This window comes from Rattus rattus, chromosome 5, assembly GCF_011064425.1.
Source record: "Rattus rattus isolate New Zealand chromosome 5, Rrattus_CSIRO_v1, whole genome shotgun sequence".
Classification (NCBI taxonomy): Eukaryota; Metazoa; Chordata; class Mammalia; order Rodentia; family Muridae; genus Rattus; species Rattus rattus.
Window position 1 is genome coordinate 5,566,232 of NC_046158.1, and position 72,089 is coordinate 5,638,320.

General features: G+C 39.8%; 1 protein-coding gene across 1 annotated transcript; it reads right to left on the reverse strand.

Moving 5' to 3' along the window:
- Positions 1-14,268: 14,268 nt before the first annotated feature.
- Rspo3 (R-spondin 3) lies at positions 14,269-51,450 on the reverse strand. The gene is given in 6 exon segments (XM_032901806.1): positions 14,269-14,532; positions 14,534-14,601; positions 14,604-14,657; positions 19,594-19,740; positions 21,419-21,610; positions 51,329-51,450. Coding segments are annotated over 6 exon segments (822 nt in total). The 5' UTR covers positions 51,426-51,450.
- Between the last annotated feature and the right edge of the window lie 20,639 nt (positions 51,451-72,089).

The window sequence follows — 72,089 nt, forward strand, 5'->3', positions numbered from 1 at the left end:
TTTGCAACCTAGTGTTTTACATTATTTATTTAGAAATCAGCAAAGATGGAACAAATGACAAAAACCCAGAAGAAAGCATGAGGCCAGGAGATTAACAGCACAAGATGTGCAGAACAATACGAGGCTGTATGTTAAATGCTACTTCAAGGTAGGTCATGATTCTAATAGATCTGCGTGGCCCTGTTACAAAATTTACCTCTATTTTCTCTAGTTTTCCTGCATTACAGAATAAATGGGGGGACCATCTTCTTAAGTTTGCGCAAGGGAATATAAACAAGAGGGAGAAACCAAGAAACAAATAAATGCAAGGCCCAGGACAGTGTATCTCAAGGAAGCTACCTGTCACATCAGCTCTGGCTGTTGATTATCTAAACTCACTGTAGTTATAGCACAGTAGAGGCTAGAATCTCATCTGGAATAAATTGCATGGCCCCAAGTGAAACCAACTGACATTGTTTTCTCTTTCGAGATTCAAGCTCTTTTTTTCCTAAAGAGGCTGGGGAAATCATTACTCCTTTCTATAGCAATGAACCAAGAGAAATGTCAAATTCAGATTTTACCGTGAAGATAAGGGAGAACATCAAAGATGTTTAGAATACATGTTCAATGGTTCTCAACTATGGTCAGTCTAGCCCGTAGATGTTGATCAGCTTGAATTCATTCCTTACACAAACGCTACTATAACAGTAAACTTTTTTCACTATTATGGTGCATGTGTGTACATAATGTGTTCATGTTTGTATGGGGGGACAGTGCATGTACCATGGCACAGTTGTGGAATCAGTTTAATCCTTCCACCTTTACTGGGTTCCAGGCATAGAGCTCACGCTACCAGAATTGCAATCCTTTACCTACTAAGTCATCTTTTCAGCCCACAGCATTTATTCTTTAAATTGAGGTAAATCATTCATAAACATCCTAGACATTTGAAGAATAGAGTTTAGTGACACTAAGGTATTCATATTGTGAAGCCATCACGGATGTCATTTTGGAGGACTCTTCATTTCGCAGAATTGAAACTCTTATTTCTCAACAATGTCATTTTCCTTTTCTCCCTAGCCCTAGCATCTCTGTCTAATGTCTCTCTGGGTGATTTGTGCTATCGTGAATAGCTGGCTTCAGTTAGTATAGTGCCTTCCGTTTTACTCATGTTTTAGCATGTATGAAAATGTCTTTCCTTTTTCAAGTAATGATGCACCACTAATTACACACAGTACATTTTTTTTATTGAGTCTTCAATACTTAACATCTTTTGACTATTGTAAGTAATACTTTTATTAACATGGGCATATGAATGTCCTCTTGATTAACCTACTTTTAATTCTCTTAGTATACACTCAGAATTGGAATTGCTGGGTCATATTAAAATTTCAGTTTGGATTTCTGTGGAAGTGCCTGGCAGGTTCTATCATCTTCCATCCCTATGGGCAGTACATACATGTTCCAATTACTTTCTGCTTGCTAACAACACAGTTCTACTATTAACCTACTTTATGTAATGGGCTTCCGGTATACACATATATGCATTGCTTTTGCTTTACTTGGCCAACGCTTGGTACTTACTACAAGATTTTTACATTCCAGACACAAGTATAATTTTATATACATTGATGAATTTTTATTTTAATGTTCTGGTAGTGTCATCTAGAAGATGAAGAAAACAAGGCATAAAAAGTTGACATAACTTGCTTAAAAGCCATGGAGCTAGTTAAAAGTCCACTTGAAGTTTAAAAGCCGGTGTGTCATCTATTGCACCTCTGCTAGAAATGACTATATTGCAACAGTTGAAAGAATAATCTGGAACAAAGACCAATATAACTTTTCTCAGAGGATGGAGCTATCCTGAGTGGAGGGATATTGTTAATTTTTAATTTTATACATTCAAAAATGTTGAGCTTTTACAACAGCAGATATATAATTATTGGCAATAAAATGCTTTAGCAAAAATTAAAAAGTGAGGCAAATAACACTCACGATAGACTTGTGGTTGAACTGAAACAGTTCTGACCACAAATATTTTGACTTTTATTGAAATGATAATGGAAAACCAGACATTATCTTAAGATTCTGAACATGCCAATAGACAGCTAGTTTAAAATAAAAGCTTTTTATGTGGATATTAGCTGTTCGGTAAATAGATGTCAAGCTATAATTCCTAGAACCACAGAGTTAATTATAGAGTAGGGATTAGGTTGGATAGATAGATATCCCTCAGAAAGGGAAATAGAATATATAGCTATGAATGAATGGGAGATGCTGGAATGGGAGTATCAAATAAGGAAAGGGAGAGGAGAGGGAGGGGGGAATATTGGGGGAGATAGTTAAAGTTAAGGGCCTTCGAGGGATAGTAGTAGAAGCTTTCTAAAAATATACAGAAATGATTGTGGTCTAAATGAAATAACCAAATAATATGAAAGATAGAACCCCAAGTGGACATTTCTTGCCACAAAGCCTCCAGTACTGGGAATGAGTCCTTCTAACTGAATTGTTGGCCAAAGGGGTTCCATGAGAATCTCCAAACACCTTTGGCTGTTATCAAACCTACAGTTTGCTCTCCATCAACTGACAGCAAGGCCCCATTGCTGTAGACAACACCTACACAACTCATTGAACACGGAGAAGTCAAGCTGGTGCTTAGTGGTAAAGTCATAGAGACTTTATTACTATGAGTTAACATAGAGAAGAAACTCTGCACACTACAAAGGTTAACATCAACCCAACTATAAACCCTTTGATCTACAGTGGTATGCTGCCTGCAAGATTATTATTTAGAAGGCTGCTTGTGTTCTAATGAGAGATAGAAAGGGAGTGTATCTGAATCAGAAGGAAGGTAGGTGGGGAATTGTGAGGAGTAGAGGGAGGGGGAACTAGTTAGGATATATTATATATGAAAAATCCATTTTTAATAAAAGGGAAAATTACTGCAGCTGGATATAGTGGTACACACTCGTAATCCAGCCTTTGGAGGAAGAGAAGGAACAGATTGTGAATTCAGGGTCAAGCTGACATTGACCTGGGTCATTTACACGCGAATGTGGAGACGTCCTGCCTCAGGATATAGGTATATATTAATTAGCTAATTCATTAATTAGCTCAGTATACATGTGTATATTAATTGATTAGGTAAATCTGCATAGGTGGGGGAAAATAAGACAAAAGGAGCAACATTAAAAAGTTGCCACAGGGTTGGAAGTAGCTGAAAAGGGTTCAGTAGGAAACTCTGGAGCTGGTGAGAAGTCTCAGGTTCAAGTGCTTGCCCGGTGAGCGTGCCAACCTCAGCTGATCCCTGGAACTTAGTGGAAATAGAGAACTGACTGCTGAAAGTGGACCTCTGAGAATCACGCCTATACTCATATACACACATCACACCCCCCCATACACACATACACTAAATAAAATATATTAGATATATGTGAACTCCCTTCTTTTACACACTTCAGGACAGAACTTGAGAAGCTGGGCAAATATTGAATCTACTAGGGCTTTGCTCATAAACTTCGGTAGTAAACTAAATTGTAACATCTAGGAAAAGAAGTTAAAGCCTAAGTCCTCAGTATGTGATATGAATCAGAGAACAACTAGGCTATAGATCTGACACAATGTTTAGTCACTACCCTGAGTGGTATTTCTCTCTACATGTGGGCATTTCATAAAATAGTTATCGATTAATCATACTGATTACATTTTGGAAAAGTAGATGATTGTTTCTGTGAATTAAGATAATGCTTTTGTTCATGAGTTACAAGTAGACAAAAGCTCTTAATTTTAATTTTGTATGTTTCCTTTAAAATTGTTTATCATTACATTTTATTTAGTGTTTGTGAGTGTGTGTGTGTGTGTGTGTGTGTAGAACTGTACGGATAGTCTATAGGGCTTACTTCTTTCCCTCTCTTGTGTGGGTTCCCAGGACCCATCGCATATCATCAGTCTTCTTGGCAAGAACCTTGGACCCACCAACCATCTCACTAAAGGCACACTTCTTGTATTCTCTATACTTTTGAAATGAGCAATTGTATGTGCACATGCATGCATGTGCGCGTGTTCCTGCACACACACATATAAACTCAACTGTGAGTTTAGTATATTATCTCCTTTCCCGAATTTAGATATTATTCCACAGTAAGAGATAAACATGCCTCCTAATATCCTATTGCTTTTGATGCAAAAATAAAGCAATATCTCATGCATTCATGTACATATCCATCCCTAGTCACGGACTATAATTATTCTTTGTTGAGCAACTCTTCTGATTCTTTGCAAAGGCAGGAAAAAAAAGAGACTCCTCTAGCAGAAAAAACAAATAAACAAAACAATTCCTCATAAGACATATTTTCCAGTTTTAGCAGCCTGGCCTCATAGAGGCTAGAGTTATGACCCCGTGGTGTACGCATAACATAAACACAGGGGTTCAGTAATTAGGTTTGAGTTCATCGTAAAGTTCCAGTGGCAGGGTGAGTAATTGAGCACACGGTCATTACCCACACTGGTGTGTTCCACACGGACCCCTGAGCAGCTAGAAATGGAAATGAACATCCTTGCCTGGACTCTGCAAATCCATCCCAGAGACCATTGAAGGAGAAGTGGATTCGGTTAAAGTCAGTTTAATCCCATAAAAATGTTCCTAAAAACCCAGAAACTGGAAAAATTGGTTAAATGAAAATACTATTAGCATTATGCTAGACATGCACATCTGGTCAAAACTGGAAAAAATGCTTAAGCTTTACTGTTTAAATTGCTTTTGTACATATTGGCTGGAAACTATCTGGGGAAAGGATAGGTTTGTACATTGAATAGTTTTGAGCACGTTCACACTGATGTCTGCATGTACTGAGCTGGGCCATTTACACATACATCCTTATTTGTGAGTTAAACGACTCACAGTGGCATCCGGTTTTAATTGTAGGCATGTTACCAATCAAAAGGCAGATCAATTGACATATTGTAAATGCCTGCTGGAGTGATTGCCTCAAGGAATGGACATGTGATTCAAACTGATCAACTAGAATCCTCCATGAATAGACCAGGTGGACAGGAAAATTAGGGTAAATTGGGACTTCTTCATATGGACCATGGACTGGAGCTGTTTAGAGCCAGTTTTCTTCTAAATTTTAGAAAGATTCACAGCTATGGAAAACAAACCAATAAGTAGGGAAAGAGGGAGGATGAATTGAAACAATGAAGAAAGAAAACAGATGGTTCATAGGCGTTGCAATTTACAAAATCCTATGCTTAAAGCTTTTTTTTGTTTGTTGAAGATAATTTTAGATCTGTTTTTTTTTTTTTGGTAAAAATAGATTCATTCATTTATTTTATGTATGAGTGCTCTATCTGTATGTATACCTGCATGCCAGAAGAGGGCATCAGACCCCAGTATAGATAGTTGTGAGCCACCATGCAGTGGCTAGGAATTAAACTCAGGAAGGGTTTAATTCTGTGTGGCAGAGCAGACAGTGCCCTTAACCACTGAGCCACCTCTCCAGCCCCTAGATCTGCTCTTTTAAATGCATATGTCCTGATGAATCCTGGTGTACGATTTTTCAATACTGGCAACCAGTTCATACAGTTTATAAATAATATTTAGAGATGCCACAATCAGAAAGAGAAATAATTGAAAAAAAATGTTGTTCTAATTTTAGATCTTAAGGAATAAGGATGGTTTGAAGAAAGAAATGTGAAAAAAGAATTGAATTGAAAGATGAAAATATTTGCGGAAGCAAATGAGAATCCAGTACCTTAAGGGGTTTTGGAGAATTTTCTTTTATACCCATTCACTACATTAACAGTAAAGCTTGCTGGTGAAAGACACCAAACCAGGACAACCTGCTCGCATTTGTTCATCAGGAAAGTATCCACCTTGTTCTGAGAAGTTTGGCTCAATACTCATACAGGGTGAAATCCCTTGATCTGGAACAAGGCCTTATCCTTGTAATGTCCCACATATACAATTTTTAAATACAGAAGCTATTTGATATTTACATAACCTAGTTTCCACAGCCTAAGTTTGGCATCAGACAAAGCATCTTAATGACATAGTAAACAGGTTTTAATTTTTTAAAAATTAAAACTCGAGAGTATTTCTCTTCAGTGATGCGACAGAGACAAACTGTTTCCCGTTAGATCAGCTCCCTCACACCTCTGGGGAGGCCTAAGAAAGAGTGCGCTCCATCCTGTCAGACACGGACAGACACGGAGTTTCTCTGTAAGGCCTCTGTGAAGCTGCTGGAGTAAATAGGGAGACTAAGATAGCACTCTATGGGAAGAATAATCCTTTTTCTGTCTGCAAATGTGGGCTGGTCTCCTGTGCCGTGGATCTCAGCAAGAGCAGCACTTTTAAAGAGTGGAAGGGGTGCGGGGAGCTAGACGGGACCGTGAAAGAAGGGAGTGTCTTTTTGCTGAGAAATGTTTATTTTGTAATTAGCACAGGACAAGCAAGTCCTTTTTGGAAACTACATTTGGGGGTTCAGAATTTAACTTTACGCTGATGCTCTTGGAGTCCCTCTCTAGGGAACCCTACTAATTGGCAGGAATCTTAGTTGGCCAGAGCAGGCTACAAGTGAAGCCAAAGGTCGTGAGGCCATTCTCCAAAGGCCCTATTAACTCAAACTCTGTTCCACAGCCACAGGCTGTACCTTTAACCCTACTCAGCCATTCGAAAAACGTGAATCAGTGCATCAATATGGTGGTCACAGGAAAAACACCGTATGTTTGTCTTGAAACTAGAACAAAATATAGGCAGATTGATTTTATATTTTACCAGTGAAAAACAGATGCTTTTGTAAATATGGTAGTCAACTTTAATGGAGACTGTAGCTCCTAGTGGTCTTATCATGAAAATGAAAACTCTCAACACAGGTTTTTGCTACAAGGAAGTTGAACAGGGTGATCAAAGCTTTAAGGAGCACCAAGCATATGTTATTGCCTAGAATATGAAAATAATGGTAAAGGCAGAGTGGTTTTTTTTTTAAACTTTTTATACATTAGAACACCTAGCACAAAGTGCTACTTAAGTAAATATTTAGTACATGAGTGTATCTTGACCTGGCTTTTTATAAACAAAAGATTATTTATTTTATGATTGTACACGACTGGGTTTTTGGCATCCATGTGCCACCCTGTGATGCTAGAGATCAAACCTGTGTCCTCTGTAAGAGCAACAAGTGCTCGTCATGGCTGAGCCGTCTCCCCAGCTCCCTGGCTTGACTTTTAATTTTTTTCTTCTAGTCTCCTTGCGATGGATAACTCTGTCAACTTAGTGTGATTTAGAAATGAAACCATGGGAACAAACCTCTAGGCACATCTGTGAGGAAGTTTCTGTATTAGGTTAGCTGGTGTGAGAAGAGTCAGGCAAAGTGGGGACAGGACCATTTCATGTGGTGGGGTCCTATACTGAATAAACAGGAGAGAGGGGGAGGGGGGGGAGGGGAGGGGGGGAGGGGGGAGAGGGGGGGGGGGGAGGGGGAGAGAGAGAGAGAGAGGAAGGGGAGGGGGGGAGGGGGAGGGAGAGAGAGAGAGAGAGAGAGAGAGAGAGAGAGAGAGAGGGAGAGGTGAGAGAGAGAGAGAGAGAGAGAGAGAGAGAGAGAGAGAGCGAGAGAGAGAGCACACTGAGTAGTCATCTCACTCTCTGCTTCTTGACTGGGGAAGGTATGCAACTAGTTGCCTTAAATTCCTGCTGCCAGGGCTCTGATCTCAAACTGTGAACCAAAGTCAACCCTTTGTCTTTAAGTAGTTTTTGCCAGGTATCTTGTGGCAGCTGTGGGAAGACTAACTAATAACACTTCATTTTGCACATGGAAGGTACAATAGAAATAACATACTTCCCATCTATACTGTAGGGGGGGTGGTCCTCATGCTTCTATTTAATCAGCAATCTGTGTTTCCTGACACTGAAGGTCCTTGCCCCCAATTGGTTTTTGATTTCTCAATAAAGATGCCAGTGGCCAATGGCTGGAGAGAAAAAAAGAGGTGGGAGAGGGCAGGAAGAGATCGAGATACTTGGGGGAGAGAGATAGAACAGACTCAGAGCTGTAGGGGAGATGTTCCAAAATGTAGGTAGAAAAGGAAAGTGACCCATGGAAGGGCAGCCCTATAGTGTCCTCAGGTAAACCTACTTTACCATTTTCCCGTGGACTTGATGCACCTTCTTGATATTGAACATAGGCCATTAGTCTTAGTTCTCAGTCATCCAGAAGGAGCATGGATGAGCCACATGAAGGAGCCCAGCTAAGCTCAGAATTGTTGAGTGGATCTCTATTTAAACTACCCAGTCACGGATCCTTTAATGCATGGCTGTTGTTTTAGCCTCTATTTTGAAGTTACTTGTTATGCAGTGTAAATTTATGGAAACATCTCTCATAGTATCTAAACATATAAACAAGGGTAAGATCATTGATTAGGGGCTAAGGAATATTTGTAGTACAGGTAGCCCCCCCATCGAGTAACAGTATACTGTGTGTTATTTTAAACACATTAAAGAGGGCATTAAAGAAATGTATCAGCTAATGAAGTCCCTGCCACATAAGTACAAATGCTGAATTCAGAACTCTAGCACCCCTGTAATAGCATGGCACAACCGCATGAGTTTCAGTCCTGGTCTGAGTGGGAGAGACAAGCAGATTCCAAGTAGCTCATTGCCTGCCAAGACATTCTAACCAATCATTGAGATCCAGGTTAAATGAGAAGCCTTTTATCAGACAATAGCATAGAGAGCCATCATGGAAGATACCCAACATCAACCTTAGGCCTTTACAGTCATATAAACACGCACACACACACACACACACACACACACACATGTGCACAGAAAAACATACACTTAACACTCACACATGAGGTAGAGATAAAGACAGAAACACATTAAAAGATAAACTGCGTTAGGTATTTAAATATTCTCCCTAAAAAGGAATCTCAAAGAACATAGGCATTTGCAAGCATCTCTTGGCTAGATTACATTAGAATAGCAATGGCAAGGTTTCTGCCAACACAGAAGTTAACACATTTTTTTTCTTTATCTTTGCAAAGGACAGGCCTAGATGAATAACACTAACACAAGTATTTCTACCATAAATGCTATTTAACATAAATTCTCACCACCATTAATAGTATCCCATGTTGGGAGCTTAGAAGATGCTAATGATAAGAATTTTGTTTTAATTATAAAGACTCGACAACCACAAGTTGACATAAAAAGAAACATAAATCAAAGAACGCAAGCTATGAAATAAAAGTCTTTCTATTTTCTGTATAACTTTTAACGTTAAGAAGTTTGTGAGTGCTGAAAAGGGTGGTCCAAACTTTTGATCCTAGCATTTAGGAAGCAGAGCAGATCTCTGTGAGTTTGAAGCTATCCTGGCGTACATAGGGAGTTCCAGCACAATAAGAACTATGTTGAGAGCTCCATCTCACAAAAAAAGGAGGAGGGGAAGAAACAAGAAGAAGAAAATGAAAGAGGAGGAACAGGAGGAGGAGGAGGAGGAGGAAGGGGAGAAAAAGGAGGAAGAGTAGAAAACAAGTAGTAGTAGTAGTAGTTGTCGTTGTTGTTGTGAGCATACATTTATATTACAAAGTTGACTAGTGCCTTCAAGGATTGAGTATCTCCCTTTGGGTCACTATTTTTTTCTTTCTACCATGTACAAACATCCAGTGTTGGCAGAAGCTCCTCCCCAGAATCTGAACAGTCTATTTGGGTAGGACTAGCTATGTACAAGAATGGTAGCAAAAGCGTCATTAATTTACATCAGTGTTTCATCTACATACTATTAGCAGGTTGGAATGTCCCATCAGAAACAAAACAACTCCTGGTGTCTCCTTACTCTTTTGAAGTGGTTAATCTACTCCTTTACAACCACAACCAAAGAACAGAAAGATCTCATTTTGAAGTGAGAATGAGGGTCTTGAGGTAGCTTGTCTTCTGAGCGATGAAAATGGAGAAAAGGTACAATCTTAGTCCCTATTAATAAGAGATGCATCTAGGGCTGGAGAGATGGCCCAGTGGTTAAGAGCAGTGGCTGCTCTTCCAAAGGACCCAAGTTCAAGTGCTAGGACCCACATAACAGTTCACAACTGTCTGCATTTCCAGTTCCGGGACACTCTGACACAGACACACATGGAGGCAGGACACTAATGTAAATAAAAGTCCATCTATTTGTCCCTGATAAAGAGGAATGCATTTATTTTGTTTCCAAGAAATTATTCTGGAATTCTCAGTGATGCTGAAATGCTATTTAATATAAACTCTTCCTGTAAGTAACCCCTCTCTAAGTCAACAGAACAGTTACAAGTGTTGAAGAAGTTGACCAAGCTGAGTGTGGTGGTTCATACCACACCTTTAATCCCAGCACGCAAGAGGGAGAGACTAGAAGATCTTTGAAGTTTCAATCTAGCCTGGTCTACCTAGTAAGTTCCAGGCCAGACTAACCTATATAATGAGACCCTGCATTAAACAACAACAACAACAACAACAACAACAACAACTAGGCAAACAAACAAACAAAACAGAGAAGTTGACCTCTCAAAACATTAGATCATGCTAACATTTTTGTTAGATTTTTTAAAAAGTCATCTTGCTGTGATGGTAAAAGTAATATAAATTTATACCGTTGTCAATAGAGTAACACTCATTTAGAAGTTAACATGTTGCACATCTTTTATATAGTTTCACATAGTGATTCACATCCCATGTGAAACTATAATCTACAACCTGAGAAGATACATATTGCATCTATAGTTTATTCATATAAAATGACGGTATGATAATTCATACTAGCATCTTTCCTGAAGGACCTCTAGATGCTTTGTTCTATTTAAACAACTCCTCTTTGCTTCCAGAGGGAGTTGGTTCACCTTTAGAGAAGACAGACCATTGTTCCAGTTTGTCTTCTCTCTTCTTTCTATTCCAAGATCACATGACACCTCTGATTACAGAAAATCCTTTATACAAGTTAAAGAATTTCCTTCATCATATGTCAACTTCCCTAAATACTATCTGTACAGTAAATTGATGGAATCTACAAAAAAAAAAAAAAGAAATAAATGGATCCTACACACACACACACACACACCCCAAAACACATACTGCTAAAAGTCAAAATACACGTCTTTTCTCCTGATCTGAGGTTTTATCGAGCATGTCAAAAAGTCAGTAATTCTGAACTGACAACCACTGAAAGCACATGAGCTGTATTTCCTTTTTTTTGCTTCTTACTCTTTCTTTATTATTTCATTACTTCAATTTTAATACCTATTTTACACAAGTCTATATGCTAGCCTATAGAACTTTTTAGAATACATCTTGTATGTTATAACAACTCAAATATATAATTAAGTTGATAAAAGTTCAAGACAGAGAAAACATTGTAGTAATAATAACTTTTATGATAGATTTATGAATAATTCAAAGCTGATTATAAAAGAACATGACAGATTATGGAAGATAATCTCAAATTGTAAACAAGTGGTACATTTAGTGAAAATTAGAAATTGGAGCTACAAAAACACATTGACTTCATGAACCTCACTTCTAATAGTAATTAGAACCACAATAAAAATGGGAGTAGGAAAGACACATGGGTAAAATATTTCACCTTTTCAAAACACAATCCATTCTATATCTAGAAACAATTTCCTTCTATTTAACTTTTTTGAACGCTTCTTGGAAAGTTATTTCTGGATCTTATCATTCTTCACTAGAACTTTTGCCTTTGGCAACTAGAACTTAGCAGGAAAAAATACTGAAAGCAAGTTCTGCACCTGTTGCAAAAAATGAGTGGCCTACTTCTGTCTGCTGTGACCCTCCCAGGCAGATCTCAGAAGTAGTCTCAAATCAAGATTTGAAGATGCATTTTATAAAAAAAGACCAGGTCATTTGCTTCACCTGTCTTTCATTGGTGAAGCTATACAATTAGGAGACGCTTCCTGTTTTATGCACCTCTGAATCCTGAAGCCAGAGCAATCAAACAATAGGCAGATGAGCTGGCGGATAGATCTTCTGCTCATCATTTTACAGCTCTTATCTCTTAAATTTTCTGAAGGTTTCTTATGTTCACAATTCTAAGTTAAAGATGATTAGCTCATCCACATACACTAACTCATATGTCTTCTAGTCAACTCAGCCTGCTGGTAGCCTTTCTAAGTGTGTTTATTCTTTGTAGCATTTACATTTTAAAATGCTTCATGGTGTACTACACATATTTCATAAATGTGTACCTAAGGCTAAATGAGAAGTTGGGTAATGTTCCCATGTCCTATATAGTGGATAGAAAGCATGGAAATAGGTCAGAACTGTGTTTCCTTGACCTCTTACTGTTTTTTAAATTTATTCATTTTACATTCTGATTGCAGGCCCCCATTCTGGTCCTTCTCTCACACAACCCTTCCCCCCTTTCCCCTGTTAATGTAATATATTCAATAAGTAGACATTAAAAGAATTTAAGAAAGGCGTTAAGGAGGGAATGAATTAGGATCACGGTTTGATTCCTTCCTTATATTTCCAACCTACCTTGAGAAAAGAAACAGGCTCATTGAAAGACAAATGAAGAGTGAGAAAGAGCGGAGTGGGGCTAGGGATGTCATCACAGGGAATCAACAGTTCCTGCCAGTACATGCATTATTCAATTTGAAAAATCAAACCGTATACTATCATATTTGCATAAAGCTCCCTTTGTGAAAGCAAAATGTTCCTGTATCTTTAGAAGAGAGGAACAAAGATCAGAAACAAAATTTTAAGTGCATGCTTATGTTACAGGTTGATACTGAAATGCCTTTATGGCCTAACTTCTCTTCTAGCTACTAGCCTTAAGAAGTGACATTTGTGACATCAATGTTTATGACAGGTGCAATGAGAAGTATATTAGAAGGGCATATTCTCAAACAAAAAGAGAAAAGATAATATAATTTAGGTTCCCTATGAGATAAGCTTCACTTCATTTATATTTTTAAAGGAAAATGTATAAAATACTGATTAATGCTGTAGGTCTTATAGAAAAGAATATGGTTAAGGCAAGATGTACTTCATCAAGTTTCAAGATCTTTAGTAAACAGAAGTAACTCTGTGGTTATGGGAGTGTACCAAGAGAGTACGCAAACATTTGACTTCCAATGCCAACTTTTAAAATCTAAGATTTGAAAATTAATTGATAACAAATGCTAAAAAGACCGTTTTCTCTAGCCAACTTGCATTTCTGAAACCAAGCTTTAACCAAAACCTCTTACAGATTTACAAAAGTTAGATGTTCTCCTTAATATAACCCATATTTCCAAAAATTTTAGTATGCTAAGTTCTGAGTCCCGATGGTAACAGAAGACTCCATATAGCTTCATGGTGGGCAATTGATCCTCTTGATACAATAAAAGGTATTTTGTAAAGCTCAGGTGATTCAAATTATTTTTTCTATAAACAATGCTCATGTTTGTAGGGTCCTCTTCTGGGTTCCTAAGAAACTACTTTGCTATGTGATATTGTTTATGATCATGAGTTTAAACATCTCGACTTCCCATTGGACTCTGGGTTTAACTTCAAGGTACTGGGTAACTTCAAGAGAAGATTCTACTTAGCTGTGAATCTTTAGGAATTCACATAATATGTGGACACAGAAGTCAGAGTTTAATAAAAGTATGTTGAATGAATTAGTGAAAGAGTGACTGACATAAGCTAAGGAAGTTCATCCAAAGAAGTATTCAACTCCTGTCAAATGACAATTAGCTTGTGGACAGGGCCATTCATAGGCTCACTAGAAAATTGCCTATTACCTATAATTATTTAAATATATGCAACATATTTGTACTGAAGTACTGAGGGCATGATTAAGAAATAGGGGAGAATGATCATTTACAAATCAGCAACTGTAGTTCTAAATGAAATTTATTTCCACTCATGCACTATACTCAGTGGTTTCTCCTTGGTGCTTACAGGATTTTAACAAATTCTGACATAGATAATCTAACAGTTTCTGCAACCTGTTACAAAAGTCTATAAAAGCAACATGGAAACAGAATGCCCACAGTGGTCTTGATCCTTTACTTCAAACTGGAACTTAGAAACATTTGCACCATTTAATTTTTAGGCAATTGTGTAGGGAATGTCTCCTTTGGTAGGGGGATGTCCCTTTGCTATGGTCTCATACCAGATGATGTTTACCTTGTGTTTATGAAACTTCCCAAAACGTCCTAGGCATTAACAAGGCAGATCACAGAAAAAAAAATCAAGCTTAAAATCTTATAGGAGTGTCTGGAACTGGGCTTCATTTATCACACTATCACACTAGAGTGCTGATATCAGGTTTCATACTGGAAAAAAAAAAACCTTATGAGATCTATAAACTGTAACGTAGATCCACAGTGTTCTTTTTCTGCACATTTTAGGGCTTCAGTTATGAAGAATATGGCCAAGTATTCTCTAAGGTATAAAGTAAAATATGGATCACATTTGGGAGGATTCAAAGAAGAATGCTGTGTTAGTGAGTTTGTACCTCGCTCTCCCTTTGAACACTTCTTTCTTTGTACTATACACGTTCTTGTCTAAGCTGGTTGGGGACACAGGGTTCTCCCTGGCTGAAGGATGCTGTAATATCTAGGACCCGTGTTTCAGTCCTCTTTTGAAGCCACATCTTTTCCTTTCTTCATGCATGGCTCCAAGAACTCAGTCACTGGCCTCACAGTGTGCACTGCAACCAAACCTAAAATCTCAGTTGATCCCAAGCACTGGCAGGACTTGTCGAACCAACCAACCAAACAAACAAACAACCACAGCGTAGCCCTTTAACCCACCTTGTTTTTAGAATAGATTCTGCATATCATATAGGCAAGAAAACACAAATAAGGGGCAGACATAGGATTTTTTCTAATACATGTACTGTTGGGACAGTTTCTTCTCACCAAATTGGGATTCTGCAGTGGACCTAGTTAACTCAGGCACACCTAGTCAATATTTTGTACATTTCCTAACGCTGTTGTAACTTGTGGGTGATGCTTACTAGAGCTTGAGGGACACAGTAATTGTTGATAATTAAACGTTTGCAGTTCTCAGAATTATTTGGAGGGCCGATAAAGCACAGGATTCTGGACCCCACCCTAGAACTTCTGACGACGTTTCTAGGTTGGAGCAGATGTGTCTTCTTAATGTAAGAGATGTTATGTGCAGACATGGGAACATCATTTGGTTTGAATATCTCTGCTAGAGAATGGCGGGCAGAAAAGTCATTTAGGTCCTTGTCCTGGACTCAGGCTGTGAAAAGCCTACACATTGTTCACTGCTGAGTAAATGCACAGCAGCATCCCTAACTTCAGTGAACTTCTGGTCGGTGACAGCTAATAACTGTGTCTGACTGGATGTCCTTGTGGTGCTTAAAGGGCAGGTGTCTTAGAAGCTGTTAGAATTTGTTTCCTCTGTGGAGTGTAGCTTCTCTGCTTTTTCATTAATACTTCTCCTGGGTTTTGTAGCAGACGTTTATACTTTTAATGACACCCCAAAAGTGCTATTTTCCCTTCCTTCCCTCCGTCTCTCCTTTGCTCCTCCCTCCTTCCCTTCCTTCCAACAATGTCTCTATACACAGTCCAGTCTAGACTCAAACTCACGATCCTCACGTCTCTGTCTCTCGATTTCCCGTAGTATAGGTGTATGCTGCCCTGGCCAGTTTTTAAAATGCTGTTCCTGTTCTTATGACCATGAAACCTCATAAATTACAACAGAAATGGCTGCCAATTGTAAACATTTCATATAATACAAACTTGTCTCCACAGGAACATGTTTCCGGTAACCTCTTGCTTTGTCTTCTAATTTATTATTCAAGAAGGGTATCTCTGATGGCAACCTTAAGAACAATGACCTAACTGTTAAGTGTTCTAGAGATTTAAAATTAAGCCTCTAGAGATAATAAAATAATATTTAATTAAATTTTTATTTTAAATTTAGAGAATTAAAATGTCCTTCATTTTTATAGGCATTTTAGTCACCTGCAGATACCCAAATGCAGCACAGAGTCATATAAAAATGAATTTGTTTCAGTAAAGCTTAAATGAACTCTATTGAAAATAAACTTCATATTTAATTTGCCCGTTGTGATTCCAGTCAGCAAATAAAGCAGCTACAGTTCTTTATAGTATAATCTTTTGCCAATTATGAACATTGTCTCCTAGGACCCTCTCTCTAAATTAATCGCCAAATAGTAACACAGATTAAAAGGTCTCCAAGAAGGAAAATAGAAAAAGAAATTTTTGTCCATATGTTAACTTTGTGTATGTATTTATTGTACAATTAAGAGGACAAATTGGGAAAAAAATTATTTAATTTGGAAGCCAAAATATTGTTGGTCTTTCACAAAAAAGGTAATAAAATCAAGTACACCCTTTTACTTTATGAAACTGGAATTGAAAAATCGCAACATAGGTAATTATCGATCTAAATATCAAATGATGACTAGTTATTAAGATGAAGTTCTGATTAAGTCTTAGATAATTCCATTGAAAAAGAAAATGTAGCTAATGAGATTTGGATAGTAAATATCTTCAAATCAGATAGTTAAAACCCATACGAAAGGAAGAGATGTTTTTTCTTCAGAAATACTTTAAAAGGATGAGAATGTAGCAAGTACTATGTTTTCATAAAAATGGAAACATTAGAAAAATGGTAGAGATAACTACAAGGGCTGCTTACGTTCAATTTAGATTGAACAAACAATACAGAACTGTGATACAACTGTGTTAAAAGATGCTTAAGTCAGATTAGATACTTATACCCAACTGATGGATGGATGGATGGAACCCGGGGACCCCTGTGGTCAATTTAGGGGAAAGCTGGAAGAAGCTGAGGAGGAGGGAAACCCCATAGGAAGTTCAGCAGTCCTAAGTAGCCCAGATCTCCCTGAGCTTTCTCAGACACTGAGCCTCCAACCAGGCAGCATACACCAGCTGATATGAAGTCCCCGACATATCTAGAGCAGAGGACTGCTTGGTCTGGCCTCAGTGAGAGAAGAAGGACCCAACTCAAGAAGAGACTTGAGGTCCCAGGGAGTAGAGAGGTCTGGTGGGGTAGGAGTGGGGGGTGAGAACATCCTCTTGGAGATGGGGGAGGAACAGTAAGAGGGTGGACTAGGAGGTAAATAACAAGTGGACTGTAAAAACGATTAAAGAATAATAATTAAAAAATAAATAAAATAAAGTAAAATTAATAAAATAAAAAGAATGATCTTAAAATAGGATGCCATCTCCTTCCTTTCACCCTTCTTTCCTTCCTTCCTTCCTTCCTTCCTTCCTTCCTTCCTTCCAAAGAACTAAGAATTTCAGAAAAATTCATGAGCCCTAGACCCTAGAAAGTGTCAGACTATGATTCGTTGTCACTCTGAGATGTAGTGAAAGTGACAATAAGTGTGGGGTGAAGGTGGGATTGGGTGAGCTTGGGTTCAGCCACTAATGGTGTGTCCAGTAGAAGATACAGTGAGGTCATGAGCTCCGATACACTGGCTTCTCTGTGAAGAAGGTTCCTCTGTACTCTCAAGAGGAGCAGTGAAGAACACAGAACTAACTACATTTCAGAGGGAAAGCAAATATCTAAAATCCAAAGTGGAAACACTATACCCTCTTATAAAGGTGGAACTGTAGACTGAATTGATTTACGAACCATGGAAACTGGATACATTGTGACAATGATCTTTTATCCACCTCTAGATGTGGGCAATAGTTTTTTGTTTGAAATCTATTTAATCAGTTTACCTTCTAAGTAGAAACAAGAACAGGGTCAGGGCAAAGATACACTGTCTAGTAAGCAGTGGAGAGTTCTAGCTACGATATTAACCCAAGCACTGAAACGTATGGTGTGGTTTACAGCCTACATTTCAGATCCCTGGGTCCTGCTCTTCCCTACTTTGATAACCCTTTGTTAGTGAGGCATGGCATTATTTTCCCTGATAATCTGGGCAGGCCTGCACATGCTGTGCCTTAGGACTGAACACCAAGATAGACATCTTCCCTTAGGGAACAGCTAAAGGAGTCAGTCCTGATGAAGTTGCCCATCTTCAATACAAATGTGTCCTAGGTCATTTGCTCAATAAATGGCCATTTGACAGCTAGTGATATTTGAAATAAATAATCATCATCTAAAATTTATGGTAAGAAATAGACTTGGTACCTTTGGGGATATAAAAAACAATTTTCTTTGAAGGCTAATCCCACAGTGCCAAATTTTAAACACACTCCGTGATAGGAAAGTTTAGGTTTTAAAGACTGACAATCTTAAATATCTGTCCTTTTTCCTCTGTAAAGAAATCCCACAAGCTTCTGGTATCTACACTTTAATATTTCACAGAAGTGTTTCCTAATGTTTCCACTGCTTGGAACTTACTACCTTCAATCATCAGCCCTCTGAATGAGTAGGCCAGAAGAGCTCTCATGGACACTTTACCCCTTTCCTAAGTCGTTTTTCTGTGTTTTTAGTGACTAGGGAAGACTCAAGCAAAAAGAGTCACACGTTGATTTGAGATTGCCGTTTCCCAGCATTCCTGGGGTTAACTTTTAATCACTAGGTGTATTGTTTCCCTTCTATCAAAAAAGAATATACAGACAGAAGAGTTGTGTTTAAACTGAAATAGTTGAGCCACCAATTTAAACTTATTTCTCCAACACTTTAGATTCTAACAGAAGCGCACTGTGGGGAGCCTGGGGCACTCCTGGAAACTCTCTTGTATGGAATCAGGAGGCCCTGTGTACACATGCCAGCATCAGGACAGCATCAAAGGTTCCTGCAGCCACTGCCCAGGGGACTTTGAGTTCTCTTGTTCTGTTTTCCCATTTGGGTAAGCATCTGTTCCACAAGTGTGCGTCAAACCCATAGCTCTACTAGCTGTGTAACACTTAAAAGAGAAAACATAGCCCAACCGTGATCTGTTGTTTAGATAGACAACTTGTCTGAGGGGCTTCCCCTCCAGAAAACCAGGCCTATAATTAATCAAAGTTTGGACTGTCTCATTCTGTCAGCTTTGTGTGTGTGTGTGTGTGTGTGTGTGTGTGTGTGTGTGTGTGTGTGTTTAATACCTGGACAAGAAGGCCACAGCAGGATTAATGGACAATATCAAGAAAAAATACCACCATATGGAAAACAACTTTGATTATGGGTTGTTGTCAAATTTAGGGAATTTTTTAAAAAAATATTAGTCTAAAGTGAAATCAGTTAAGTTTGTTCTCTCCCTCATACACACTTTCTTCTTTCTCTCCCTCCTCTTTTCCTTTGTTTCCTTCTGAAATGTAAGAAACCTTTGATGATCAGAATAGTTTGAAGCAATTATGAGTAGTTCTTTTTTTTTTTTTTTTTTTGGTTTTTTTTTTTGGAGCTGGGGACCGAACCCAGGGCCTTGCGCTTCCTTGGTAAACGCTTTACCACTGAGCTAAATCCCCAGCCCCTATGAGTAGTTCTTAACAAGTAGTAGAACAGTCTTAAATTACCTATAATACATGCAGAATATGGCTAGGTGAGTATAGGTTTGGAGTAGTATCTTTGTAAACAAAGATGGGTAGGGCCTACTAGATACAGCCTCTCGGGATCTTGTGTAAGATTGCCACTGTCATCGGAAGTGTTTCTCATGGATTATAAATTATAGAGGCCTTCCTTACCAATACTGACACATTCCATAGTATGGTTGCTGGCTTCTAACCCTTCTGGGCAACTGTCAAGGCACTTTCCAAGGTGTAAGTAAAATCCACTTTTACATTTTGTGCAGAAATTTTTGTTGAAACAGGTATCACAGTCAGCTTTGCATTCTGAAAGGAAAAACACAGGAAAAGAATTGTGACTCTGTTACGTTCTCCAAAGTACTGCTGGGTCATTTTCCCACTGTACAGGCAACTTTGGCATCAAAGGTGGGGTTCAATAGTATTTTGAAAGACTGAACTGAGTACACTCCCAAAGTCATCTAGTTGACATGTCATCAGTTGCTCCTTTAAAAATCATGGTAAGGATTGCAACATGCAACTACCTTTGTAACATATGCTGGGCACATTTATTTTCAGCATTTCCAGCATCTAAAATACAGAATCTCTAAGATCTGAGACACTTTGATGACTGACATCATGTTATAAAACGTTATAGATTTTTGGATGTTCAGGTTAGGGATATTCTGCCAGTAAAGTCTACACAGCCATTCTCAAATCCCAAACCTTCCTGAAACATCCCTGTTTCCAGGTGTTTCATGTAAGACACTCTCAACCTGTCCATTTGTCCAAGCAGCTCTTTGCATTAAGTGATAGTAATGATGTTTCATTGGAATTTGAATAACATACACTGAGGTAATTCATTTATACTGTTCTCAAGGATTATTTGTTCATTTAAATATTAAACTGTTTACTAGATGTCAAAAACTGTAGATACTGGTTGATCCCATTCATGGAGTTGATGCCCAGTGTTCATAAAGCTCGCCTTTTAGAAGAAGACACAGTAAATAATATCAGCAATTGACTCTTATGCAATGATTACTATTAACCATGATTATTATTATGAGTATTATTACCTAAATGTTAGCTAAACCAATACAGTAATCACTGTAATGATTCTCATTCACAACTATGAGAGCTGAGACTCAACTCTAACAGTGGATCAATCACACAGAAGGGCTAAAGGTTCCAAAGTGCTAAGTGTTCTGGAAAACAATAATCACAATAATGATGGATAAATGTAGGAGAAAGAGAACAGGCAGATGACTGACAAATGGAAGAGGCTAGTTCTTTTGGAGGAGAAAACCTTAGGCCACGTCACTGAGAAAGTGACACCTTTAGAACCTTGAATGAGAGTTCAAGCAGCTTCCAAAGTACCAGAAGAGCCAATGAGTTACAAAACTGCCCTGACATATGCTGCCTGGGATACTCTTAGGTGGCAGTGTGGCAGGGAAGGGAGACACAGTGGTGACTTGGAAGGGCAGGTATGGTGACATGTGATGTTTGGGGAGAGGGCAGGTTTCCTTGTTTGGACCTTTCAAATGTCACTTGGTTTGCATTGCTAAGGCTGAAATGTTGATGCCAAAATGATAGTCCTCATAAACTTGATTTCCAACTGACAAATGTTTTCGTTGTTATATTGGAAACCTATAAAAGCCAAAATAGTTGAAACAGTTCTTCCAGTTACTGATACTTGGATATTTATAAGATAATATGAACTTGATTGGTTCTGATACCTGTATTCATTTTCTATAGGGCCAGTTATTAATAATCATGTTCTTGGCTTTAGGTTGCTTAATCAAACATAAACAAACAAACAGAAACAAAACTTGAGTGATGTTTCTGTAAGTTATGTCCGGAGAGCTAAGTCTATGAGTGTGTTTTCCTAAATATTATGTGAACATTACTTATTTTTGAGTATTTTAGGTTGATTAGGAGCTCTTTCAATCAGGAGAGATCTCCTGGGATGAGGTAAAAATGAAAAATATAAAGTGGTACGGGCACTTACTTGTACACTTATTTATATCTGGATATCGAGTTCCATAATATCCACTTGGACACGAAGAGAGACACACGCCTATCTGCTTCATGCCAATTCTTTCCAGAACAAAAAATAGTCTGGGCTTACATGACAAACATCCATTGTAATCTGAACACGTCGCACAGCCTCCTTGGCAGCCTTGGCTGACGTTAGGATGCACTGGGGAGACAAAGCAGAGGGGGAAAGAGTGGTTAGACTGTGGATATAAGATTAAATGACATTTTCCTCTGAATAGACGTTACTTTAATTCCCTTTGGATTTGGTGATAGTGGGTAAATGAGATAAGATTCTTCCCTACCTTCTTTTTAAGCCTGGAATTTTCCTTAGCCATATATAATATTTTTATTTAAATCTCATACATTGGTGCATTTGAAAATTCAAAGTATATTTAATTCAAATGATTCATTTAAAAATCTCATTAAAATATAGTTACTGAATCAGCACACAGGAAAGTAAAATTTGGCAATTTTGTGTTCTTTTAAATTTTATTCATTTTATGTATATTAGTGCTCTATCAGCACGTGCACCTGCATGGAAAAAGAGCGTGTCAGATCATAGTATAGATGGGCATGACACATCATGTGATTGATGGGAATTGAACTCAGGACCTCTGGAAGAGCAGACAGTGCTCTTAACATCTGAGCCATCTCTCCAGCCCCTGTAGGTTTCTTTTTTGTTGTTTGTTTTGTTTTGTTGTTTTGTTCTTCTTGCAATTAAACTGGTAGATTTGGCTTAATTGTGTCATAGACAGTAGCACACACCTTTGACTTTTCCAGCAAGTGTAATAACGTGCACTTGAGTGTAGTGTCTGAGAAAGGACCTTGGATCTGGAACATCTATTTCACCCAATTAGAATACTTTACTCTTTGATCCAACTCAAACCGATTCAGAGAGTACAGTACATGCTGTCGCTACCCAACGCTTTTCTGAAATATTTCTTCTTACCATTCAATTTGGTATAAAGTAAAAACTTTGCATCTAAGTCTTATCAGTAAGTCTATATGAATCAAATGCCAGCACTTACCATAATTTGTGTTTACTATTTTGGTTTTTTTTTGGGGGGGAGAGAAGTCTTAGAGTTTTTTTGTCCCCCTCATTTAAATCTATTCATTCAAGTAAATGGCATTTTAGTTAAGGACAGACAAATCTAGGGGAAGGATCACTGTCATCTCACTCCCCTAGATTTCTAAGTCATAAATGCATGAGGTAAGATGCTCCCTGGCAAGTCTGAACAAATATAAACAAATGTTGGCGTAATCACTTACTGGAGTTCCTCTCATTTAACTTGATTATAGGCATTGATTATGTGTTATCTAACAAGACCAGATAAGGAGCCTGCTTCCTGTAGCTTGTGTTTAAAGTTATCTTCTTTCCAAATGCATTCTGTATTCAAGTCCAATGCTAATCCTGTACAGGACTTTCTAGAAAGTCTACCATGTTCCTTTGAGAAGCAAAAGTCAACAACACACAGGTATCTAAAGGTATCTTAGCGTATTTCTGACTTCTTTTATTGAGAGAGGAAGGTATAAACATCAGTAGACTTGGCCACTATTAATCTGTCTTTGCAGTGATGTCTGATAGTAAGTTCTTTATTGCAGAAACAAAGCCCTCCAGTCTTATGGTGCCACACCAGGACGCAGAGCACAGGAGGAGAACTGTTGTCTGGGCAATAAACTTCAAAGGTCCCTCATTAATAATCTTTGTCCTCCAGCAAGGCTCCACCTAAGGGCTCTACCCCTTCCCCAGATACTATTACCTACTAGCTGTAGATCAAGTATTCAAAACATGAGCCTGCGAGCACTATTTCATATTTCAAGTATAATAATTAGTCTGTATTTACAGTGATATTTGGTTATTAAGCTCTTCACTAGAGCAATAAAGTTTTCCAGGCACAGTTAGAAATGATACCCATAACAAAGATCTTTCCCGTTGGGGTATATGGGTTAGCTACATAGAGGTCATTCAGTTGACCCACTTCCCTGGTCTGCAGGAAACCATTCCCTGAATAAGCCACAGGAACCACAAGCAGCTCGCTCTCATTCCAAGGCATTTTATAAATAAACTGAGGAAACGTGTGGGGGAAGGGAGGGCTGCTTTTCCTGTACATGCTCTTTGGTAGGGTGGGGCGGTCCTATAAAGTGGATAGGGAGGGTTTGCCATTATGGGACCTGAGGGATTTGTACCATAAACTCCTTTCCAAGTATCAGGGTCATTTTTTTTATGCCAGAGGATTGGGGGTTGGGGAGGCTTGGGGAAAATGGGAACCTGTTTTAAGTAGGGGTGTATCCTCAAGAAAAAAGTTATAGGGGAACCCTAAGCGTTCAGAATCCATCAGAATCGAAGTCAGAAGCTAGAGGTCCAAGTGAAACTTGTGAAAACTTTTCAAAAATCCCATCTGTGGAAAAGTAGATCATACTTGAAAAACTAATTGCTTCAGTTCAGTCAGGAAGTGATTCCAGTTCAATGAAGAGGAGTCGCACCGATAGGTCCTTACCACTGGAGTGTTTTACAGAAAACGCGATTTTGGAATTTTATGTACCTTTATGAAATTTTATGTAGTCTTTATGAATTATGAAACTACTTTAAACAGATCAGTTATTGATATTAATATGGTTTACAATTTCAGAACCTCAAACCCTAGTATTCCTTAAGATATTTCATTTGAAGCATTAGAGTTGGGTGGTCAGAGACTTCTGAGTCAGGTCTGAGTTTGTCTGTTTGTTTGGCAACCACTTCCTGTGACATGGTAAGATATGCCAAGACCTTATACTCAAGTACCTGTGACTCTAAGACTTTTCCCAGTGAAATGACGCAAGTCAACGTTGTGACAAAACAAATTTGTCTGCATTTTTTTCATTGTGCACAAAGTTTTCAAAAGAGCAAAGAAGGTTCGTTCGTTCAGTTGTCCCAGCTTTTTGGTGCAGATTTGCTGGTTTGTAATCAGAGGATGTATGATATGGGCAGTGATGTTTGAGCACGAAGTGACTAAAAAATGTTTCTTTTGGAAAGGTTAAATGGCCATCGCCGTGGGAAATGACAGACATTAAGACTCCGCAGTTCAGATTCTGGGATCCTGTTTTTATGGGTGAATACTGTAGTGATTGGTTTCATGAATGCCATATAAGGATCACTGAAATTATTGTCAGTATTACACAACTAGATACCCATTTCCCAAACTTCATCTTAAGGCCTTTTACTTTTTATATGGAAACCACAGAAAACTTGGGTCTGGATTGTCTGTAAGAACTCTTCCAGCCATAAAACCTTGTGATTCTAAGACAGAATAAAATTAGAATTTTAGTTTGTCATGCTCCTGCCTTTTTGGCCCACTCTATTAAGTTTATTTCCCTTTATATATTATTGTATTTGTCAAACAATATCTTTCTACTGCCATTGTATATGGACATTGAGACTGTAGAACTGGACAGGCAAGGAGTGCGCCATAGGAGAGTTTCCACTTTGCTTTAGAAAGTAGTTAGAATTTATCAGCACATGCACGACTATGCCAGCCTAGAGGAGGAAACACCAGGACTGCTCCAGTTGACAAGTAGACTGGAATGAACTTGATGCAAGGCTGTGTACGTTTCAGGTAAAGGAAGAAATCAGGTTGTCAAGTAGAGTGGAAGCATAGGGTGCATTTAGATATGAAACCTTTTGTGGACCATGACATGCCAGCCATTCTGTGGACAAGCCAGGTTTCTATCTGGTGAATGATACATTGTAATTTCTATTGAAATGGTTTTTCCCTGACACCTTAGCAGACCTGAGGATCATGAGATACTCCACGTCCTATTTTGGGTAAAGGACTCATAGTAATTTCAAATTAAGCTAAGGCAGAATGGTATGCTAAGGGTCGGAAGCATGTTCCCAAAGTACCAAGGTGGTGTAATAAAACAGATATGATAACTAACAAAATAACTTGGACAAGAGAAGTATTTGTGTTTTTGAGTTCTTGATAGGGAGAAGAGAGTAAAAAGTTACAACTGAGGAGGAGGAAGCCTGCAGGTGGAGGATTAGAACAAGGTTGAAAGGAAAGGGGAGTCTGCTTATCAAAATGTGGCATAATCTGACATCATTAAAGAGAAAGAGCTTATATTAGAGTGTCTTTGGGGGTGCACATAGAATTTTCTGGTGATAGCTAGTTAAGGTGTTGAAAGGGAGAAGCATTGGAAGCATTCTGAGACACTTCACATGTAAGTGTCTCATAAAATAAGAGAATTTGCCAGGACAACCGTTCTGCAACTTGTGGAAGTAGATGTTACCATGATTTTTGAATTTCCAAGCTCGGTCTCAAGAAAATTGAAAATTACTGAGCAAAGAAGAACTGAGATCAGAAATTGAAATATATATCTTTGGTACCCGGTAACTCTCTCCGAATGTATGTATTTACCTACAGTTGTTAATGTACAGGGGGTTAGATGAGAGTGCGAAAATAGATACAATTTACAGCAATCCAAATTGGAATCTTTTGACACTTATGCAAAACTAGTAGTACCTAAATTACAACTAAGAAAGAGAGATACATTGTCATAACTGTTTTAAAATATTTTTTCTTATTTTATTTTGTTTTGAACTTGAAATGTTTGAGATTATAATATAATTATAAAATTCTTCCTTTCCTTTCCTCCCTCTAAACCCTCCCATTATACTATCTTATGAAAGCTACCTATGTGGAAATATTAAATCAATGCATCATTTAAGAGCCATGTCCAGTGTCTGAGGCCAAGTCTTCGTGAGTGATTCTTAACCAAGTGTTCTGACTATCTAGCTGAGAAAGTCGAACCTGTAGTGTTTACTATGCATCAAGCCAACTGAGTATCAAGAACTGTGTGCGAAACTTCAAAGCAAGCTTCATGGGTCTGTCTTCCTTTACTCCATGTCTAATGTTCAGCTGGAAATATGTTTCATGTACTTAAATTGAAAGTAACCGATTGTGTGTTGCCAATTATCTGCCCTCCTCATTTACTTGTGACCGAAGAATTTCCCAAAATGCAAATTTAATAAACTTTAAGTTCAATGAGGTTTGATTGGATTCGATGTAAGTGCTCATGCAATTTTGTAATTTTAATATATATATAATTAGCATGTAATGCATTCATAAATTTGGTAAATATTATTTTAACCAAAAAATAAAGAAACAAGCAAACAAAAAACATTGTCCCTGACCCTGACATGGCCTTAAGAGAAAGGACAGGGAGAAAAGACTTCATATTCACTTTAGATTTCTCTCCTTTTATGCACATGTTCACACTGAATGTTTCTTTTTTTTTTTGGTTCTTTTTTTCGGAGCTGGGGACTGAACCCAGGGCCTTGCGTTTCCTAGGCAAGCGCTCTACCACTGAGCTAAATCCCCAACCCCCACACTGAATGTTTCTTGAGTTAAGGAGTTTATTTAGTCTGATAATTTCTTGGTAGTCTCTTTGATAATTTCCTGCTTCTATACAGAGTGACTATTGCATTGATATTTTTAATAACGAGTATGATTGAATAAATGAAGCCAGTAATGTAAAAAGCTGTGTAATTGTCTTTTTAAAGGCAAGTGTTAAACTGATAAATGTTTAACAGAAAGTTAAACAAAAAAGATGTTTCTTGATGTCTTTTACAGTCCATTTATTTAGAAGTTGTTTTTTTAATCTTGACCAAGTTAGGAAATGTACGTCTACACAATCAAATCCCCAAGAGATTGTGGCAGCAGTCTCTCCTTGTGTTATTATATAGTGTTATTATGGTAACTGAAGATCCAGGGATGATTGATTCGTGGTTCCTTGAATAAAAAGGTTAAAAAAATAGAATTTCTTGCTAGTCTCTTAAAATTTTTTTGGTGAATACGAAAGAAAACATTGAGACATTTTAAAATCCATTCACTAGTTAAAGCTTAAGCCTATAGCCCTTTAAACATCTTGGAGGAATTAAGCATAGGTGTCAACGTAGGCACAAAAGCTCAATTTTAATATGCACAGTAATTTAATGAAATACAACAATGCTACTTTTCTCTTTCATGTGTGTATGTGGTGTAAGTGTGTGGTGGTACCTATGGAGACCTCAGTTGGCATGGGGAATCTTCATGTTAGTCACTCTCGCCTTATTCAGTGAGATAGGATCTGTCAATCAAATCTGAACTTCCCAAATAGGATTAGTCTCACTGTCCAGCTGTCACTAGGTAGCTCCTGTTTCTGCAGTCAAGGGCTCTGGGGCAGTATTCTCAACCTTCCCATTGCTGCTACCTCATGTTCTCATGTTGTGGTCCACCCCCACTGCCCCAACCATAAAATTATTTTCATTGCTACTTCATGATTGTGACTTTGCTACTGTTATGAATACTAATGTAAATATCTTTGTTTTCAGATGGTTTTAGATGACCCCTATGAAAGGGTCCTTCAATGCCCCAAAAGGGTCACCACCTACATGTTGAGAACTGCTACTCCAGTTACAGGCAGATGCAGCATCCACTCAGCATCTTCATCGACTCTGGGTATCTGAACTCTGGTCCTCATGCTTGCCTGGCCTCTCTTAACTACCAAATTATCTTTCCAACCTCAACACTGTTTTAGATCCCCACACCATAATAACGGGATTAAAAGAGAAATACTTGGTAGTTAGAAGTGAGTTTGGAGATGAATGGAAACATTGTACATGGATGTAGCAAACAGGTTACAAATTAAAGTTTAAGTTAAAAAAATAAGAACTCATTGTGTTATATGATACAGAGAATAGATGGGGAAAGGTATTGGTAGTACATTAATACCTAAAGTTGTTGGTAATTGCATAAATAAAGAAGTGCATAAATATAGATTGCACTGGATCTCAGGTGACTACCTACAGAGTCACATGGATGTGCTACTACAAACACAGTGATGAGGTCAGACATTTCAATGTTTTCATGGTTGAAGCCTTGATGGTAAGGAGAAACCCTGGAAACCATCCTTGAGCATCCAAGGAAGCGTCTACCTAGTCAAACACAAGCAAGTGCAGAGACAGCAGTGAGGACCAACTGGCTACAGGGAACAGCATGAAAGGAACCTATGAGGCTCCAGCACTGTGATTGACAGGTGATGAGGCTAAAAGAGGGTAGGCTCAGACCCCAAAGACCCGCCTTACATGATGTCACAGATCAAGTGCGTGTAGACTGTACTTTGTGTAAACATTTGGTCTGATAGCACAATTTGCTTTAATTTTTCTTAATCTTATGTTTCATGAAAATATGTTATTTATTAATTTTTATATTAGAGGAAATGTAACTAGGCACAAACTTGGGGATTTGCCTTCAGATTCCAACCCTTGAAGAGCCCATGTATATGTATATGTCTCCATTTTTTTTTTCTAATTTGGGAACATTCCATTTCTCCTTTGTTCCCTTCTATCTCCCACCAGCAGCAATTTTAAATGCTTGGGGGTTTTAAATATTCATTCCTCTTTTAGTGGAGTACATTTGGAGTTTGGGGTAGAGAAAGGGAAAGGGAAAGTTATGAAGCATACAAGAGATCATTAAAGAATAAAACTTAAAATACAGTCTTGCATATATTCTCTTGCATTTTCTAAATTATACCATTAGTGATGCAAATTGAAATGACTAGTAATTCAGGCCACTAACACTGTGGCTTTCAAATCTAATAAGACTTACATAAGAGCCTCCATCATATGTTACTTTACTCATTAAAAGATTAATAGTCCATCGGTAGATTTCAAAGTCGATGTGATTAGTAGGGATAATCATTCGTCGTGCCCAGCCAGCCTGATCTACTGGTTCAGTTCGATGCCGGGACTGTATCAAAGGCATCTGAATGATCAAAAGTGAAGAGTCTTTCCCTTAACCACAAATAGAAACTCCATCATAAAGTGAGCACGCTCTGCTCTGGGTTGAAATGTATGGTACTGAGTCAGCATTCCCAGCTGTTTCTAAGGGAGGGGAAGCTTCCCTTACTCCAAGTGGCCATGTTCCCAAGTGGAGGTGAACAGAGGACAAGAGGGGTTGGAGAGGGCTGAGAGTCCAGATCCTGCAGAGAGCCAGGACTGTTGATGAGTTCGTGGGTGGTAAATAACAGCGTTTTTCAGGAGACAGGTCCAACAGTGTTCATCCAACAGTAGGAATCATTATGTGCTCTGGCTTGGCTAACAGAACCTTTCCATTTTTTTTTAATGGGAGAAATAATTAGAAGTCAACATAAACAGAGAATGTGATCGTTTAATGGTACTGACCCTGCATGGGTGTGAAGCCATAACTACCAACTTACATTCTCGAGCAAAACAAACTTCGGTTTGTGTGAAAAACAAACTCTACTTTGTTATATCATGAATAAACTTGGATCTTCATGTCGCATAGCATGCTAAGGTAGCATATCTGATGGCCGAAGCCTTAGCATAAGCAAACAGCAGGAAGAGATTTGCGGTGTTTTAATAGGCACAAGAAGATGTGCGCATAGCAAGCACATCATTAAACAAAAATACCTGGCTTTATGTGCCACATCTAGCGTTCTGAGAGGAGAAAATCACTGGCTGTTTCTCCTAGATTCATGAAACCGCGGATGGAACAGAAGAATAGCAATGCACCTTCCGGAGCAAGATACTTGGCAAACTTTGATCCGCACTCCCTGTATTGGTGCCTCATTTGGAAAAGAGCCCTGCACACTTCCCAGGGGAGGCCAACAGAGTAGTGTGCACAGCCGCTCAGACCACAGTCTGCTTCTATACAGAGTAGTGTGCACAGCCGCTCAGACCACAGTCTGCTTCTATTTTTTCTAGCTCAATTGCTAATATTTATCTCCTAATCTGACTACTTATTTAAGAATCAAGTTATTCAGTGCCTTAACTCTGCCAGCCAGCAAATGCTCAAAGATGAACAACTCAGATTACCTGTATCCAGATAGTTAAAAATCTGGCTATTTATCTTGGCATAAGTTGCTTACTCATTTTGAATCTGGGGTTGCCTATGTGCAGTACAGGAACATCTACTTGATAAATTCTGAGAAGGTTGACGTTATGTAAATAATGTCATTAAAATCCATTAAGTACTGCTACCTTCTATCTTCCACGGCTGGAAGCCCCACACTATCTCCCTTGCTCCTTAGTAATAATTAGACATCCAGAGATATTCCAAATCCAATGCAAATACCCACAAGTGATAGAAAATGTGATGTTTATCTTTCAGGAATTTGTCTTAGAATGATTGCGTCCAGCTTCATCCACTTGTCTGTAAATTTCCTAATTTTTCTTTTCTTAGCTGCAACAGTATTCCATTTGTGTAAATATGTCATACTTTCATTATTTATTCATCAATGGGTGGACATTTAGGCTGTTTCCATTTACTGGCTATTACAATAGAGCAGTGGTGAAACATGATCCATCTATTTTCAGCTTTTTAGGGACGTTCTACACTGATTTACATAATGGCTGAACCAGTTTGTACTACATTAGTACTGAATAAGTGCCCCCCCCATATCCAAGCCAGCATTTGTGGTCATTCAAGAGAGGGGAAAAAGAATATAAAGGTTTAAAGGAGTTAATGGAACAACAAAGATGAAATTGGGGTTGAGGTGAGAACAACGTAGAGGAGGGAAAGAAGGGAGAGGGAGGAACGAATAACACTTAAGATCTTCTGAAAAGGTCACATGGAAAGCTATCCACTACTGTAGAAGCTTACACACACCAATTTATGATGGAGCCCTGTACTGGCTGGTTTTATATGTCAACTTGACACAAGCTGAAGTTACCACAGAGAAAGGAGCCTCCCTTGGGGAAACGACTCTTTAAGACCCAGCTGCTAGGCATTTTCTCAACTAGTGATCAAGGGTGGGGAGGACCCAGTCCATTGTGGGTGGTGCCATCCCTGGGCTGGTATTTTGGGGTTCTATAAGCAGAACAAGCCAGGGGAAGCAAGCCAGTAAGTAACACCCCTCCATGGCTCCTGCATCAGCTTCTGCTTCCTGACCTGCCTGAGCTCCAGTCCTGACTTCCTTTGATGATGAACAGCAACATGGAAGTGTAAGCTGAATAAACCCTTTCCTCCCCAACTTGCTTCTTGGTGATGTTTTGTGGAGGAATAGGAACCCTGACTAAGACAAGCCCCTTTATGATGGAATGACGAAACAAAAGATGACAAAAGCAAGGCAAAGCAAAGCAAAGCAAAAACGAAACACAACAAAACAACAACAACAACAACAACAACAACAACAACAACAACAACAAAAAACAGTGCCAGGAATGGGCTGTACCTTTTATGGAGTTGTTGACAAGTGAGGTTTCACAATTCCAATCTCCCAAACATTGCAGACTAATGCTATTGCTATATTGCAATGCCAGTGCTGTATTGATGACCCTCCAGAACTTTAAAGTAAGAACCTATTGCTGAAGAGACAATGTATTTGAGTCACAGAACATGAAAAAAAATCAAGATGGTGCTCACTTGGAAGCTTCATCCTTACAGGATAATCGTTATAGTTCTAGAATGTGCTATACACGTTATTAGAAGATAAAACATATCATCCATCTTACCAAGGTATGACTCTTCTGAGCTATTATAATGACTGGCTTAGACAGGCATGCCCACTGAGGCAACAGTGGCATCGACGTCACAGTGGTAACAGACTTCCTGGATGAATGTAAGTTATGCTCTCCAAGATAAAATCCATCCATGATAACATTGTTGGTCCAAGAAATTGTGGCTAAATAGACATAGGCCTAAGGGGAGAACTTACCATCATTATTCTGCTAAATAGATATAGTACTAACCCAACTCCTAATGGCTTATTGTTATTCCTATAGATGAATGCATCTCTCAGCTCTCATTAGAGAACCCTCTACTGGCAGCATACAGTGATTAACATAGAAAAGCACAACTATCCAAGTTATTAAGAAGGGACATCTATATCATACCTCTTCTACCATTGTGGAAGAGGGGCAGAAAGAATAAAAGTAGCGGAAGTAGTGGATATAAATACAAGAAAGTAGTGTCCTCCAGCTGCAGAAAGGCAGCCGTGCATATTAATTCACAGTAATTGCAACAGCATACCCAAGCCCCAGCAGGCTCAAGCCAGTCCAAATCCTAGCATGGACATGGGAGGTGGGCATGGATTCTGATCCCTAGCTGAGGAACTATTGGCAATTGGCCAATAGTTGGATCCCGGAATCAATTTTTTCTAGCAGTGAAGCCCCTCAAATGAGTTTGTTGAGTAGGGAGAGAGTGGTAGATCTGGGAAGTGTGAAAAGGGGTGACTATAAATAAAGTATGCTTTGTGAAATTCTCAAGGAACTAATAAAAGAAAAAAGAATCCTAAGTAGAGCTGGGCGTCATAGTCAACATGTTTTATTCTTAAACTGGTCTATACACCAAATCCAGGCCTGCCGGGATATACAGTGACAACCTGTTTCAAAGCAAGGGAACCCTAAGGAGAAGACTATTTGTTGTGCTGTACAGTCTGTTTGTCTGTCCGTGTAAATTTGAGATAGCTGGTAGATTTAGCCAATACTAAAGGACAGAAAGAGAGCATATGTTGATGCTTCTTGGTAATGTAAGAAATCTGGTAGCATGACAGGCAGAAATTCAGTAAGAATCAAAGAGAGAAGCTGCTTTGTCAGGAGCACAGACACAGACTGTGAGCTTTACTGGTGACCCATGAACTGCATTCCAGGAAGGAATGCCTATGGGGTGACCGACTCACCGAAGACAAGGACGTTAACAGAGTAAGACAGATAGGATGAATAATAAAAATATTAGCAGTAAGGCTGAAGAGATGACTCAGAGGTTAAAGGCAGGTACAGCTCTTTCAGTGTCCCTGAGTTTAGTTCCCAGCGTTAATGGGGGGGGGCACATAAGACTGCCTAGATCTCCAGTTCCAAAAGAATCCAAATCCTTTTTAGGTCTGCAAGCTCACCAGTATTCCTGTGCACATACGGGAACACATAAATAGCCTGTATTCATGTGTCTATGGCCCAAGGATGGGTTTAAAATCCAAATAGTTAGGTTCTGCTTCTAAAAAAATTTGGTTTGGGAATGGAGAAGGCAGATTTTAGCATTTTCCTTTTTAGGAAGCATTGCAGGGTACTCTGACACGAAGGATGGAATCTCCACACATTGCCAATTGAAGAGTTTCAGCGATTGCTGATAGAAGTCTCCCAGAGACTGGAGATAGCATGGTGATAAAACATGGTCTCTGGTTCAAGAAATGTATAATGGTTTTAGAAATTCTCTTTTTTTTTCTATCTAGAAAACGTCACACAATATAAATTAGAACGTTTTCGCAACAGAAATAAAGACATGACAAATTACTGATAGTTGCATTGTGTACATGCCCTAGTCATCAGTTAGGAGGAAAAGTATTCAGAAAAATGGAAAGATGGGGAGAGAGAAGGTAAATAAAATTACTAGGTACACTCTAGGAATCAGTCTGGAGGTTCCTTAGAAAATTGGACATAGTGCTACCTGAGGACCCAGCTAAACCACTCCTGGGCATATACCCAAATGATGCTCCAACATACAACCAAGGCACATGCTCCACTAAGTTCATAGTAGCCTTATTTATAATAGCCAGAAGCTGGAAAGAACCCAGATGTTCCTCAACAGGGGAATGGCTACAGAAAATGTGGTACATTTATACAATGGAGTACAACTCAGCTTTTAAAAATAGCGACTACATGAAATTCTTAGGCTACTGGATGGAACTTGAAAATGTCATCCTGAGTGAGGTAGCCAAGTCACAAAAGAGCACACATGATATGCACTCACTGATAAATGGATATTAGCTCCAAATCTTGGAATAACTAAGATACAATTCACAGATCATATGAAGCCCAAGAAGAAGGAAGACCAAAATGTGGATGCTTCATTCCTTCTTAGAAGGGAGAACAAAATACTCATGGGAGGAAATACAGGGACAAAGAGTGCGGCAGGGACTGAAGAAAAGGTCATCCAGAGACTTCCCTACCTGGGGATCCATCCCTTTTGCAGCCACCAAACCCAGTCACTACTGATGATGCCAAGAAGTGTTTGCTGACAGGAGCCAGTTATGAGTGTCTCTGAGATGTTCTGTCAGAGCCCTACTGATACAGATGAGGATGGTTGCAGCTAACCATTGGACTGAACAAGGAGACCCCAATGGAGGAGTTAGAGAAAAGACTGAAGGAGCTGAAAGGGTTTTTAACACCATAGGAAGAGCAACAATATCAATCAACCAGACCCCATAAGAGCTAAACCACCAACTCATGAGTACGCATGGAAGAACCCACGACTCCAGCCACATATGTGGCAGAGGATGTCATTGTCCAGCATCAATAGGAGGAAAAGCTCTTGGTCCTGTGAAGGCTCGTTTTCCCAATGTAGGGTAATGCCAGGGCGTTGAGGTTGGAGTGGGTGGGTGGCAAAGGGAGCACCCTCATAGAAACAGGTGGGAGGAGGTTTCAGGGGAAGGGATAATATTTGAAATGTAAATACATAAATTATCCAAGAAAAATAAAAAAAGTTACTAGGTACATATGCAGAAAGAAGATTCATGAGGATGCTGTGATTGTGGAATTTAATAGGTTCTTATAAATCTTCTTCTCTATAAATTTTCAAATGAGACCACTAAGATCTGCATAACTTGTTAACTCCTAACTTATAGAAGCATAAATGCCTAATTGGATAAATGTTCATATATTTATTAATTATTCATATGAATTATATACATAATTATTTTATGGAAATATTTATTCAAACTTTTCTTATATAGAGCCTCAGTTTCTCCTTTCTCCTTTAACATGATGGTCTTGCCTAAAGAGTTCTTTTTTCCCATGATGGGAATTTGATTGAACGGGCCCTTAATGATCTGCTAGGAAATTTCTTTTCAAGCAGTAAAAATTTCACAAGTAACAAAGATTTCCCTTAGCCTACATGCTGTTGAAGCCAAACCCAAAGAAATTATGAAAATATTAGATATTTCAGTGGAAATATTTGGGGATTTATGCAGTGTAGGAAAACTTACATACTTGCACTGGGGGGAAATAGTAAATTTCCTCCCTTCATGCTATATTTTTTGCTGCTTACTGTGTTTGTAATAAAATACTGTAGAAATGATATTTCTGGATCTTGTTAGATGAGTGTGGCTAAACCTGCCCTGTCCATTTTAAAAGTATATTGAGGGCTGGGGATTTAGCTCAGTGGTAGAGCGCTTACCTAGGAAGCGCAAGGCCCTGGGTTTGGTCCCCAGCTCCGAAAAAAAGAACCAAAAAAAAAAAAAAAGTATATTGAGCAACTCAGGTAATCACACACACACACACACACACACACACACACCACACACAGTTATATCTCATGCAAACCACAGTGAAATAAGCTGCTGCTGACAATCGCCCTGATACTCTACCAGCCTAGAAACAGTTACAAGGCCCTCCACCCCCAAGAATAGAATAAGAACATCCTTGATGTCAGGCTGCTAACTTGATGAGAAGTTTAATAATTCGTAAGAATCATCTGCTTTCTAAAATGGTGCTTTGTCCTAAATGATAGAACAGGGAAGTAGCCTACTGTGACCTTGGGAACATGCCCTTCAGTAAGAAAATGGAGAACACGTGAAGTAAATCTTCAGTGTAAGAACAGGCAGTTCTCTTGAAAAGGGCTACAAATTAAACAAAGTTGCGAAGTTTGTCGCAACAATCACCACCATGTAGTTCCTAAAGTCAGAAATCGTGAAGCCCTATTGAACCCTATTTCCAGTCAGACTTTTCTCCACATTGTCTGTCTGTAAGGCACAGAGCTTATAACTTTTCTTTCTCACCAATATTACTGATGCCAATTAGCAACCAGAATAACCATTTCAAAATCCCAGCTCTGATCTCATTGATCTTCTACTATAAAACCATTTAATGTTTTTTTACTTCCCAGCAACAACCCTGCCAATTATCCAGGTTTATTCCTTGTCTCAGACTGACTTTTGTCTAATGAAGTAAAAGTGGTATTCGCATCTCCAGTGCTGAAGGATGTCCTCCTTTAACCTCCCCTGCCCCGGAGTATCCTCTTTAATAGGCTTTATGAGAAGCAGAGTGTCACAGTGAAGGCTGTTAGGTTAAAATTTGCCTCTTCAATGTCTGTATCCTTTTCATGTGCTCCTTTGATTTTACTTATCAGACAGTTGTCCGTGTTTCATATATTTGTTGCATGGAGTAACACAAAATAACACAGGTGAAAAGTTTCTTTACTTAAAATCCTCTGTGAGTTAACTATAAACTACAATAAGAAAAGATCTCAAACAAATTGGTTTCATGTCTTTATATTTTAGGAAGGAAACTCTTTAAAGCTATAAACTGGTGTTAGGAAAATCACCAACAGATTTACAGTAGACATCTAAATAGTGTGTTGATGTGCATTTGCGAAGCTAGAGTTTTAAGTAAATTTGGTTGTAGATTCCATGTTGTGGTCAAGGGTTGGTTGGTGACCATAAAAGGTTCGAGAAATGCCTTGGATTGCTGAACAAAAATGCAAGATTTTTAAACATTAAATATTTCAGTTTGTTTGGTAAAAAGTAATTCCAGTTAATGAAGGGGTGTGAAAGTTCAGCTATTGAAATCAATCAGTGCACCCAAAATGGAAATTTGCTCAGCCAAACTATGCCACTTCATTACGAGCTTTACCTAACAATGCCAACTACGTTTACAGTACGCATAGCATACTTCCTGTGATTGTCACAAAGGTCACACTAAGTGATGACGCCTATTCATTGGCCATAAATTTAAAGACAAGAAAATGCTGAAAGGCCCAATAAATTCCAGTGTTTTAGGCTTTGCTTCCTCCCATCTTTGTGCTTCATATCCACAATGCTGCTCTCCAGATAAATATCTGGATATGAGTTGGACTCACTCATTTCCAATATAATCACATTTCTATTCAAACAGACCTAAAAATGAGCATGCCACTACTTAGAATTGGGACGTAAGCATTCTGCTTTTTACACACACACACACACACACACACACACACACACACACACACACACACACACACACACACACACACAATTGTGGCTTCTAACTCAATATTTTAACAAATTCAGAATACAGCAGGAGAAGTTTTCTGGTGTGTCTGAGTCACTTTCGTAGCTCTAGAGCATGATAAATGTTAAATAAATAGCTATTCAATGAAATGTATGCTATTTTAACTAGGAAGGACTAAGCTGAGTTTTATTTTTGCCCTGTACTTTTCCCCAGAAGCCCAGAAGATTGGTTTTGGCTTATCTTCTTAAAATATAGTCTTAAAAAGTCTTCAGACATATGAAGAAAAACTTATACTTTTAAATTTAAGCCCTAACTCCATTTCTATGAAGCTTTGATAGATAAATTTGTATGCTTAGAGCATGTTCATCCTTCCAAAGAGAAAAAGATCTCTTTGATGTCACTCTTGAAAGGACTTAAGGCCAGTAGCCTTCTCTCAGGCAAATGAAGAAGTAGTAGACCCATTTAATAGTGGCTACAGCCTAATCAGAGACTAAATGAGTTGTGAAACTATGGCTACCAATTATAAATCAAATGTCTTTGCCTTCTTCCTCTGAGTCGTCTCTCACTATTGTCAAAACTCAAGAAAACACAGGTTTTGAGGTCTCTTACAATGGAGTTTAGGAGGTTTCGATTTATATCCCATAGAGCCTATTTATCATTTTCTTTGTCAAATCGTGCTACATAACCAGGATTCCAATCTGAACCAGTTTAGTAAATACTATACATTTGACATCAGAACCATAGGAAGAAAAAAACTCAGTGTAGATGTTGGGACAGTTGTTAGGCTGACCTTGAACTCACAGAACAATACCTTCTGTCATTTCCTGAGCTCTGCAATCACAGGTGTGCACCTACACATCTGATTTCTGTAACTTTTTTCATAAGAAATAATATTAATGCAAATGTCCTTAAAATCTAATTTATAAAGAAAAAAAACAGAGACCCAACAAGAACTCTTAGGTTGTGAATTGTCAACCATTAAGCTCTGTTCAAACAGACAGATTTTTGTATTTTAGTGTCATTGTCAGAGGAAGGATAAACATGTTTTCTAAGGCGTGTGCTTATTTTCCAGCCCACACAATAAGATCACTGATAATCTGAAGGTCAGCCTGTGACATTCTTTAAAGGGTTAAATTGCTTAGCTGTGTCATGCTTAGCCTGCTTATCTCTCTGCACCCATGACGCTACATGGCCAAGTGAGACCTTAAAATAATTTTCAAAAGCTTGTGTCTGTATTAAACTTACCTACCCTTTTTCTTTGTTATTTTTCCTCTAAAAATACAGCATAGCAACCAGTTGTAAGTACTAAGTAATATGAGTCATTAAGAGATAATTTAAACATGCTGGGGGATGTGTATGAGTATTGTATTGATTTCGTAAGAGACCTGAGCACCTGAAGTCTGGACTCTAACCAATTCCCCTGATGCTGAGGGAAACCAGTGTGTACTCATTACAAGAAAATCTGTGTGGACAGGAAGCTTGCTCCTCAAAGCTGAGGGCGACAGCATTTTAACAGAGATACTGTCTATCATCAGGAGAGCTCAGCCCTTATCTCCTTTAAGGCTAACTCCTGAGCAATAACAGAGAAATGAGAGCTTATGTGAGAGCAGACCGCACACATGTTGCTTAAGTCTGATGAGCACGTGGGAAATTGCAAAGGGGCTATTTCAGGAATAAACAGATTTGTAATCCCCCTATCTTTTCGGTCATTTTAATCATTCGTAACTTATTTTTGGTATTTTGAACTTTTAATGAATTCATTTTTTCTCTACACTATGTGCATTATTTAAGTGCAAGCCTTGGACGGATCAAGGAAAACCAGCATTTTGCAGTTCAGATTACATACAGTACACTGTAATTCCTGTCTTGGCTCCTTTTCCTTTGGTCCTTCCTGATGGTGTTAGCATCTATGCATCAGATGAAATAAGATCCGCTATTGCAAACATTAATAAAGATCTATCATTGCAGGGCAATTACTTATACTTTGTTTAATCTCTAATGGAAAGGATTTCTTTAAATATTTACAACAGAACAGTTGTCAGGATGAATGGTGAGAAACTGCTGGCATACCTCCAGAAGGAGAGGGCTGGTAGAGGGGGAGAAAGGGGATTTCTGCTCATATAATTTTAAGCAGCTCTGAATTTTAGGGAGCTTCCTGATAGAATATGAAGAGTTTATATTAATAGAAGGTACTTCAGTTATAAAAAGCAAGTCAAGTAAGACGTTTGAAGAACCACTTTAGTTTATTGACTTGTAATAATGACCATTGGTTCCAGGTTTAAAGAAGGGAAAACACATAGGTTTTGGAGACTCAATAAACTGCCCATGAAGAAAGAAACATGTAGAAATATGTTGAAACATCAAACTTTCAAACTTATTCTGAGCAGTGCTTCTAATGGCAGTTGCTACGTGGAATCGGTATGCAGGCTTTATGTGCTGGGAGAGGACTACCATCCACTGAGATAAATACCAACATAAAAGCAACATGCTTCTGTTGAGCTGGATCACTTCTCCCCCAGTAAGCTATAAATCAGGTTCTTTGGCTAAGAACTATTTCATAAGGATCTTCAGAATTAGAGACATTTCCTTTAGATCACGAAAAGAATATCCAAGTCATTGACAAATGGTTCTCAGTGTGTCTGTCTCTGCGTGCTGAAGATGGCTGGGGTAGTGGGAATCATTAAAAAACACCTTTGTAGCTCAACTGGGGAAGCGAGACTGTATGTTTCTATTCCCAGATTACTGTCAAATGCAAACCAAAGGCTATGGTTCTCCTATATTGGACACAATGACAAGCAGTTCACTGCACCTCATTATGAGGACATGTATGTATTATATACAACGACAGACTGCATCTGCCAAGATACCTGGAGATTGCCAGTTGAAAAAATAAAATTAAAAAATAAATCTGATCAACAAATTAATTCGACTGTGTATTTAAAAAGTTATCATTTGCTTCCGTATGTTTAAACGAAGATCTAGTAGTAGCCTGAGATCAAAGTAGTAAAGGGATACACAGAAACGTCATTCTAAATTAGGAAGGAATTTGAAAATTTAAGGACAATGAGTTCTGGAAGCTTTGAGGTTTTGTTCAATTAAAGTTCCATCATATGAGGCGATAGCCACTTGAGTTTGCCAGTGGTTTCAAAGGCAACTTTCCTCTGAATTATTGAGCACAGATCCATCTGTGTTTCTTGAATGGAAAGATTTAACAATCTTGTTGTTTCTTATACTGAAACTTTTGAAAGACAGCCTCACTTCTTTCTTGATCATGTGTACTTACTGGCTTGGATACTAAATTTCCAACAGGCTTTTTTTTTTCTTTTGGTACAAGGAATCCTAGATCTGCCCTTAGCCCTTGCTTCTAAGTGCAGATCTCAGCACTCCCGTCCTGCAGTAATGGGTTACCATTTTCTTATCGATAATTGTCCTTTCACTAATATTATGTCTAAATTGACCTAAGAACGCTTATGAGGATTTCTCTTTTTTTCCTCTTTCCTTTCTTCCTCCGTCAGATAATTCTTTCACAAAGACTTAATTCCTGGGGCTCTTTTTAATCGTTGTAGGAAGGGAGGTGCAGACTTGAGTTGAGGGAGGTGACAGCAGGAGTTCTCTGTGTGGGTTTTGACTCTCGCAGACATACAGGTGGTTCATGGGGACTGTGACTCACGGTGCCGCCAGCAGTGCTAGTGACAAATTTTCATTTTGTGCGTGCTTAGGGTGAATAACCTATTGAGAAGAAAGTTGGTGGAAAAGTATTGTTTTCTGTGGGTTTCCTGCTTTCTGAAGCTTAGTATTGCTCCCAATCCTTAGGGACAAGTAACTAGGTCTGACCGTGCAGCAATGTCTCAAGCATGCTATGATGACCCTCCTCCAAGAAGCCTGGCTTTCTTCAGTCTAATTACTTCTGGCAATTGTGGTTATTGGGATTTGGCCTAGTGACTCATTGCAACCCAAAATTTCCCAAAGAGCCCCCTTTAACAAGCACAATGAAATCTGACAGGAAGCCCAGACTTCCACCTCGTTTTTACATGGAGCTTTCCCTAATTTATGGCAAGGTTCAAAATTTCTGCATGGACTAGAAAAGAATAATAAACAAGACTTAAAGAAGACAACAGCTTAGAGAAGAGCAGAAGATGAGTAAAATAAAGGCATCTGCGAATTCATGATCTTCCATAAAACTTCATCCATTGGATAGAGTGTAACCCGTGCTATTTATAGCAGTGTTAGTGATCACCAGTAGTCCATCCAAGCTAGTCAGAGACCATAAAAGAAAGGAATGTTTACCTCCTGTTAGGCAGTTGCCTCTGCATTAAGATTTTCCTGACATCAAGGAGGGGTAAGACATAAAAATCAAACCAAATCAAACCAAACCAAACCCAAACAATAAAACCAAAAAGCCAGCAGTTGTTTATTAAGTAGCTTCAGAGAAAAGTTTGAGTGCGGCTTATACCCTGCTTTGCCTCCACAGTTGCTCTGTTCACTGTCTCCCCTACCACAGCAGTGCAATCATCTTCTCCCAAAGGCATTGTTGCAGGGAGACAGCATCTGGTAAGGTCACTACCAGGCCTTCCTGCAGGCACTTTGCTCTTTTTTAGAATGAAGTGATTGATTCTCTCTTAGATAGCCCTGCTTTCCACAGTCAGTGTCTTGAGTTTATCAATTTCCTATTGAGAAATAACACCGTGCACAGAGATGCTCTCTGCTGTTCAGGTGGTACATACCTTAGCCGCTATCATGCTCCCCACAGGTTGATTTTGTCTGTCAAACCCTCATAAAGCTGGCATAGTTTTCAACAGTTGCCAAGCTGTAAAGGCTATTCTTGAATTAAGGGTCCGACAATATGTCACTCTCAGCTGTGATTTGGAGTCACCGGACTAGGTTTAAAAATAAGATTATCTGGGCCCTATCTCCAGAGATGACATCATTTTGTCTTGTTTTTATTTCTAAAGATCTCCAGGTGATTCTAGTATGAACCCAGCATCAGGATTCTTGTATCAAAGCCCCTAAAGCAAAAATTCAGAGTGGAGGTAATTACTAATGTTCATGGTGAAAGTAATATAAATAACAGATTTTATGAAACATCATAAAGATAGCTTTCTGGATAACAAAAGAAACTAGCCAGGGAAATGCCAATTGTGACTGTAAATTATCTACAAAGCTTTTGACATTTAATTCCAGAATTACAGCTTTGCCCACCTCTCCATGACTAAGTAAATCTTGTCTTGGACATGTAAAGACATACTTGAGGAGAAGGATTTTAGAGTACATCAAATAAATGGTGTAATTTTATTGCTTGTGATAAAAATAAAGTTCAGCGACTTTGTTTAGAAACTGTCTATGTGGAAGGTTAGGAGGAAGAGGACAAAGGGAAGTACTGAGTGGGAGATGACGAAAGTCTAAAGTGGGACTGAAAACAATGCCTTGTGTGCCCAGTGCCTCTAGAGTGGAAAGAGGGCGACTCTCTGAAGTCCTGGCTTTGAAGTTAAAGCTGAACTCTAAACTAGGAACTGAGACTCATCTCTTTGATAACAGAGTAAATAATAATTGATAAGCAATGGAAAAAACGAAGCTCTACACTCCATTTAGAGTGGGTGTGACAGCTAAATGAGGCCATTTTTGTGAACGTATTCAGGGAACGGGTTTCTACTGAGAGGTGAGAAGATACGTAAGGAATTTATTTATTGTTACCAGAATATGCACTGTAATAGACAAATGCAATTGTGTACTATAGAAAATATATAGACTGCAGCCCTGACACTTGTGAAGCTGTACTTGGTTATGAGGCATATAACATACTTGGACATGTTATTTTACCACTTCCCTGCTGAAAGGACACTTGCTCTGTGTGCAGGACAGCCTTTGTCGAGGTGATTATGCTCTCCGGTTGTAAGGTTCCTTGGTAGTAATGAGAAGCAGTCATCTTTTTCTAGCTTGATTGAATACATGCCAGGGAGGTGAATTCTCGTACTCTACACTGTGTGGTAATAGATTTTGTTATGTAGTAGTAAGAAGGCTATTTCACCAGTCACTTTCAGGAATGCACTTTCTACCCGGATGTAGTTACAACTATGCTCATGAGCATATTTCTAGAAACAATTTTGGGGAGTGATTATGTAGCCTACGTTACTACACATTAATTTTAGTTCAAAGGTAGGCTAAATCCAACTCATACTTCTGCCAAGTCATTAAAACACTGGGAAAATATACTCCTTTAGCTATGAAGCCTCAGAATTAATGGAAGGAGCTAGTGAGAAACCACAAACCTGACTGTTACGATAGCTGGTCAAATAATGCACTGGGGATGCTGCTCAGTGGAGAGGAGTAACTAGATGCCTTCAGATTTTATTCCATCCTGAAATGAGCACATGCTCATTGAGAAATCTACTGAAAGTAGCAATGCTACTGTGGGATGCTAGGTCCAGTAGGTCACAAGCCAGTCAGTACCTTATATGAATATATCTTCCATTACTATGAAACCTTTCAAGTCTCCTTATGATCTGTGGCAAAGCAGCGAGTTACATAGGTATTAAAGGTTCCAAGCCTTCCTCATCTTCAGCTGCAGGATTGGACAGTTTGGAACTATCATTCGTGACAGCAGCCACCATTCTTTTACACAACAGAAAGTACTATAGATGAGAAAGCGCAGTTGGAAATAATACATTAGAGCATTTAGAATGAGATTTACTTCCCCCCCCCCCCCGGAGCTGGGGACCGAACCCAGAGCCTTGTGCTCGCTAGGCAAGCGCTCTACCACTGAGCTAAATCCCCAACCCCTAGAATGAGATTTAATGTAAGCTCACTGACACTGCAGGAAGCAGTCTTGAGGCTAGCAAACAAACTGATAAGTAAAGGAAGGCACCCATGTTTTTAATCTCATGTGCCCAGCCATCCTTTTTTATGAGTGATACTGCTGTCCTTGACTTCAACCCTTGATACATTCTGAAATTAGAGCTCAAGTCCTAAGTGTCCTCTTAGCTCCCCACTAAAGATAGTTCAAAAGCAAAGTCAGTTTCTTACCAAACCTACTTGTCTTATTCTTGTCTGTCTTTGTGTCATTTTCCCATTGACGGACATCTGAATCCTTAGGCTTCTAAATTGATACCAAATATGGTCTTGCTTCTTCCTACCAAATTAAGGGCCCAGCACTCTTTATTTCATCAAATGGAGTCATCTACTGTATTATCTGGCCCCATCATCCCATGTCATAATGTAGGCCTTTTGTCTTTAAAAGTAAATCAACAAAGTTAACTTTTCCTTATCGTCATAGGCCATCTCTAAGCACTTATCAGGACAGGGAAACAGAACATCCTCTGCTTGCCACTCTGAGCCAGCTCCAAGGATACTAAGGCTAGGGACAAGATGAGCCTGCCTGACTTTGCTAATTTAAGCCTTGGCTGTGGTTTTCAGACACTGCAATATGAGAAAGATACAGAATGTCACATGTAACCCATTCTCCACTTTACAACGTCACGCAGTCAATCTCTGTAATAGGTCTTTTGGGATAAATTTACCTATTACAAAGGAATGAATTTGTTTGCTTTCTTATCACTTACCTGATAAACTCAGTTAAGATGAGTACATTTAGAAGGAATATTTAGCTCTCTGCTCATGACTTTTTTTTTCCACACAAAAAGATTAATAGTTGTTAAGACTATTGGATGATATAGATCTAATGACTTTAAAAATAATCAACCCTTTTATTTTGTCATGGAAAAATACTGTCTAGCATTTTTTAGGTAAAGGGACTTGCTTAGGTCATCTAAACACTTGTGACTATGCTGGATTGTGTATCAAGGTCTTTAGCTCTCACTCCACTCTTCCTAATGCTCACTGGGGATTCTCCCTTCTAGGGCTCAGTCTCTATCACAAACATGAAATTTGCATTTTACCAATCATAAAATGTCATTTGTAACACCATATAAGACAGTGCTTTGAACAGGTAGGCTATATTTTGTATAAAACATAAGGTTACAAGTCTCCTTATGATCTTATGATCATATCTCCTTATGATCTTATCTATATAATTGAGTGAGAAGCTTTTTGGTACCACTAAATTTCATTTAAAGAATCCCCAAATTTTAGTGTAAACAATTGGTCGCAACATCTCTTGCTGACCTCATAGTTAAGGCGGAGATGGTCTTAGCAAGTAAGAGGTACCACAACTGGATGCTTTGTAAATGAGCACTCTTCGCGTAAGTGATGATTTCAGATATTTTATTTAAGTGTCACGTTGTTAAAATTTTTCAGCTGGAAAAATGGGAGTTCTTACCATCAGTGACACCCAGTCATTCTTTACAAACTATAGTGTTCTTGACAAACTCTAACCTTTGAATAATGGGCTATATATAATTCCATTGTTTTTAGTATTGATTTATGAACAGTTTAATCAGAATGCTAGTACTGCTTCTGAAATAAAACGTATGATTGGGTACAGTAAACAAACAAAACATCTCCAGCATTTCCCCTCATATTCATATTTATATTCATGTATTTTTATTAAGGCTTAATTGCAAAGCTCTGCAAATCTACTAGAGGGCTCAATAGATGGTAATTTGGTAATTTTTAAGGTGATCTACTCATTGTAAGTGTTTAAAAAATATAACAAAGAAAGCCATCTATGTTTTCCAACAAAATCAAAAACAAGACAAAAATCTACTTATCTTATGAATCAATATATTTCAAATTATTGTTTTGTAAATAACACTACTGAACAATATCTTATAAGAGGAAAGCAACCTTATCAAGTCAAATAAAATTGCTATACACTCTCATGACTAAGTCTTGCTATATTCTCAAAACTTAATGATAGTTTTCTAATGGCAACGAAGGTTGATTCTTTTTTTTTTTTTTTTTCTTCCGGAGCTGGGGATCGAACCCAGGGCCTTGCGCCTCCTAGGCAAGCGCTCTACCACTGAGCTAAATCCCCAACCCCTGATTCTTACATTTCATGAAACACAATATGCACTGTTCTGGCATTTCGTGAATTCACTGTGAATTTGGAATGACCTTTGTGGTGAGTAGGAATAGGTATATGAGTCAATAGTGAGTAAGAGGAAGAGATCAGGGAAATACCAACTTGAGTGTTTAAAGAATGATAAAGAGGAAAAAATAGAAAATTAGAGTCTGTGTAATAGTATTTTTGAAAGTTTATGTAATTTCAGAGAAATGTTTTGGTATTAAATATTTATGTAAGGTTCTGAAATGCTTTGCTATGAAGGATGAAAAACACTACACATATTTAAATGATTAGACATTTAACTAAAAAATATTTTTAGACATTTAGTAGCAATTTGGAGATACCTACACAGATTCAAATAATCTGAAAGGATCAAATGTCTATGAAAGTGGTTTTGGAGTAATGTAGCAAGGGTTTTACTGTAACAACTTAAAATCAAATTTTATTGCATGTTGTAATTTCAATTCATTGCTTTCTGGAGACCTAATTTGTAGAACATTAAAAGCCAGGGAACCCTTTCCTTGGAGAAATGGCCCATCTACGTACAATTTGAAATACTGTTCCTGTTGCAGGTTCAAAGGAATGTTGAAATGACTGTGAGAAATTCTTTTCACTTATTCTTCTACCAATCCTTAGAATGAGTTGAGTTAAGATGACAATATTTCAAGTCACTAATTTTTAAGCCACTCAGTAAAATCTTTCTGCTGGAGCAGAAAGTAAAATAGAATAACAACAAAGAATTTTGGGAAACAAATTGCTGATGCTTTAGAGCTAGAAAGGGAAATGCACTTCATTTTTCTTCTCGTGTTGCCACTATTTCGTAGGAAATTGCATTTATCTTTGATTTGCATTCATATCATGTGATATGCCACAGAGTGCGCGTTCTCCAGCAGATCTTGGTCATATCTGTCTCGAACTGTTTTTCTCAAAACTGAAGCATACAGGTGACAAATGCAGGTAAGAAAGGTAAAAAGACTTTGTTCCCAATCTCCAAATAAAACATTAAATTAATATTTCAACTTCACAGTGTTTTTATTTTATCATGATTTTAATATGATTACCAAGATCAGCAATAAAACCACCAAGAGCACATCAGAACCTTATACTATGTCAACATAGGCAATAATCAATTCCAATAAGTATATTATCAGAACAAATATTTTTGTGGTACTCTTGATTCTTTTCCTCTTTCTCTGCAGATTGTAGTAGCTGTATTTTCATTGCGGGGCATATAATGAATTTCTAAATCTGAAAAACTAAGATGAAATTAACAGTTGCCCACAATTAAAGAACATTGTACCTGATATCCTCTTGCAGAGAGGCTATGACCTCTGGAGCAGTATCATCCTACTGAGGCTTCTGGATAATCAAATAATAAGATGAGAAAAACTCTAGTCCTATTTGGTGTGTAATTAATTATTTGACATTAGCCAGCATTATAGCAACAACACTTATAAAGATTCCTAGTTAAGCAGAGTAGCCCAGTATCTAAACATATCTGGAAAATCATACTCTTGAGATCATCAAGTTAATTATTTCATATCCTGACCTGATAGCTTCTCTATAGCAGGTCAGCACATCGTATAAATATATAAAGGGCAGGGAGGTTCATGTAAGGAGAAAAGTTTCATTGACTGGCTGTCTGGCCAGCTAGTAGGGTCCTGTTTCTTAGACCCCTTCTGAACAGAAGGGAGATTCTGCAGTACCAGCTTCTACACTTCAAGTGACAGTTTCTGCCCCCACATAAATAATCCAGGTGAAAAGGGGATGCACAGGGAAAGAATTATGATAAAGATGATGTTTAAATGCTAACATGCAACACAAAAGTCAAGGGTGGACTTTACAGCACTTCAAAGGCTGAGCTGGAAATGAGATCAAAGATGGAAGGTAGGTTTTGTAACTCAGTGTCCAGTGCCCAAAGTAGAGGTTGCTGGCAAAAATCTTCTGAATGATGACTTCTTTGAGTAGGGGCTTTACATTTTATCCTGAATAACTTATTTTGTCATCTCTAGCCACCGTATATCAATCAGAATCAGTACAATTTTGTTGGTTACGCACCATAATTATACAGACATTTATATAGGTGTGAGACTTCTGTTGGAAAACATTGCATATTCTTCTAGAGAAAATGGTAGCTTCTAATAATTAGAATCACTGGTTTGTGGAGATCAATAGAATATTGATTATTGTAGAGAAAAATAAGAATATTCGCATAACTCTATATACCTGAACATGTTTAACAATATAAATTATAATCTTTGCTAGCAAGAACCTTAGGTACTAAGACATTTAAGAGACCACTTTAAAAAACAAAAGACTTCAGAAATCTTTTATTTTTACCCTTAATTTTCTGCCTCTCTCATTAGTAATATTTCTAAACGTTTAAGAAAATGAAACTATTTACTACAAGGCAAAAGCGATACGCTTAATTGCTCTCCTAAGTTGCCTTATAGTGGAAAAAAAAATGTCTGGCCAGTTTTAAAATAATTTGACTACTGCCTTATTCATTATAAAAATATTCCCAAGTCCTATTAAGGAGGTTTTTATTCAGATATTTTAAAAATCGCGGCCCAGGTGATTTTATAAACCGGCTGGGTTAATTTCCAGTTTCTGGACATTTAACAAGGATCTACCTTCTGGTCTTAGTGCAAAGAGCTATGCTGCGCCTGCCAAATCTTTCTTCTGTCTGCACGGAGGACGCAAGGGGTCGCCCCTCTCCCAGGATTGCAGAAGCAACCAAGCCGCAAAAGCAGACTTAAGAGCAGCCGCACTAGGGGAGCTGCGGGAGGGACCGCTTTTCCAGACCCACTCCCATAGAATCACTGGAATTTCAGCTCAATTCCACTTCGTTTTCTCTCTTAACCCCGCAACACAACCAGAGGGCGCCTCTGACTTGGTTTTGAGATGATACAGGAAGAGAGAAAAGCAGTCTCTTTTAGACTTCACACATCATCGCCCCAGTTCCAACCCAGATGTGCGCACCCTGAGTTTCCCCGCTCTCGTCTTTAGGAGTGTGGAAATGGAAACTAATACACAGCCAACTATCTTTGCTTTCTTTTATTTCCTTCAGAAACAGAAGCCTCCCAACTCCCAGAAACTCAGGTACCAGTGACACTGAGACACAGACCCTGCCCCATCCCGGCAAGTGTGTGACTCCGAGGTCGAGGGTCGAAGGTCGGGACACTACCAGGATGGAGTGGACTGGGATAAGTACATTGGCATGAGCGATGCGGGGCAAACAGCTATGTTCCTCCTGGCTTTGTTTTCCCCATTGACCTCCGAAACTCGGTGCCCAGCGGACCTAGCTTGCCTGAGAGAGTGGCTATGCGGACCTCTGGGCCCCCAGGCTGCCACTTCAGTATGCCTCAGCAGCAGGGCCTGAGCGATAGAGTGGGTGGGAGGGTTGCAGAGAATACAAACCACTCAGAGGCCAAGAATAATAAATCGGATGCCCTGACATGTTTAGTTTAGGCCCTCCTGCGCTGAGACGCGATCCTTAAAGGCAATGGGGCCAACTCTAAGCCTCTGGAGTTCTCGCCCAGCCACGATTTTTAAAGGCAGTTTTCAGGTGAATCAAACTTTGTCTGGCTTAGGCTAGCGGTACAAAGGGAGCTTTCAGGGGACCCTCACGTCCAGGACCAGGACAGAGACAAACAGTGGTGAGAGGAGATTGCTAAATTTCCACCCCACACAAGTGCTGTATGTCCTGAGAGCTGCCAGCATTCCTGACCGGTTTTGCGGGTTGGACACTTTGGAAAGAAATCTCATCTGGGGACCAGACAAGGTCGTGGGCTGACCAGCCGCCCAGGTCCAAGCTACCAAAGCAAAAGCTTTACTGGGTGTTTTCTGTTCCTTTCCCTTAGTAGCTACCCCGGGGGCCCTAGAGCCCTCTGTAGAGCCAGGATCGCCCATAGCTCTGCGAAAAGTACTCCCTTTGCAGACACTGACAACAGCGGTGCCGGGCCACCCGGGGGGGAACAAATAGAGAAACCACCCTCGCATCTGTGTTAGGATCTCTGAAAGATGCCGGCTTGCCTCAGACCAATTTAGGTGGAGGCTGCCCTGAGGGAACCGTTTAATGCCAGCAAAGGCACAGTTTCACACAGCCGGGACATAAGGGAGATGAGCTCAGGGGGGAACCCCACTCTCAGTATGCGTCTGTCTCAGGGGGACCCGCTTGAGAGAGCCTGAGGTGGCCAGAGCATTCACGTGGGGACAGGCAAGGCATGAAAGTGACTGAAGTTCTGAACCTCTAGAGTCCGTCTGCCTTCCGACCCTGGAGCATGGGACATGGGGCAGCTCCTCAGACAGTCGTGCAAGCGCTGGCGCCTCAGTGCCACTCTATGTGCGCGTGGTGGGAAGCGGCAGCACCCGGCGCTTGCTCGCTGTCCCTCGGGCCCGCCCCAGGATGCTTGACTTGACTACGATAAAGCAGCCTGGGGGTCTCAGCCAAGGTTCCCCTGAGCCAGGCGGGAACTAGGGGTGATCCTACGTCGCGTGGCTCCAGAATCAAGCAACCCGAAGGCAGGGTGACCCAGCCGCCCGGGGCTTTAGGCCTCCGTCGGAGCCTCAAAGGAAAAGCACAAATCCCTAGAGTGAATCTAAGAAAGAAACGAAGATTTCCAGATCTTGAATTACAAGGGGGCGGGAGCCAGACTAGCCCCGGGTGCGCGGAGTTCGGCACTGGCTTGTTGTATGCTGGGGCAGGAGAGCCGGTGCCTGAACTGCTGTCTCCTATGGGACGCATAGGGTGTAGGTCGGAAAGACCGTTTCCTCTGGCGGGTGACTCCTGGCAGGCAAAACAACCTGACAGGTGAATGTGGTGGAAGGGAGCAAAGGCACAACGCAAACCAAAACCAAAACAACTACGAAAATAAACAACTACCTTCTCTCCCCTCCCCCCAAAAAAAAGAAAGAAAAAAGAAAAAAGAAAAGAAAAGAAAAGAAAACCCCGCACTTACTTCTTCGCTGGCGCCTTCCTCGGGTGGCGTTTTGGCTGCCGATGTATTCCATAAAGTTCAAAATGATAAAAAACCAAGAAATCAGTCGCAAGTGCATAGTAACCCAGTAATGTTACCCTTCTTTTTCTCCTTTTTCTTTCACTGTTAGTTATGTTTAATGTTCTTAAAAATCTGTATGTAGGTGTTAGGCGAGTCTGTATGGAGAGCTGGAAAACCAGAGCAGCCGGACTTCTTCACTGAGATCCAACAGGCATGCTGTGATGGCAAGCGAAGCGGGACGGGTGGACAGGGAAACCAACAATTGCATTCTCAAATTGTCTGAACACAGCCGGCTGCTCTGGGGTGGCTGTCATCGCCACGAGCGAAGGTTGCAGGAGCCTCCTGGCTGGCGGCAGGTTAGCCTCGGTTGCACAGCGGCGGCGGCCGCGGGCGGGATCCGGGCGAGCAGTGGCCCCTGGGGCTTAGAGGCTGTGGCGGCTGCGGCAGTGGCAGGGACCCCAGGAGCGCAGGGGAGCGGACACAGTGGGTACCACGACCATGGCCAAGGGGCGCTGGAGAGATCCGAGCTGTTTCTGGCGTTCCGAGCAGGAGCTGCTCCAGTGTTGGGCAGGGCTGGGAGCACCCCATACAGGGAGGAGGGGAGGGAGGGGAGGGGGACGACTGCAGGGGGCCGGGGGGCTCAGGGGGGGGAGGAGCAACAACCCCGAGCGACCTCAATAACTTTCAATTTCAAGAGGGAAAGAGGGAGCTGGAAAAGTACAGGCGTTGCGATTTGGCAGAGGGACGGGAAGAGGCGCCTAAGGGGTCCCGGGTCTGCGGCGGAGCATCTCTGGACACAGCAAAGACTGCAGGAGAATAGGCCCTCGATGGGACAGTTTGAATCCGGCGAGGTGGCGCACTGGGGTTTGGTATGCTTGAGGCTTCTGACCCAGCTGTACCAAATACCCCAGACCCAATGCCTCTGTTGTCCTTGGCCGTGTCCTTCTGCTCTTTAGAGACCCTGCCTCACTCCCGCAACTGCTCTTGGGCAATCCGCCCCTTGTCTCTCATATTCCTAGTTTCCCGGGATTTCTGGCTACAGATGCCTTCTCAAGTCTTAGCCTTTCTCCGCGTCTCTCTGTTGCTTTATCCCTCCCCCACCCCTCCTTTTTCCAGGGAAAGTAGCTGTGGTTGTGTGGTCTCAGGGGTGTTAGGCGGGGTTTACCCTTCAACTTGAAGATGCTTTACCTGATCTTAAGGGGAGGACTCAGAGGTATGAGCTCTCTGGGTAATCTGGATGGAAATGCAGTTGCTTTATGGCTTTTTCCCAAGCCCAGCCTGGCTCTGGAAGATCCCTCCTCCCTCAGGCACTTCCCTGAGTAGTCTGCTTGCCTGTTAGGTTCTCTCTCTCTCTTGTCTTCTTAAGTTCTCCAGAAGAGAGAGGAATCTGCTGTACATTCTGATCTCTCATCTGGGGGACTGGGAATACTATATGGAAAGATTGTCCCCACTTGAGGGTAATGCAAAAATGTTCATTTCTTGCTTCTGTTTCCAGAGCAAGTGGAGGGGAGGTAGAGGGCTCTTGGCAGTAGCAAGAAAAAAAAAATCCAGGTTCTCAGGCCAAACCACCACCAGGCCCTAAGATGATGTCCACTGTTGGGCATCCTTCCTCTTCCCCAACCCATATAGTTACTGAAGTATTTTGTTTAAGGTCATATGTCTCAAAGCATTTTTAATGTAAACCTGTCCTAAGGGTAATGATCCATATTCTAAAGGGTTTTTTTGCAGTGAAAATGCCTTATGAAACTTTGGATTACAAGGAAGCTACTTTGAAAACAAGTGAGATTTGCAAGAGTGCCTTCAATTTATGTGTTCATGAATTAGAGGGGAAGCAAGGGTCACAGCCCCTGCCTGTCTCATTTTGTAATCTTTAAAAGCACCCCAGCTTACAGGTTTCTGGAGTCTGTTATATACCCCAAGATTGGGGTTGAGATGGAATGGCCTGGATACAAAAGTCAGGAAACTTCAAACAGGTACTCTTTGCAAAGCTTTACAACACAGAACTTGGGAGGCTGGCCTTTGTTGCTAAGTCATTACTAAGTGTTTTTCCTACTTGTACTGGAAGTTTGAAAACAGGCACAATATGCTCTAAGTACGGTGTAAGAAAAAGGCAGTGACCCTGTTTAGAGTATGATTTGTGCTTGCTTTTAAGAATATATCACACAACTCCATTTTCTGGGATAAAACTTTTCTGAACATCCCACAAGTAGTAGGAGCTGCATGAGGAACATGTGCACACGAGCGCACACGGACATACATACATATGTGCACACACATACACACACAGGTATACATACACACATATGCACACATACACACATAGAGAAAGACAGACAGACACATACACATACACATATAGAGACACGCACACATAGGCACACACATACATACACAGAGACACACACACATACATGCAGAGAGAGACACACACATACATACACATACATACACAGAGACAGACACACAGAGACACACACACAGAGACACACACACATACACATACACAATACATACACACATTCACAGAGAGACACACTCACGTACACACACACACACAGAGCGAGAGAGAGAGTCAGAGACAGAGAGAGACACAGAGACAGAGACAAAGAGACAGAGAGAGAGACAGAAAGGCAGAGAGACAGAGACAGGGAGACAGAGAAAGACTGGGAGAGAGAGACAAAGAGACAGAGGGTTGGAGGGAGAGGGCACACACTCTCCATCTGTTGAATCATGTTTACTGATAAATGACAATTTATCACTCTGAACTAGAGAAGATGCAGACACCCTCAATTCCAATAATGACTATCTAGTAAAGAAGCCACTGTATTTCTTTTTGCCTGTCCCCATCAGCTTTTTGTTCCTTCTTGCTTAATACCCCAGATCCAGATTATCTGCACCATAAAGTGTGTAGGGTTTAAAAGCTATGGGAGGCTCCCTTTGAAAAGGACTCCAGAGACAGGCTTTCTAATCCAGGATACTTGAGCCGGATGGGATGAGATTGCAGAAGGCATATAAAAATGCAATTTGGTGGAAAAGTTCAGGGAAATAAGCAAGAAGGCAGACACCCACTTCTCTTCTCGCCTGTGCTCTGCAGACATATGTTCTTTAGGATGAGAACGGGAATGGCAGGGTAAGTAAATAAACAAAGCCAGTGATCAGCTAAGGTTCTTGAGCTGTCCCAGAAAGAAGTGTTAGATGCAGCGGGCAGGAAAAGCTTGTCAAGGAACAAGCGCCATTCAGAGGAAACATAAGGAAAACATTAAATAAATCGAGAGAGCATTCTTTCTTTCTTGACACCCTGCTTTAGAATAACTCATTTTTTTTTTCTTTTTTGGTCTATGTTACCTTAGTATTAAATGTGTGTTTACTTGCCTGGCTGAGTCTTACATTCCCTCGGCTGTTCCAGAAGCTTACGGAAGGCATGCCACAGACTATTTTGTGCAATAAAGTCCCTAGTTTTTCAGTTCAGCAAAGAAAATAATGCTCCTAGAAGCTGTCAGTGCCTCACTGAGCTCCCTACTAAAGCAACTTAGAAGCCATGGGTGCAGCACAAAGTTGGAAATTTTCTTATGATTTTAACATTTATCACATCAAACCGGGATTAAGAGTTGGAGACTCAGGGCAAGAGAATAGTGTGGGTTTGGATAAACATGGAGAGATAAACATACCCAGAATGTGACTGCAATTTCTCATCTTTCCCTACTGCCTCCCCCAACCAGGCAAAGGCAACAGTAAGAAGTTATTTTTATCCACTGCAGCAGGAGCACTTTAAGGAACAAACATGATTGTCATGTTGTTGAATCCATACAGCGAATTTGTGGAAGGGAGCTTGCTCCAGAAAAAGAGAGAGCAAACCTAAGACTTCGGAATGGGGTTCGGCTTGTAATGATGAGAGATGTTTGACAAAGTTGGAACTGACGTCAGTCACTATGCCATAGAGCTCATATGCAGATTCAGAAAATGCTCTGCTCTCCAGTTGCTCAGATCTGGATGCATGCGAGTGAATAAATCAAACAGGGAGCTGCTGGCAAAGTCTGTGTTACTAACGTAGTCAGAAACCACCTTGGAATTACGGAGCATATAGATTATTTAAAAGCCATTGAAATAGTGGAGTCAACCACTATTCCAGACAGATAGTAGCGTCCAAAGACTCTGATTGTACTGACTATAATAACACCACCTTCAAGAAAGGGAGCGAGAGAGAGAGACGGGCTTGTAATTCCAAATGCTGAAGCTATTTCTAGCCGTGTGACATCACACTTTGCACTTACAGGCTTGTGTTTAACTGAATAGGTCCAGATTTAGAAATCTGCTTCTGAATGCGTCACTCGGCTGGAAATGCCCAGCCCCTTACAGGAATCCTAAAGGACTCTGATCTAGCGAAGATAAACCCAGGACTAGTTTGATAAGCCTCTCTATCTGCAGACTTTCGCATCCCAAGCAAGTGTACATCTTAACCCCCTAACTCTGGGCATACTCCTATAGAAAGCAGAGATGGGGACTGTTACTTCTCATGGAGACACTGATCTGGCTCAGTTTGATTTGTGAACCCTACCAGGGGAAGGGGTTGGTAAAGCTGGACTCTAGGAAGTAGGGGCTTAAAAAATTCATGTCACTTTAGTTTCTCAGAGAAAAGACAAAAAAAAAAAAAGCTTTAATTTTTCCCATTTGAGCTTCTCTTTTTACAGGGCTGTATATCCATGTTTCCTTTGTCCCTGGAGACTCTTCTGAAGTTCACAGTGTAGCTTGCGTGACTGGATTGGCACCATTAGGTTGAGGAGTGGCTATCAAAGACCTGAAGGCATTATGGCATATCGAAGCCTATAGGAGAGGGGTTGTTGATGGGAAAATGCTCTACTGGCATATACCATACCAAACAGATCTCAGAGCACATTGTTTCCAGGATGAGACATCTGGGACCAGAAAATCAGTCACATACGGCCAAGCTTATCAATATTAACACCATCTTTTATATCTGATTTTGGTACCATCTTTGTCCACAGGAAGTTGACAATTTTGAATTACATCACCAGAACTCTTAAATCAGTGCATAGGACCAAAGGTTGTTTCTGCTCTATTCTTGCTTTAGCTTTCTTCTGGAAATAAGTGTACTCCATTGGTGATGGGCACAGCTTTGAGGAGCAGTGCCTTTTCCATGGCTCCAGGTCATTCTCAATCAGGCTTTAATAGCAGAGTGTTATAGCATCTTCCTACTTTTTGAGCCTAATAGTAGAAACAGTTTCCAACTTTTCCTAATCTCTAGGTGAATCAACATTTCTCATTGATTCCTTTTGCCTTTCCTATGATATTTAACTTTTGATCTGACAGTAACATCATCCGGAGATCTCCCCCGAGTCCCTAAGTGTCAGGAAGTTGTCAAAGCTGGGACTGGAAACTAGACTGGTTGACAGCACTGGCATTCTTCCTATCTCATCCCACTTCGCTTATTAGCTAGGCATGGTGGCATATCCATTAACATCAGCATTGTGGACACAGAAGCTGCAGGAATTCTATGAATTTGAGGCCTGCCTGGGCTACATACTGAGTTTCAGGATTAGAGCAGGATGGGAGGGAAATCTTATAAGGTAACAAAATGAGCAGGCAACAGATATCAGAGCGATGATGTCATGGGTTCAGTCAGTGTCAATTACCAGAATCACAATGGCAATAGCAAAGCAAAGTTCATGTTCAGAATTAAACCTAGGCAATGGGACAAGAGGAGACAAACAGGAAGTAAAAGAGCAAAGCAGCCAGGAAACAGCCGCAGCAAAAGTGAAAGCTGACATTGGTTTTAAGGCATATTTTTCACAAAGACTTTCTTATTGCCCCACTGCCCACCACTTCTTGATGCTGACTGTTGATAGGCTCATAATATCTCTTCCACCAGTGAGTGCAAGTACCTTATGACAAGGGGCAGGCAGCTCACAAAGAGTTGTTGGGTGTCTTCTACGAGTAATTCCATTTTAGACTTTGTACTGGCTGGTTTTGTGTGTCAACTTGACACAAGCTGGAGTTATTACAGAGAAAGGAGCCTCCCTTGAGGAAAGGCCTCCATGAGATCCAGCAGAAAGGCATTTTCTCGGTTAGTGGTCAAGGGGGAGGACGCAGACCACTGTGGGAGGTGCCATCCCTGGGCTGTCAGTTCCGGGTTCTATAGGAAAGCAAGCTGACAAAGCCAGGGGAAGCAATCCAGTAACCAACACCCCTCCATGGCCTCTGCATCAGCTCCTGCCTCCATTTTCCTGCCCTGTGTGAGTTCCTGTCCTGACTTCCTTTGGTGATGAACAGTGATGTGGAAGTGTAAGCTGAATAAACCCTTTCTTCCCCACTGTGCTTTTTGGTCATGATATTTGTATAGGAATAGAAACTCCGACTAAGACAGACACCAGAGTAGTCTATTAAATTTAATCTATTAAAAGGGCTATTATAGGGTTTCTGCATCTCCGACTGAAAGCAATGTTGGAGTTTAGATGAAACTTCAATAGCTGTTTTCTTCATGTTTTAGGAAGTCTTTAGAGCAGCAGGTACCTTTAATGACAGAACAGCGGCCTCTCCACCTATACATATCCTTCACTTTATTCATGTTTTACTGCTATGCATTTGCATAGCTACTTTTGATCAAGTAGTTATTTTTCTTTCAATATTGACTCAACAATCTGGCAAACACCATCTAGGTCCTAGAGACACACAACCGAAAAGAACAGGATGCTGTTTTCATGGAAATTGCCCTCAGTGAAGGGGCAGACAGGTCAATCATTAAACCAGCCATGTGCTAAGTGCTAAGTGCTAAGAGCTATGCATAGGTATGCTATGGGAAGAAAACCTTGGAAAGAGGGACAGTGTCTTCAGGTCATGTAGTGTTTGGCACATGGATGATGAATCCTACTGTAGATAAGGAAGGGCTCCTTCCTCTGCCTTACACTGACTCTGATTCAGTGCTGGAGGGAAAGTACTTCGTTTGCCTTATTTTACGGAGGAAAGTGGCTATGGTTGGCTGCCTGCTTGCCAGGGAGGAAGCTCTACTTCACTGGTGACATCACACCTCCTCCAGCAATTCATTGTGTTGTGTTGACTGTGTGGGAGGACTGTTAATGCTGATACCTGGTGCTGGGGTCTTTGTAAGTTAATGATTTGACCCTTTTACTGTAGCTGGGGCAGAGTCCTCTCATGTGGGGAAAAAAGAGGTGTCATCCCTCCTAGAAGTTTTTGAAAGACTTTAGAGTAATTGACAAAGAAATGGAAGTTGGTTTTCTCGGAGACCTATCACCTCCTATTTGTGTTTTCTACTCCTCCTGGTAACCTTTCTTGTCACCTGTGACATGGTGTTTCCATGTGGTACACCCATTATCAAAGTCTGGCCCGCTGTGTCTCATTCATTTAGTTTCCAGCCTTCTACATGCCACAAGTTCCAGACTTTGTAACTCCATCCTCGCTTTGGTTAGTGATAATGGCTGGTTAAACCTTCTGTTCTTCCCTTCTTTCTATCCACTTAATCTTTTCTTTCCAGGAGCACATTCTGGTTTTTCACTGGTCTATGAGATGTGTCCATTCTGGAGAATGAACAAGGATGGTTTAGTTGGCTGGAGCTCTTTGGATGCTAGTTCATTTGTCACTCTTCCAGACCTGGTGGGAGGCACTCAGCAAAAATTGCTGCTAATAGTATTTGGCAAGAAGAGAGAGGGAGCAAAGACCTTTCTTCCCAGGAAGCTTGTGTCGGTCATGCACTGCTGTACAACAAACAACACCCATGCAGAGTGGCTTAAATGCCAGCTCCTTATGGCTTCTCCCAACCATATGTGTGAACTAGCTACCCTGACGTCCCATAGGCTTGCATCTCTGAGGAGAACGGAAGAGGGCAGATCTCTTTTACTAGATATTTATTCATCTTCGAGTACAAGGCTGTCCAGGTTCTAGAACTGGAAGCAGAGAAATTTCAAGGTGCGGGGGGTCCTTTAATGTTGCTTTTATCCTATTTTTTTTGATTTTGGCCTAAGCAAGTTATAGGACCAGCCTAAATTCCAAGCTTAATCAGTAGATGCCAAACTTTGATAGGGTGAGATAGAAAGAATCTTCGTCTATCTTTAATATACTACAGAGCTAATGGACACACTAACCTTTGCCTAAGGTCGTGCTTTCAGTTTTTTTTTGACCAATCAGAAAATTTGACATTGAGTAAATTGTAGTTTACTCCACACTTTATCTGATCCCCAGCAGAGTTCTTCCATGGTCTAGATTAGTTCTTACTCTGGACTGAGTTTCAGTTCTAGGCTTAAGGACTTAGAATATAATGATACAGACGCAAACGTTGTGGTTTGGGGTTGTAGGTCCCCAAGCATAGGAAACTGTGGTATGGAACACAGAGGGGAAAATTTTCAGTGTGGTCTCATCTTGGGAGGAGTTATAAGGCTTTCCCTACAGAATTTTAGCTTATGATTTCCTTCTTTTCTTGAGAGCTAAATTGGTAAATGTCATAGAGAAAGCTCCTTGTGGAAAGGAGCCTCGATGTAAATGACTTCTTGCCAGGCAGACTCCCTTTTACCCATTAAGAGTCAATGTCAGAACTGAACAGATTATGTTCTGTAACCTTGAAATTTAGGAAAGGTCACTTTTCTCTTATAATAGATTTACCTTAAGGGTTTAGGAAAAGAAACAAGGGAAGCTGGGGCTTTACTTCTTCGGTACCACTTGATATTCTGACTTAATTGAGAGTTCACTACTGTGGTATTAATATTCAGTACTTAAATTATTTACCACTCTGAAGGTAATGGGCCTGAAATAGTGGAGCCTAAAACGAGGTGCACTAAAGTCTCATGCAGTAGCCGACTTTATCCAGAGCATCAGACAATTTATACTCTGAGGGCTAAGAAAACTTTGAAGAAGCTGTGGTCACAAGACTATTGTCTGGTTTTCTTGGCATTTTCTCACAAGCACTCAAAATTTCCCCCACACAACTCCATTTGTGGATCATATTCCAACATTGTATGATATCGTTTCTTCCAGCTTTTTAAAGGATACATAGTTTTGTGATTTGAATGTGGTTTCCCATTCAAAGTTCATGCATAAGACATTTAGTAGCAACATTGTAGCAATATTTAAAGATGGTGAGGCCTTTAAGAGATAACTGGATCTTGGGGGACCCAAGAATATGAAGTATTTAATATAGTTCCCATAACTACATAATGCAAATGTAACAACTGTGAGAAAGAGTTTTACAAGGTAATCTTGGCATCTCCCCCTGGTCTGTCATCATATATGATTTCTGTCTGCTCCTACCTGCTTCTCCCTTTGGCTTTTCTGCCACAGTTTGATACAGTACAAAGGTCCCTACTAAGAAGATGATGGGGTATGCTCTCATGCCTTTATAACTATGAGCTAAAATAACATTTGCTCTTCCCTGAGAAAGACTCCTCAGAATTCCTTAGTCATCTATAGCTCTTTGTCCAGCTTTGAAGAACCATGGGCTTTCCCCTCTCCACGCTATCATGCCTACTGGTGTTCTCTATCCTTCTTCAGGTCTTTGTTTAGGCAGCCATGTTGGTGAGACTTCATGGGTATAGCTTCTTTGACATTTCTAGGAGATGAAATCTTACACCAAACTTCCAGTTCCTCGGGCTCTCACAAGTTTCCACTCTCTATTTTGCAATGATCCCTGAACCGTAGGTGCAGAAATTGTATTGCAGACATGTTTGGTTTGAGCTGGGTACCACATTTTCTCTCATTCTGTGTGTTGTGATCAGTCATGAGTTTTTGTCATGGTTTCTGGTTTGGGAATGGATGGAGGGATGAAAGGAATGAGAAAGACAAACATCCTAAAATATTTTTTAAATAAATTTCTTAGGCTCAATTGTCTTGGTATAGAAATAGAAAATGGACTATGGCACATGATTCTATGGCCTGAATATGTTCCTTTCCATTAGTATGCTGAAACTTCGCCCCCAAGTAATATTAATAAAGGTCGGTTTAGGGGGAGATAATTAAGTCAAGAGTGCCACCTGTTGTGGTAAAGATTATTTGGGGGTTTCTTACTCTACCTTAGATCATTTAGTTCCCAAATAGAAGACATAAAAAAATCTTTATGTTTATAATAAGCCTTAAGGCGCTAGAGCTGGGCAGATATCAACACTCTACACTATTTTGTGTACTTTGCTGTCAATAAGCCTGAGTTATCACTTGCCGTGTTCCTCTTGGGCCACTCCTACTCCAACAGGCCAGCCCTCATGTCCATGCTCTCATGATTCACACTACCCCATGGCATTTTCCTTTCTCCTTCTGCTCTTTCTCCTCTTTGTGCTTTCTGCCTGAGATCCCAAACCTGGGAATCTCTTTGTCCCTTTTCTTCGCCCACCCAAAGCTGTAGGCATTTTTATTAACCAACCAGGGATAACTGGGGGCAAGGTTTACACAACAAAAGCTGGTGCACATGAAGATTTCTTTGTCTTAGAGCCACCAAATCTTGGGGTACAGATACAAGCAGCATCAGACCAACCCTCTATAGCTACCTTCATAACTCAAACTAGTGTCTTATAAAAGAAAGTATAGATAGTAGTTTTACCCTTTTATCTATGTGAAGACTTAGCCAGAAAGTGCTATCATGCTATCTTCATATTAGAAGCAGAGGGACAGTCATCATCACAGGCCAACTCTGCTGACTCCTTGACTTTGCACATTCTACCCTCAAGAAATGTGTGCAACAACTCCCTGTTTGTTGTCTATAAATTACCAGTCTTTGGTGGTTAACGATGAAAATCACAGCTGATCCAATGTACAGGTTAAGAGACAGTGAATGCTCAGTAGAAATGGGACACCTCCTATCCTTCCCCACCGAGACTTGGGCACCATTGTGGAAAAGGAGGTAGAAAGACCCTTCAAGCCAGAGGACAGGGAGGCAGACACTGTCTTCTAGATATGGCAGAACTACTACAATCACAAAGCATAGCATCTGTGGTTGCCTGCAAAAGACCTACACCAAACAAAGCCAGTCAACAATGTAGCACAAAGGAGGGAAAGACTCAATAGTCCTCACACCGAGCTAAGGGGCTATTGAGCAGCTTCTGGGCAAGAGAGAGTCACATTTTTCTAAGGATGTGGCCCCTAGAAATTTAAGCATGCTTTTGAGCAGTGGTTCGCAGCCTTCCTAATGCTGTGCCCATTTAATACATATCCTCGTATTGTAGTGACCCTCGACCATAAAAATATTTTAGTTGACAATCCTACATGTAATTTTGCCACCATTGTGAACCATAATATAAATGTGTGTTCTAATGGTCTTAGGTGTTCCTGTAAAAAAAGGTCATTCAATGCCTAAAAGAGTTTCGACCCACAGGTTGAAAACCACTTCTCTAATGGCTGGCCCAACACTCATGAGTATATAGGCAGCACAAATGGACTCTGTGGAGTCTTAAAAAAAAAATGATCAAAGTTGAGAGGTGGTCGCTGTAGAAAGTGTGAATCTGGGAGGAACTAGGGGAGAAAAGTGAAATGAACAGGATTTTTATTTTTAAAAGCACTGTATGAAATTCTCAAAGGAAAAAATACTAAAAAATAGATTACCCATCCTGAAATATTTGCTTATAGCAGAAAGAACAGATACATAGTCTATTTATATACAAATCCAGACTAGCTTCTAATAATAACTCCTTGAGGATTTTTCTCTCAAATAATTTTAGGAATCATTTCCCTCTCTTCTCTTTTCTTCCATATGAACGAATGTATATTGTATTTCCCTCTGTGTTTTCATTGTTAACATTACTTATGGTTATCACACATGGCATTTGAAATCATCACAAACAGAATTTATGTTAAAAACAAATAGACCTTAGAAACTTAAGGGCATGTTCATTATTTAAATACATCATTTTCTTCTGGACAGATCTTTGACATTTGGCAGGCGAGGGATGGGTCTAACTTAGCAGAGCTTTATCAGATGCACTCGAGAGATCTGTCTAATCTCCATCCATCCGATAGTTGGTGAGTCTCAGGCGATCTGAAAGGACTTGTGAAGTACATGAGGACTGAAAGCAGTACACACTCCTGAACACAAGGGAGGAAGACCAGGGAGGGGCACTGGGGCATTTTTGCATCTTGACTATTTCCTTCTAAAATCACAAAATTTTCATCTGTGGTTTGTATTTGTTACTAACAATTATATAAAATTATTTTTTTGTCTGCCATGACCAATTTCTAAATGGTTCCTAGAGGGAACCCTCAGTGTGGCTGCATACTAATGCCTGATTGAAGACTAATAACTATATTACATTCTCATTTAAGGATGGTCTGGCTACCGAACAAGATTTTATCTTATACTCTTGAAATAGAAGTACTTTTGTTTCCCAAAATTATATCTAATGGACTATAGAGTTGTTGATTTGGTTTGAGTTTCAAAGCTACTTTTCTTGAACTTCTAGTGATAACATCAGGGATGTTTTAGTGATTTCTATAGTCTATATATATATATATATATATATATATATCCTGTAACTCTGCCCTGAATTGCACAATGCTGCCTCTGGTTCTCAGCTTTCTGAACACAGGTAGAATTCACATTTCCCACCACTTCTTTACACATTGGGTATAGATTGGGAAGAGAGGAGAATAAACTTGACATTAGTACCTTTAAGAGACGTACTTGAAGAGCCAGGATTGAATTCACTACATTCCTTTTTGACTGATGCTGTCATCATGGGCAACACTTAGGAAGCCTTGGATGAGATCCCTGCCTGGGAAGAGCATGGATGAGACACACAGTTGTGTGGTCATTGAGCTGCTAATATTTCTTTTGTCAGGTTTGGAATCCCTCATTCAGAATAGGCCCCAGCATATATAAGCCAACACATATGCAACATGTGAGCAAATAAAAGTTTAAAATTAAGGGAATGATAAGGAAAAATAAGGAAAGAATATGTTCAAAGATTCTCATTGACAAGTGGGCTAGAATAACGGAAGGATAGAAGAGTCGAGTTCTTTGAAATAAAACAGATCTGCTAAATTACCAGCTCTGAAATTTCAATGATCTATTTTCTTTTATGTGAAGTGTTTTTTTGCTATTGTTTTTGTTTATTGCTACTGTTTTATTTTGAGACAGTTTCTCTTTTCCACTAGCCAAGGCTAACAATACAATGAACTCCTAATTTTCCTGCTTTATTCTTACCTTTGTTAAGCTCTGAAATTGTACATTCGTGCAACCATAGCTATCTTATGGTTAAATAATTATTTTTGGTAGTCTTGCAGTGTTCATCACTATAAGGAAATACTGGAAACAGGCTAACTTTATAAAGACTAGAGCTTTATAAGATTGCTCACAGCGTCTGCTTGACTCATGGCAGGAACATGAAAAGGGAGGGAGGGGAGGAGGAGGGAGGGAGGAGAGAGAGAGAGAGAGAGAGAGAGAGAGAGAGAGAGAGGATGGTGTGGTGTGAGAATGATTCAAGAACCAGGCTTGGTCTTCTAACAACTTCCTGTTACAGAGTTTAGAGGCCCCTAGGATGACTACCATGATCATTCCCAAGGAAAGCGCCTAGTGATCTAAGGATCTCCCAGCACTTCTCACCTCTTAAAGTCTATGCAACCCACAGGGAATAAAGCACATGCCAAATTTAGTTGAGATGCATGTGTTTCAGAAAATATGAAGAGTCTTGGAGAGAGAAATTAATTTAATCTTTCCTACTTGGCAAGTACTCCAGTCTGGCACGCATCTACTTCCTTTGGATGTTGTTACTGATACAGTTTCAGGATTCTACATTACCAGTCTGCAGGGGGCTTCCTAATGTTTTATGTGGGTGCTGTGTGCAGTCTCTGCTAATTCATAGGAGCTGAAAGACAGTAGACAACAGGCTTGCAGCTTGAACTGGAGGTTAGGGGATAGGAGGAAGGGGGCATTTGAGAAACCAAAGTGCATGGTGCTTTAAATGAGTCTGTGGTAAGAGAATGTTGATTTCCCTTTAGAAGGTTTCCAAAATAAAACGAAGTTAAATTCTCATGAATGGCACGTCATGCCAATGTCGTAAGACTTCTCCAATAAGCTGAAATTTCAAAAGGAACCAGGTGTGGTGTCTTGGCACCTGGGATGTAGGTCTATGAATTTGAGGCCAGTATGGTCTATGTAACAAGTTCCAGATCAGTTAGAATTGTATAGTGATACCCTGTCTAGAACTGAAAGCTCTGAGGGAGACCATTTAGCCATTTAACATCTATTATGTTATTTTGAATATGGGCACTCTTACCTGAGACATCATGTGATTCTCTTGACATGCTCTTGGCAAGATTAGGTCTCTTTGCAGCTAGAACACTGCTGACAACACCAGGGTCAGCTGTTCCCTTACACATATAACATGTCATCAATATTCTGCCTTAGAAGTCTGAAACTTTCTCCTGCAGTTCTGGTGTCCAAGAAAGGTTCACTCCTTAAGCAATTCATCTGTCCACTCCCATGGCTCTAGCCTTTCTATACTACAGGGCTGTTTTGACCTTGCCCTTTGTTCCCTTTCAAACTAAGAACTCCTCATAAACTTTAAAACAATTAGGATTCTGTCAGGTTTCTTGGGGACAACACTTTAATTCTAGTTCTCTTTAATAATTGTTTACTGGCTTTTCTCTGCATTTGTAAAGTCTATGGTCACCGACTTATGAACATAATTGAGAGAAGGCAGTCTTTCTGCATGCAGCTTAGCAACTAAAGGCTGTATTTGTTTTTAGAACTAAGAAAATCCATATGAGCTTGCCTCTCAAACTGATTCTGTTTTTATTTTTCAGCTGAGATTAATGAAGAAAATAACCTACTCAGAAAATAAGGCATCATGTTTATATATTGTTTATTTTTGTATTGCTAAATTTATTCATTTATTTTTAAATTACTATGATGACTAAAAACCACCTGGATTCTATTTCTACACACTCCACCAGTGAGCAAGCTGGGCCTTGACTAAGTGAATGGTAAGCTTAGAAATATTAATAGAGAGAACGAAACCAAGGAAATAAAGAGCACAGGTTTTTGGAAGGTTAACTTTATTTATGAGGAAGGTTTTAGAAATTATTTACAATAAATACATTCTTCTGTATCAACTTTTTATGACTGAAAGAGAAGGCACTCTTCAACAGTGACAGAAAATGAGCAGAATTAAGTCAGTGCTGTCAAGGTGCCATCTCCGAAGCCTTGCATATTAAATTAGACTCTGAACCATTAAATCTAAATCTGAGGGCATTTTTGCAAAAGGCCAGCTCAGATGTTCAATATATTACTTTTCAACAGCAGTCCTATACAACAATTCTTGTCTCCTCCAAAATCAACTGAAGATTCACCCTCTCTATAGAGCCTGTTAGAATGTTCCTCAGTTTCTGAGAACACAGATTTTAACCTCTGATTGAGGACCTGGGCCATGTCATAGGCATTACATTCATTTATCTACTTTGTGGGTTTGCAGGTTATTTTCTACCTTCTTGCCTGAGCTGGGCATCTTACTTTTTATCAGATGGACAATAAAGAACTACCCATCAAATTAAATGGATATTCAGGAGGCAAGGGGCAGATAGATTGAACAAACACAGTAAGTAATGTTTCTATTACTCTTAGAAATATATGACCTATAAATCGCATGTGTGTGTGTGTGTGTGTGTGTGTGTGTGTGTGTGTGTGTGTGTGTTTGAACACTCCAGGAAGGAATGGAGGTTGTAGGAGAAAGTAGAGTTCAGTTCAGGCTCCATTCCCAAGCACTCTGTTCAATGGTTTTTATAGGTGTTCCAAGGACCTGCAGCACCAATAACAACAACTGGAACGTGGTTAAGGCTCTCATAGTCACAGGCCCTGCTAAATCATTATATATTTAGACATTTTAAAACTCCTTTTTTTTCAGGGTTTCCACAAGACTTAAAGTCAGAGAATCTGTGCCCTCACACATACCCACCCAAGAGCATGGAAAGCACCAAGAATGAGCTCCATTTCAATATAATTAACTCAGAGTTAGTGAATGGGGAATCGGTGTCTGTATGATTTAAATGCTCGCCAGGAGATCTGACTGTGACCCAGGGTTGAAACTCACTGCTCTCCTCATGCTCAAAGGCAATTGTCTCTTTTTTTTTTTTTTATTATTAACTTGAGTATTTCTTATATACATTTCAATGTTATTCCCTTTCCTGTTTCGAGGCAAACATCCCCTCCCCTCCCCTTCCTTATGGGTGTTCCCCTCCCAACCCTCCCCCCCATTGCTGCCCTCTCCCCAACAGTCTAGTTCACTAGGGGTTCAGTCTTAGCAGGACCCAGGGCTTCCCTTCCACTGGTGCTCTTACTAGGATATTCAGGCAATTGTCTCTTAAAGGGCTTGTTAAATATAGGGGAAAAAAATCATCGGAGTCTATGTTGCTAGCACCGTTGAATCCTAAGTCTGACTGCGGAGAAAGCTGTTGACTGTATATTTACCTGCGCCTTAGGTCGTTTTAGTCTGGCTACCTTGAAGAAGAGCATCGTGGTCTGTGTCCTTGGAACCTTCATCAGCTGACAGAGGATGAAGAGCGAAGCATGCAAAAGGAGAGAATGGAGGATGAGATAGATTCCGAACTATCTGATAGGTAGAGGCAGGTGAGGAGGTAGGGCTCCAGTCAGTCAAATCACTAGCTCATTATCAAGAATGGCTGAGACACCTAGACAAAGAGCTGCTGGAAAGGTCCCTTTAAAACATGATAGCAAAGCCATTGGGTGGAATTGTCTTAATCAGAATGATTAGCAAAGTCTTATGAGTCAGTACAAAGGGAAAGAGAAGCTGTTCTTCCTGCCTTGGGCTGCTCACTTTTAGGTCTGTTTCATCTTCGTGTGACTGTCAGAGGAAGGAATATCCACCCCAAGCGCATACAGTCTCTTTACATGACACACAAAACCAATGCATTTCTAAGAATAGAAACATTACCTACTGCGTTTGTTCCATCTGTCTGCCCCTTGCCACTGAACGTTCAGTTAGTTTGATGAGTAATTCTTGATAAAACTTTGTTGCCTCTCAAGAATTTGTTTAATATTGATCACTGATTAAATAGAATTAATTTTATGACTATTTTATAGTGGGCGAAACACTAGGTATCCCAAGTAACTCCCATACAAAAGCATGCGGGCCACATGGCAAGGTGTTACAGACAGCAACACCAAAGCACAGCTTCTGAAGGGTTTATTTATTGATTTATTTTCTGTGGGGAGGGGACCAGGGATTGCAACAGGTAAACAGCAACAGAGAGCACAGATCCAAGTGCCACATGAGAAATTTAGGCAGGAAGTGCTAAGGACACCATGAGTTCTCTAATTGCCTATGGTGATGCTCTTAGTCCCCTCCCAGACCTTGCCTGTGGGAACCAGGGGCACTTTTCTATTTCATCTCCAATTCTCAGGTATAACCTTGATGGTTATTTAGCTCTGGGATCTTACAGGAAAGAAAACAAAACAAAACAGTACTCCCTAGATACTCCGTGCTTAACTTAAAGGAACTCCCAAGTGCCAATGAATAAGCTTATCTAGCTTGAATATCTACAGAAAGTACAAGACCTCAAGATAATTAGCCTTTGTAAGAAGCAGCCAAACTGAACATTTGGCTGATAACTCTTGTTCTTCCTTCTCATTCTTAGCAAGGGCTTGTGATTTCCCAACAAAGGCAGTGGAGTTGCAAAACAGCAGGACTTTGCTACAGTTAGTAATTAATGAGGTGCTAAAAGTGCCAGAGCAGAGGCTCCCAGACTCAGTGTATGACTCAAAGGGATAAGAAGCACCCAGCCTTTCAAACAAGTGTCAGTTAAATAAACAGAGAGTCAAGTGAGTCCAGTCTGTGGAATGGGAGATGGCGAACTGCTATCGGGAGACATCACAACACTATGTAATACAATATTAGAAAGATTAGTCACTACATTTTGCAACTTGTGAAAAACTGGAATTTTTTTCCCTCTCTTCCCTCAGTTCTTTAGAAGGTGCGGAATTATGTGCTTTCAGTATTCAGGGGAGTCAAAATGAACTCCTAACCAACCCGGGTGTTCAAATAAATAACCAATCTGTTACAGTTTCCCACCAGCATGACTTTGCTTTATTCCTTTAATGTATATTAATCAATCAAGTTAATTATTAATATTAGTAGACAAGTCAAAGTACTTTACTTGTCAACTATAGCTGAGGACCTAAAGAGTAACATGAGCTTTTTTTGCTAGAAGAACTTTACTGAGAAAGAATGACATAAGGTATCATTTTTTGCCAAAAATAAAATGTGTGGTGTTTGCTTTTTTATTTAAGAGAAAAGGAATTCTTGAATAAATTCAGATGACTGTTATTATTCACACTGGATTTTATGGTTTTTTCTTCTTATTATTTACAAATTTCTTTATGTAAGGGAATTTTATGGTTGTCTGCACACGTCTGTAATTATAATAGGATCTACTGTTGTATGTTAATAAATTTCTTCAAAATGACTATTATATATACATGTATGTGTCTCTATAAAATATTATTTACAGCATATACATACATATATACATATCTATCTATCTATCTATCTATCTATCTATCTATCTATCTATCTATCTCTCGGCTCCTTATGTGATTGGAAGTCAAAAATAATTTGATGAACTTTACTTCCTAGTCATGATGTTCCGTTAGGGATTCTTAAACATACTTCCATTTTGAATGATGTGTGCTGCATCTGCTTCAGGGTCACTAAAATTTTTGTGTTTAACAAATGTACTGAGATTTGACATGCAAAGCAAATGAAAGAACACTTTAAATACATTCTAGTGTTAATGTTTGTGAGAATTAAGCAAGTCCCCATTCTATTCCTTCACAATATGGAACTAATAAAAGCATGCTGGCCATAAAAAAAGACACTTGACATTTATACACTTACAAATGAGAGTGTGTGCTTTCTGTGTACAAGAAGTTGTATCTCGTACCACTGGGTTAGTGCATTTCAAATTGGAGAAATAAATTTTTCATGATGATAAGTTTATCTGATTTGACAGAATTTATTAAATATGTGTTGATAACAGAAACTAACGGTCTCATGCTAAAGCTATTGTGAATTTGGAATTTTAAAACTTTAAGTCACACGGGCAGTCATTAATGATCTTACGCCAGAGATCTCTGGGCTGGCACCCATGTTAGAATGAGACAGAGATATGAATCGCTTGAGTTCTACCCATTAAGAAAGACCCCAGTTGCTGTGCCTTTGTTTCTATTTGATTGTGTTTGGAGGAGGGTTGGTTTTTACACAGGAACTTCCCATTTTGACCTGTGCATTGAAAAAAGGATTTTACTGATGAAGTCTTTTCCTACAACATGCTCTAGAGGGAGTCAAGTCTAAGAAAGTTGTGTTTGAGGGATTTCGAGTACTGTTGGCTCTTTTCATAAATTCCTTTCCTTGATGACAATCGGCTTTGATTCTCTCAGTTAATAAAGACTGAGGCCAGGACTTGCTTAGAATCTGGAACTCATGAGGCCAAGGGAGAGGCAAATTCCTGTGTGAATCAATTATTATCTCACAGAGAACATACCCTGTCCCTGTCTCAAACTGCTTGGATCATGTTGTGGACCAATATACACTTTGGCATGAATGGGGTGGAGAGAGAGAGAGAGAGAGAGAGAGAGAGAGAGAGAGAGAGAGAGAGAGAGAGAGAGAGAGAATGCAGATGAAGAGAGACTTTATAAGCGAGGAAAAACACCTCTCAGACCCCCCACCCCCACCCCCAACTGGAATGGTAAATTTGGAAAAAGTCTTAACCTTGTTGAAATTCAAGTCTTCACTTCTGCTAAATGGAGGGCTGAATTAGGTCTCTGGCTTAAACTTTAGGATATGATTTCTGGAGAAGAAGATTTCAACATTTGTTCTTTTTATTGCCCCATTATTTTCACTTGGTATACTATCAGCTTCTATGCACAGATGTAGAAATCATGTGTAGCTCTTACGGCCCAACTCAGAGATATTCTATGAACATAAATCTTGTCCCCACTTCATGCTACAGGGACAACTGCTCCTTCAAGTTTCACCCAAAGTTTGCTCTTAGTTTCCTCTGCTAGTATCAGATCTTGCCTGTATCACAGGAATTTTCTTAGATGTCGTCCACCTCAACAAAATGCTTAAGGTTTATAAGCATAGAACTGAACTGATCTGAACTTCACACCATTCATAGTAGATATTGAACAGACATATTAAGAAACTGAAAACAAATGCTTTGGTATAAGAACGCTTTTCAAAAATGTACTTAATTATGATTTAAAAAACTCAGTTCAGGACTGCAGCTCCTCAAGCTTCAGTAGAATGCCTACGAAGACATCATTTTTGGAAATTTTCTCTTCGGAAATCGAAGGAGAAAAAGTTATTCAGTAGTTTTCCAAGCTTATTTTTTAAGAGCTCTTGTAGTTTCAACATTTCCTGTTGACCATTAGCTGATGTATACCCAAATTAATTTTGACCTAAAGAGCATGCTTATTCAGTCTTCTATGGTCCTTGGAGAGATGGAGTAACCAACATTTTTCTTAACCAGTGCCATCTTACTTCCATTGCTCAAAGGGACACAAGTTCTCAACAAGAGTTAATGGTGGGATCAGAGACAAAGTGCTGGGTTAGATTTCTTCTACAGGGTCTTATCGACTGTTGTGGGATTTTCCAATGTGATGCCTTCTTGTTGATGCTTTTATACTCTTATTTCTATTCTTGCTCCTTCTGTTATAGTTAACAATCAGCATCAAACGATTCTCATGGCCCTCTCCCTCAAT